Consider the following 72,089-nt stretch of genomic DNA (forward strand, 5'->3'; position numbering starts at 1 on the left):
TGGGACATGTGGATAGTGTGTGAATAATGACCCTTTGGGATGACTGATTGGTTCAGTTCACTGTTTGTTTACCATTTTAAGCAGTCAGGGATCCGGCCTGGCAGCCCCTCTTTCTCTTGCTGTCAAGGCCCTTAGAGCCTCACTGGGACAAGATACATCACATACTTATATACCAAGAGAATTGCGAAAGGCTATGAAATGTTTCCAGCATACCCGACTTTCATAGAACACTTGATATATTAGGCATAATAAATATTGCATAACCTTCAGGACGTTGGCAGTGGAAGTTGAAGCTGAGAACTTTCACTTTTTTCATTATTAAATGACTTTATTTTTCTTTTTTTTTTTTTGCCCTGGAATCTCCAAATTCATTTACCTTTATGATATATTTAAACAATGAGAATGAAGAGGGAGGGTTTTGCAAATTTTGTAGGAACACATACGAAGTCTCTACTATATAGCACTCATATAAAAAAATAAGAAAATATTTTGTTTACGAATGATAAGCATCGCAGGCTTTCACATTTCTTCCCAGTGCTCAAAGCTATTTTTTCTCTAGCACAAGTTTCTGCTGCAGTAACTCCCTCTAGCAGTTCCATGAACTGAGGAAAGAGAGAGAAAGGCACACCAAATACATCCTTTCCAGTAAAAAAATGGCAGGGAGAAAGAGGAAAGTTTGGCCAGGAAGAGCAAATGGATCGGGGATTTTTTTTTCTCCTTGTTTTGAAGTTGTTGAGTTGATTAATTCTATTCGCCTGTCCCTTCTCCACCCGCCTCCCCAGCCTCTCTGTGCTCCACTGCCCCCTCCCCCGTCCATCATCCCTCTGCCGGAGCTGTGCCAGCAGTGATCTTTAGCTTGCACAGAAACGGCAGTCCCAGTGAAGGCAGAGGCTCAGGCGACGCGGAAAGCATTTAGTTTCTTCAGGACTGGTGGCGGATGGATCGTGAAGTCCAATGATGCTCATGTTGATCATAAGCCTGGATTTCTCCGCCTTGATTGTCTCAGCTGACCCTAGCAGAAGCTCAGTCTAGGGGGCGGTCATCTCTCAGGGACTTGATATGCAAAATAGTTATGTCAGCTGTGGGGGGGTGGGGCACGCCCGGTTGAGTGGCAGCAGCTCTTGCTTCGGGAGGCGGCGCGAGAATCAGCCTGGTTCAGTGACTGAGAAACTGGAGGTGAGAGGCGCTGGTGCTGTCCCTGGGCTGTCGGTGCTGAACCTGGGAAGCCAGCGGACTGGTTGCTCCAGCGCCTCCAGGCAACGCCCTCTTGCACCCTCTGCGCCCCGCCGGACCGCTTCACCAGCAGTACTGTATCAACTTGACAAAGGAGTGTGGTATCAGACGGACGTGGGGGAGAGTTCTCTGTTTGCCACCTGGGCGCCCATTCAGTCCTGACTTTCGAGATTTCTATAGTTTTAGACCAAACTATTTTCAACTTTTTCCAGCTGAGAGGATCTTTTCATTTTTTAAAAATTATTGTTATTGTTGTCATATATATATCCACACCGTTTAGGAATCTTTCTAGGAGACTTTTTGACTGTTAAAATAAGGTAAGAAAAATAATATTGTTATAAATATTACAAACGGGAGAGAAATGCAGACTGCCATACAAAAAGCAAGTTATTATTTTTATAATTTTAAGTGGGACTTTTGGCAATGATTGCAATAATTATTTCAATAATCACTATTGTATTATTACAAGAGCATCTGTTGGTGATTATGCACTGATTTCTAGAGGGGAAGTTGAGGGCTTTGTTTTCTTGTGAAGTTAATGTCATCATGTTACATCTTGCTTTATAAATATAAGTATTTGTAGAGCAATACCTCCAGCATGGCTCAAGGAACAGGAATCATTCAATGTAAGCCCCCAAACATTTTAATGAATTACATTAAATAAATCAACCAACAAGTTGTTTAAAACAAATGTAATCTTAAAATAGTATTTGAGTGGGCTAATCTCTGATTAGTTAATATTACCTCTGGTATTTAAAGCATAGACTGCAAAGTGCAGAGCTCTCTTAACCTTTTTTGGAGGGGAGGTGGTAGGGAGAAGAGCATTTATACCATGCTGTGTTCATTTATATGTGTTATTATGCAGTAGATCCCAATAAAACTTGTGAAACGCAGTCTCTGAGAATTCTACACCCCAAGGTCATGTGTATTTCCAAGTTGGGGGCTATTTGTTCTGCTGTTGACTAGTAAATGTCATCCCCTCCCACCCTTTTAGGTTACAGGTGGATGTAAATGGGAAGCTCTGATTTAATAATACAGTTTTAGCTTGTGTTATAGTCGATACTGCTGTTGGTAATTGAATGGAACTGGGAAGCGTGGGCTGAGAAAATGTCTCGCTATTTCAGCAATGTTTAACAGCTTGCATGCTTAACAGAGAGCTTTTCTTGTTTAGCAGATTTTCTTTTGACGCTATATTCCTTTTGTCAATTGGCAGTGTGTTTTGAGTGTGTATGGAGAAAGAATTCAGTGCAAAAAACCACCAAACAGTACTTCTCATAGTGAACAATTATTAAATCATAGAAGTTAGCTGGTGCTGTGTATTTCTTATTACTGTTCAGACTATTTGACAGACACGATGGTTTGTCTGATAAATAGAATTATGATCTTTCATTTATGTCATTTAGTGACCTTAAAGTAAATATAAATGATGGCTGGAAAATATTGAGGTGGAGGTTCCTTTACATTCCAAGGAGAGTGTTTAGGTTGTAACTAGATGTCCTATATTAATAGGAATGGGTAAAATATAAGCTGTTGCAGAATTAATAAGTATTACTCAACTACTAGGATTATGTTTTTCAGCAATTAAAGACTACACTAAGTTTAAATGTGTTTTTTTAAAATATTTTTAATTATCATAAAATTTTTGACTCTAGTTGTATTGCACTTACATGGATGAACTAAAATAATTCCTCTGGGTAGAGATTTTGTATTTTATTTACAGCAGAATCCTACATGAGAGTGGTTGTTGCAAGAAATGGATATTGTTGCAAACACTAGAGGTCAAATGTAAATCCCTTTAAGTTTCCATGTTTTACTCTAAGCAGATGTTCTTTGTAGGATTTGTCCATCGTGTGATCTTACATTAAATATTGATACACATTTTTAAAGACTAGTCAGGTAGAGGAGCCAAATAGGATATGTGAAGCACCAGACTATGAATCTTATACCAAATAGCCTCTTTTAAATGTATATAGAATCATTCTTTTCTTCTACACATTTTGAAATTTTGTCTTTAAAACTAATTATATTAGTATAAATACTCAGAATGTGGGATTTCAAACAAAATATGGCTTTCTTAAAATTTTAGTTTTATTTTCTTTATTGTATTGAAATGTCAATCTATATTTTAATTTTGTAACTTACTTGAAAGCAGTAACATATATGAACACTGTGTTCATCCAAATGTATTGGTATCTCAGTGACTTCTTTTTGCACAAAGTTTTCCAAGATGTCTTTGTTCAAGTATAACCAGTTAGCTTGAACTACCAATATCGGGGATTCTCTCAAATGAAACTTAACATTGTCACAATGAGATGGTTAAATGCTAAAGTCAAAATAAGCTACTGGTAATAATGAAATCAGTAAAAGGTAGAGTCCATGAGGTGGTAAATTTAGAATATTAGAAGTATTTTCCTCTTATATTTTTAACATATTTAGCATTTATATCTTATTTCTGAAGAGGTAAAATTAGGTGACCATAATTTGCCCAGACTTAGCATGTAAGGAATACTATTTGGTTACAGAATATGATTCATACTGTAAACAAATAAAATAGCCAACTTTGAAGATACCTATGAAAGATATTCAAATGTGGCGGTCCTTCATTAATTCTTTGTACCACAAAGAAATGACCATGTTTTGGAGTCAGAATTTGTGAAATGCAAAGGAATATTCAGTACCACAACAATGGATAGCCTGCTAACGTTATCATACACAGATACTACAAGTATGTACAGCACTTCTTTTCCTTCAAGATAATGAACTTTTACAAAAAAGTGCATAGAAAAGTTACTGAAATAATTTACTCATATCACATGACATGCTAAAGTTGTTTTCTTTCTTAATTGTTTCTCAGTTTCTTAAGGCACATGGATATAGACCAAAAATGAAATTAAAAATGTTGTGGGATAGATGTCTTTTATTTCCTTACACATAAGATCAATAACTATGTGTTTGGTGGGATTTAAGATAAAGGTGAAGTAATTTGGGTTTTATGGTATCAAGGCTACATATTGCTTTCTTTTTTATTTTTTCTTCTATTTGCTATATGTACAATAGAGAAATACAGAAGGCAATAATAAGCCTGAAATATGTTAAAAAGTTTGAGTGAATTGGCTTTTTAAAAGTAACTTTTAAAATCACATTTAAGAAATTATGCGAATAATAGTTTATTGAGACTTTCTTTTGAATAATATCCGATTTTCAAGTTTAATGCTTATTTTATCAATGGTGCCAAAAGACCCTGGATAATATGTTTCTACTAGCCCTTCATATTTGCCCCAACTCACCATACTTTTATTAATGAGTATACTAAAAATTCCAAAAACCCTGGTAAACTAATAGACTAGAAGAAAGTACTTCCTTTTATTAACATCATTTTAACATCCGTGTGACCTGTTATCCTTTACCAAATGGCCTAATCACGTTCTGCTTCAGCACCTCCAGTGTCCTTTGGGCATAGTCTACTTAAGGTCTTCTGTGGAATATCCTAATTTTCCCATGAAATGGGTCACCACACAACAAAACAATTGGTCCCTTTGTGCTATAATCACCTTGGTATTGAGGAAGTTAATATTATTATAATGGAGGAGATAATGATGTTTTTTGTAAGTTCAGGATTCAAGAATTCCAATATTCCAATGAATATTCCGGTATGTTTTCTGAAAGAGGAAGAATTATACAATAGTATAAGTGTTTGATATAATGAGAGAGAGAGAGAGAGAGAGAGAGAGAGAGAGAGAGAGAGAGAGAGACAGAGAGAGAGACAGAGAGAGAGACAGAGAGAGAGAGAGAGAGAGAGAGAGAGAGAGAGAGATTTTTGATAGATTCTGCTCAACCACAACCATGCAATGGGAATCTAGAACATTCAGGCTCAACAAATGCTACTTCATAGAAAATAATTTACATAATAAGCTATAATATAGTACATAATTTTAGTGGAAAATGAGACTTCCAAGTATTTATTTTTCTTATTTAGGCTAGTATGCTTGGGCACACACCAGTTTTTTAGCATGCAAATACTACTTAGGAGCTCTCATGTTGATTGGCAAAGTAAGGGACAATTGGAAATGAAAATTTGCCAGAAATAAGAAACAAAACAGAAGTGTGCAAAAACAAATGAAGAGTTTACAGTAGTGCATTGATTCTGAGAAAATCTGAGTTCTGATAAAGGATTTCAAAATGACTCTCTCTAAGAGACACTTCAGGTGTACTTCCTACACATCATTGGGTAATAAGCCGTGTATTATACTTCCAAGGAATAAAGCCTGTATATTCCTACACCTGAAAGATTTTTATTTCTTGTGCATCAATGTTTTCATGCATAGATGTGATGAAATATGGGAAGAAGAGCACCTTAATTCTGAACTTTCTTGCTTTACAATCAAGTAATTAGTATTAATTTAATGTGGCTTTTGGTATCAAATTATGTAAATCTTTAAAGCAAAGTGGTTGCTTAGTGAGTTTATTTGCATGTCAATACAGAGAATATTTTTCCAAATCATAATTGGTTCATAGCACGGCCAGTAATTCTCAAGTAAAATGGAAAACATTTGAAAATACTTTTTTCATTGAGATTTATTTAAATGTATTCATTGCAATTGACAGTTAAGAGAAAATTGCTTTAGTGATATATGATTTCTGTGTGCATATCACCACCAAGGTAGCAATTAATACATACATACAATAGCAATTAAAACATACAAACCTGAATTACGTTCCCCAAAGATGATGATGAAATGGAAATAATTTACCTTTCATGGCTGGACTACTTCCACCAAACACATTAGATGGTGTTTTAATGACCACTAGGGACTTATTTTTTCTAATTCTAAAACCCTAAAAGTAAAGGTTCTTACTCTCATGAAGAGACAAATGCCCCATGCACTGTATGATTATGTGCTCCTTTTTCTCAAAGCCACAGTAATTGCTGTGACCTTGGCATCAACTAAACTCCCAACTGCCTCATTTAGGATTAAAAAGGTGTTCCCATTCATCTTTCTAAAGGAAGAGAGCCAGTGAGTTGCTACTGGTGAACAAACGCATTTACTGTCTCATGCTAGATTACCTATTGATATTTGAACATAAGGTCTTTGAGCCTTGATTTGCTTATATATCTGGGAAGAGGAAGAAGACAGAAAAAAATACCATTCAAAATATGAACACACACACACACACATACATACATACGTACATACATACATACATAGGGTATTTCACCCATATTAAGTCTTTTAACATTTACATGTCTATGTAGAGTTCATATTATCTTCATTTCAGACATAAGAAAGCAGAAACTCAGATCAAAACTCTCCACCTCTCAAGCCCATGGTCATGAGATTAATCAATTACAACAAATTCATCCCTTTTTTCACCTACACTGAACTTCCTAGCACCTCTGTTGTGGTAAAATATTCAAGTGAATGTGTCTTATTTAAAACTTTTTCCTATAATATTTTCTTTACTAAATATGAATACCTCTTATTATGTTCCCAAATCTTCTCCTTAATTATTGTTTCCTTGAAATCATTTTATAACATATTATCTTTAGTGTACATACTTTAGAACGCACAATACCAAAGTCTTAAGGAGTTTTTCCCTCTGTATTTAATGCTGAGAAGTGCTGCATAATTTGATCTCATAGACTATTCAAAATATTAGCATCAGACAATATTTCCCTTTGTAGCTCCAATAGAATAAGAAAAATATGATAGAGTGGTTAAGTCTTCCTAAGAGTTGAAGGTTATTTTTTTCCCTTAAAATGACCTACTGTACACCAAGTTCAAATACAAATGCATGTTGAACTTCAGCCACTCCAATTAATCAGCATCTGTGTTATCAACAGCTACTCACTTTTAAACCTTCAGACTAGTTAGCTGCTAATATTTCAAATAGTCTATGGGGTCAAATTAAGAAATCAAAATAAAATTAGTAGTTTTGAAACACAGTACAAAAATCGGTAGTCTAACGTGAGCCCTTGAACACTTAGGAAACATTACTTTATTGTTTCTTATTCTACATGAGATACAAAGGGAAATGCTGACCACTGGTTGCTACTTGTTTTCATACAGCATTTAGGCTGACTGGGTAGGAGAATTGAGCCCAAGTGCAGTAATTACAACACAGCTCCCAAGAGTGCCCTAGATTTGCGTCCGATTCCCTTGTGAATCCTCATTACCCAAGTTTTGGGTTGTCCTTATTAAATGGATCCCAAAGGAGATAGAAAAGTTTGATTTGTGGAAGATGTTTAACTTTAAAGTGGAAAGATGTATAGCGCTTTCATGAACTATTTTACCTACTGGTTAGCAATACCCAGTGTTTTCCTTTTGAAATGAAGCCTGGTATAGACACTTCTAATCTCAGCATTTCTGTACCACTTTGTGTACAATTCATTTAACTCACTGTTTCTCATCCTCTGTGGAGCCCTGCAGGAAATCTGTTCAATCCAATAGCTACAGTCATTCTCTCTTCACAGATATTTTCCAAGTCTATAGCTCTGGCTCAGATGTGAACTCCATTAATGTATTTACGAAGGTCTGCTAGACATCTTAACTCTGATTTCGTGGTGACAGCACAAACTCTGTGAACTCATCATCTCATCCCTAACATGGTCCCTAGGGCCCCCCATTCTAGTTTTTCTGCCTGTCAGTTAATGATACGCTCTTTCCCCATTCATCCAGGTCTGGAAATTCACAGGCATTTTAAACTTACTTCATTCTTACTATACTATGTGGAATGAGTCCCCAAGTTTTGACGTGACTCACTTTGTAATGCAGCTTTATCTCATTTTCTATTTTTTATTCTCTCCTCTTATCAAGTTTACTTTAACCCAGACTGTCCCATTTCCACCAGAATTATTTTGACATTGTCTACATTGGTCTCCCTAGTCCTTGCTTCTTCTGCTGTGATAATAATTAATGACAATAACAACCGAATTTGTGATGATTCATAATATGCCATGCAAGGTGTTAAGTATTTATGAACATTGTTTTGTTTTATATGCACAGGTGCCTTATGAGGTAGATATTGAGAGCCCAAAGCTTAAAGAGCTAAGGTGCCCACAGAGCTGGGACTCAGACCAAGCTGTCTGAAACCAGCTACATCATCATAATCTTTATGCTCTGCTGATACAGACTTCAAACGTCTTCTAAATCCCTCTTGATTAAAAGCTTTCAGTTGTCACTGTGGTCAGGAATCATCAGTGAATCTCTAAGTTTTGTTATACTACATTAAGTTGAAATTCTGTTTGTTTTTAAGATCATTCTAATTGGTTCTATACCCTGCAAGTAATCAATCTGATTTTCAATTTTCTCATATGTACAGTACACATCAGTAAAACAGAGATGGGTCAAAATACAAAGCATGATTCCTTCTCTCTATATAACCATAATGCCTACCTGGACTGTTGTATTTTCAAGAATTCCAACCTATACCCCACTCCTTTCTTTCCAACCAAGTTTTCTCACAGTATAAAATCATACTGTGCTCATATGTGCTTTTCACAGTCCGTAGTTATTTGTTGCAACAAGTGACCTGTCAGTGTCACTGTGGATATTGCTAAGATGTCCATTTTTTGTGTTTATTTTCTACTGTTGCATAAAAATCACCATAACTTTAGTGGCTTAAACTTTTATTATCTCATAGTTTCCATGAATCACAAGTGTGGGTGCAGACTCACTACGTCCTCTGCCCAGGATCTCGCATCTAGGTTTCAGCCAGGGCTGAGCTCTTATCTGAGGCTTGATTTTTAAAAACATGGTTTATATCAGTGGATTCATTATGGCTGCCTCAACTAAAGCAATTTTAAAGATGTTCAAGTACTTGTGTATGACAAGTACAGCTCTGACTGTATGTGTTCCCGATCAAGTCATAATCTGCAAAATGTTTTGCAGCAGGAGATTTAATTTTGTGTATAAGTTGACATGCCTCCCTTCAGGTATTTTTTGTGTTGAGTGTCTGCCAGATTGTAAGCCATGCCTAATAATTCATTTTCTTTCCCCAGAGTTTCTTAATAGCATGTCATTTGATACATTGAGTTCAGCATTTCTGTTGCATAGACGAGAAAACTTAGGTACATGATTGGAAGATAGTTTAGATAATGTACAAAGAAAAATAACGTTAAATATTCTTTTCTGAATTCCTAGCAGAACTTCTCAGATTCACCAAAGTTCTCTGATTAAATAATCTTCAGGGACATATTTTAAAAAAACAGGCATCTGTGCCTATAGCAACTTTCTAAACTTGTAAAGAACTACTTTGGTTTTTACTTTATGAAGAAATCTTGACTCTATTTCAAATTTCCAGAGGTTTCATAATTTGCAAAGTTTCTGCAATTCTAATTCCATGTTCTTTTCATATCACTTGATAAGGTTTCAAGTGATAAAAACAAGAGATAAAAGCACTATTTTAAAAAAGTTTGATTTTTTAGTTAAATCTTACCTAACCATGTAAAAAGCTATTATATTTAATTGATCATTTTAAAATTTGATACTGATAAAAATTCTCCACTAAAATGTATAGATGCTTGGACAGCTTAGAATACAGCTAGCTAACATGCCATAAAAGCACCACTTTCCTTTCTGGAGAAAACAATTTATTTGGTAATTATAAAGTTGTCGTTAATGGCTAGGCCTTTGGAACCAGTAAGGACTGCATCTGTTGGGCTCTGCCACTTACTCTATGATCTCAGGTACGTTATTGGATGACTAAGCCTCAATTTCCCCATCAATGCATTCGGTCATAATTGTACCTCCCAGGGTTACTGTGATCATCAAACGAGATAATATGTATAAAGTTTTTGACATTCTGCTCAGCACATAGTATGGGCTCAGTAAATCGAGCTATTAATGTAATATGCAAAAATTTCAGTACTACCAAAACTCTCCAAACCTTGTGAATTCTCGTTGTGTAAATTTGTTTTAGCATTTTATATGTTTAACACTTCTTTGACCAAAGACATACTAAAAGTGTGTTATTTTCTTGGTAGCATGCCAAATTTGACTTACGAATCAATGCTGAAATCATCATAACTGAGGTAAATTGCCATTGCCCATTGCCAGGAGAATTGTTCTTATTATAATATATGACGTTAACATGGCATAATTCAAAGGTAATACTACGGGTGTTGATCATTATCATCTCTTTATGAGGTAACATCTGGAAAAATCAGTGTGCTTGCACTAGGAACAAAGGCATGTATGCATATAACCATTAAAAAATAATTCTTTGATTTGGTTTGTGGCAGCTGGTGCAATTTGCAAAGCAAGTTTATATTTCTGAATCAACTTTTTAAAATTGTGACATATTGGTAACATATTGAAAAATATGCAAGATAATATGACACACATCCCTAGATGCACCAACTAATAATATTAACATATTGCAGTGTTTGATTTAACTGATTTGTTTTAAAGAAATAAGATATTACAGTTTTGTTGACGCTCCTTTTCCATGTCTCTTCATCCTGACCTTCCCATTTAGAGGTAATTACCTTCCCTAACTTGGTGAATTCCTGTTTACATTTTTATATTTTTACTACATTATATACATCCATAAATATAGTGTGTCTTAATGATTTGCAGATGCCATGTCTTACTTAACAAAACCTGATCCTACACAATGATATACATTCATATATTAGCCTACATTCATCAGTTTTTTACATTTCATTTTTTGATTTCTATCTTTATCTGAAATCTATTTTGTAAATCTTATGAGGTAGCATCCGTAGTTTACTTTTTTCTGTATTAAGCTTATTGTCCCAACACATTTATAAATAGACCGTTGTTTCACCACTGGTTTATAATGTCCACACTGCCATATGCTAAGTTCCTATATATGCTTGGATCTGTTTCTCGTCTTTCTCTTCTTTTCTTTTTATCCCTATAATAAATTCAAAGATATCAATCACCAAAACTTTATAATAAGTCTTGAAATTAAGTAGAGACAAACCCACACTACTTTTCTTAATCCTCTTCAAAATTTTCTTGGCTATTACTGGCTGTTTACCTCCATAAGAATTTTAGGATGTGCATACACTCAAAAAACCCTTTAGAATTTTGACTGAACTTCTATCAGATTGATAGTTAAGTTAGGGAAAACTGAAATCTTTATGATATTGGGTCTTTTTATTCAGGAACGCGATATTTTCCATTCAGAATAATCTATAAAAAAATTCATACTACTAGATAACATCGATTTGGGGAGAGTATTTTAAAATTTTTATTATATTTTCTAATTAGTTGTCATTCTTTTTATTTATTTATTTATTTATTTATTTAATTAAATTTATTGGGGTGACAATTGTTAGCAAAATTACATAGATTTCAGGTGTACAATTCTGTATTACATTATCTATAAATCCCATTGTGTGTTCATCACCCAGAGTCAGTTCTCCTTCCATCACCATATATTCGATCCCCCTTACCCTCATCTCCCACCCCCCACCCCCCACCCCCCTTACCCTCTGGCAACCACTAAACTATTGTCTGTGTCTATGAGTTTCTGTTTCTCATTTGTTTGTCTTGTTCTTTTGTTGTTTTTGGTTTATACACCACATATCAGTGAAATCACATGGTTCTCTGCTTTTTCTGTCTGACTTATTTCGCTCAGCATTACTCTCTCAAGATCCATCCATGTTGTCACAAATGTTCCTATATCATCTTTTCTTACCGCCGAATAGTATTCCATTGTGTATATATACCACAACTTCTTTATCCATTCATCTATCGAAGGACATTTTGGTTGTTTCCATGTCTTGGCCACTGTAAACAAAGCTGCAATGAACATTGGAGCACACGTGTCTTTATGTATAAATGTTTTCAGATTTTTTGGGTAGATACCCAGGAGAGGGATTGCTGGGTCATATGGCAATTCTATTCGTAATTTTTTGAGGAACCTCCACACTGCCTTCCATAACGGCTGCACCAGTCTGCATTCCCACCAACAGTGTATGAGGGTTCCTTTTTCTCCACAGCCTCTCCAACATTTGTTACTATTTGTCTTGTTGATGATAGCCATTCTGACTGGGGTGAGGTGATATCTCATTGTGGTTTTGATTTGCATTTCTCTGATGATTAGTGATGTTGAGCATATTTTCATATGTCTATTTGCCATTTGTATGTCCTCTTTGGAGAAATGTCTCTTCAAGTCCTCTGCCCATTTTTCAATTGGGTTGTTTGTTTTTATGTTGTTGAGTTGCATTAGTTCCTTGTATATTCTGGATACTAGCCCCTTATTGGAGGCACTGTTGGCAAAAATCTTCTCCCATTCAGTTGGTGGCCTCTTTATTTTGTCAATGGTTTCTTTTGCTGTGCAGAAGCTTTTAAGTTTCATGTAGTCCCATTCGTTTGTTTTAGCTTTTACTTCCATTGCCTTTGGAGTCAAGTTCATAAAATGCTCTTTGAACCCAAGGTCCGTAAGTTTAGTACCTATGTTTTCTTCTATGCAATTTATTGTGTCAGGTCTTTTGCTTAAGTCTTTGATCCATTTTGAATTAATTTTGGTACATGGTGACAGATAGCAGTCCAGTTTCATTCTTTTGCACGTGGCTATCCAATTCTCCCAGCACCATTTATTGAAGAGGCTGTCTTTGCTCCATTGTATGTTTTTAGCTTCTTTGTCAAAAATGATCTGTCCATATTTATGTGGTTTTATTTCTGGGTTCTCAATTCTATTCCATTGGTCTATGTGTCTGTTTTTCTGCCAATACCATGCTGTTTTGATTATTGTAGCCCTGTAGTACAAGCCAAGGTCAGGAAGTGTGATACCTCCATTATTGTTCTTTTTTCTTAAGATTGCTTTGGCTATTCGGGGTCTTTTGTGGTTCCAAACAGATCTGATGATTTTTTGTTCTATTTCTTTAAAATATGCCATTGGGATTTTGATGGGGATTGCATTGAATCTGTATATTGCTTTGGGTAATATGGCCATTATAACTATGTTGATTCTTCCAATCCATGAGCACGGAATGTCTTTCCATTTCTTTGTGTCTTCTTCAATTTCTTTCAAAAATGTCTTATAGTTTTCAGCATATAGGTCTTTCACATCCTTGGTTAAGTTTATTCCTAGGTATTTTATTCTTTTTGCTGCAATTGCAAAAGGAATTGTTTTTTGTATTTCTTTTTCTGAGATTTCATTGTTAGTATATAGGAAGGCAATGGACTTTTGTGTATTGATTTTGTAGCCAGCAACTTTACTGTATTCGTTGATTGTTTCTAATAGCTTTTTGGTGGAGTCTTTAGGGTTTTCTATATATAGCATCATGTCATCTGTAAAGAGTGATAATTTAACTTCTTCATTCCCAATTTGGATGCCTTTTATTTCTTTCTCTTGCCTGATTGCTCTGGCAAGGACTTCCAACACTATGTTGAAAAGCAGAGGTGATAGGGGACATCCCTGTCATGTTCCTGAACGTAGAGCAAAGGGCTTCAGTTTTTCTCCATTAATTATGAGATTAGCAGAGGGCTTGTCATATATGGCCTTTATTATGTTAAGGTATTTTCCTTCTATACCCATTTTATTAAGTGTTTTAATCATAAATGGATGTTGTATCTTGTCAAATGCTTTTTCTGCATCAATTGATATAATCATATGATTTTTGTCCTTTATTTTGTTTATGTGATGTATCACATTGATGGATTTGCGTATGTTGAACCATCCTTTTGCCCCTGGGATGAACCCCACTTGGTCGTGATGAATAATCTTTTTAATGCATTGTTGTATTCGATTTGCTAGAATTTTATTTAGGATTTTTGCATCGGTATTCATCAGAGATATTGGTCTGTAGTTTTCTTTTTTTGTGCTGTCCTTACCAGGTTTTGGTATCAGGGTAATGTTGGCCTCATAAAATGAGTTAGGGAGTACTGTCTCTTCTTCAGTTTTTTTGGAAGAGTTTGTGTAGGATTGGTATTAGATCCTCTTTGAAGGTTTGGTAGAATTCACTAGTGAAGCCATCTGGTCCTGGACTTTTGCTTTTGGGAAGGTTTTGGATGACTGATTCAATTTCGTTACTGGTGATAGGTCTGTCTAGATTTTCCAATTCTTCATGGTTCAGCCTTGGAAGGCTATATGTTTCTAAGAACTTGTCCATTTCTTCTAGGTTGTTGAATTTGGTGGCATATAGTCCTTCATAGTATTCTTGGATGATCCTTTGTATTTCTGTGGTGTCCGTGATAACTTCCCCTTTTACGTTTCTGATTTTGTTAATTAGTGTCTTCTCTCTTTTTATCTTAGTAAGTCTAGCCAAGGGTTTGTCAATTTTGTTAATCTTTTCAAAGAACCAGCTCTTTGTCACATTAATTTTTTCTATTGTCTTTTTGTTCTCTATTTCATTTAGTTCTGCTCTAATTTTTGTTATTTCCTTTCTTCTGCTGACCTTGGTTTTACTTGTTCTTCTTTTTCTAGTTCTTTAAGGTGTAACATGAGATTATTTATTTGGGAGTTTTCTTGTTTTTTGAGATAGGCCTGTAATGAGATAAATTTCCCTCTTAAAACTGCTTTCGCTGCATCCCAAAAATTTTGGTAGGATGTATTTTCATTGTCATTTGTTTCTATGTATCTTTTGATCTCTCCTCTAATTTCTTCTTTGACCCAGTCCTTCTTTAAAAGTATGTTGTTTAGTCTCCATGTATTTGTGTTTTTTCCCCGCTTTCTTTTTACAGTTGATATCCAATTTCAAAGCCTTGTGATCAGAGAATATGCATGGTATGATTTCAATCTTCTTAAATTTGTTGAGACTGATTTTATGTGCCAATATATGGTCTATCCTTGAGAATGTTCCATGTACACTAGAAAAGAATGTATAGTCTGATGTTTTAGGATGAAGTGCTCTATAAATGTCAATTATGTCCATTTCATCTAATGTGTCATTTAGGGCTACTATTTCGTTATTTATTTTCTGTTTGGATGATCTATCCATAGCTGTCAATGATGTATTTAAGTCCCCTAGTATAATTGTGTTTTGGTCAATTTCTCCCTTTAGTTCTGTTAGTAGTTGCTTGGTGTATTTCGGTGCTCCCTGATTGGGGGCATAAATATTGATGACTGTTATGTCTTCTTGTTGTACAGTCCCCTTCACCATTATGAAATGTCCATCTTTGTCTCTTGTGATCTTTTTCACCTTGAAGTCTGTTTCATCTGATATCATTATGGCTACACCTGATTTTCTCTGGGTACCATTTGCTTGGAGTGTCAATTTCCACCCTTTCACTTTGAGTCTATGCTTGTCCTTGTAGCTGAGATGTGTCTCTTGGAGACAGCATATGGTTGGGTTTAGTTTTTTGATCCAATCTGCTACTCTGTGCCTTTTTATTGGTGAGTTCAGTCCATTTACATTTAGGGTGATTATTGATAATGTGAGGATTTCCTGTCATTCTATCTTTAGTTTTCTGGTAAGGCTGTGTCTCCATTGTTTCTTTGCCTTTTTGTTGTTGTCTATTATTTCTGTGTGGTGGTATTCTATGATGTTTCCCTCTGTTTCTTCTTTTATTTCAGTATATATTTCAGTTCTGGATTTATTTTGAGTGGTTACCCTTAAGTTTATGTAAAAGAAAGTTTGATATTTAGAGTATTCCATTTTCTTCAGCATGCTTACCTTCTCCATTCCCATATTCCGGTTCAGGCCTTTACTCTCCCCCTTTTTGAGTTTTGGTTGCCACAAATTGTCCCTGTTGATGGTGGTCGAATAGCCACCTTTAGTATTTCTTGTAGTGCAGGTCGTGTATTAGAAAATTCCCTCAGCTTCTGTATGTCTGGAAAGGTCTTTATTCCTCCTTCATATCTAAAGGATATCTTTGCTGGATATATTATTCTTGGCTCATGATTTCTCTCTTTCAATAGTTTGAATATTTGGTTCCACTCCCTCCTGGCTTGTAGAGTTTCTGCTGAAAAATCTGATGATAATCTAATGGGCTTTCCTTTGTAAGTTACCGTCTTCTTTTCCCTGGCTGCCTTGAGATTTCTTTCTTTGTCGTTGATTTTAGACAGCTTCAATACAATGTGCCTTGGAGAAGGCCTATTGGGATTGAGGTAACTAGGTGTTCTATTTGCTTCTTGGATTCGAGGGTCCAGTTCTGTCCACAAATTTGGGAAGTTCTCATCGACAATTTGTTTGAATATATTCTCTGTTCCCTTCTCTCTTTCTTCTCCTTCTGGTATGCCCATTATTCTTATATTGCTCTTTCTGATGGAGTCAGAAAGTTCTTATAGAGTTCTCTCATTTCTTTTAAGTCTCAAGTCTCTTCTTCTATCTGTGTCATTTCCAGGTTTCTATCTTCGATGTCACTGATTCTTTCCTCCATCTGGTCAACTCTACTACCTAAGCTGGTTATTTCATTCTTAATTTCTTCTATTGAGTTCTTAATCTCCAGAAATTCTATTTGGTTCTGTTTTAAAATTTCAATCTCTTTCGTAAAATGCTCATGCTGTTCTTTGATTGAGTTTCTGAGTTCATTTAACTGCCTATCTGTGTTTTCTTGTATCTCGTTGAGTTTTTTCAGAACTGCAATCTTGAATTCTCTGTCATTTAAGTCACATATTTCTGTATCTTTAAGTGCCTTCTCTGGAGATTTTTCACTTTCTTTCTGAGCTATCTTGTTGCCTTGGTTATTCATGGCGATTATTGGTTTACTATTTCTCTTCCTAGACATCTACAGGAGTGACTTCTGCAACAGGTTGATAGGAAGAGGTCTTTATTTTGTTTTCCAGTACTTGTTGGTAGAATGTTTTATTATTTCTCCAACTGCAGCTTATTTTTCTTCTCCCACATGGTAGTGCTATGTTTTCTCTGTCCATTTTTCAATTGGATTGTTTGTTTTTTTGTTGTTGAGTTGTATGAGTTCCTTGCATATTTTGGATATTAGCCCCTTATCAGAGGCACTGTTTGCAAAAATCTTCTCCCATTCAATTGGTAGACTCTTTATTTTGTCGATGGTTTCATTTGCCGTGCAGAAGCTTTTAAGTTTCATATAGTCCCATTCATTTATTTTAGCTTTTACTTCCCTTGCTTTTGGAGTCAAATTCATAAAATGCTCTTTGAACCCCAGGTCCATAAGTTTAGTACCTATGTTTTCTTCTATGCAGTTTATTGTTTCAGGTCTTACGTTTAAGTCTTTGATCCATTTTGAATTAATTTTGGTACATGGTGAAAGACAGGAGTCCAGTTTCATTCTTTTGCATGTGGCTATCCAATTCTCCCAGCACCATTTATTGAAGAGGCTGTCTTTTCTCCATTGTATGTTTTTTGCTTCTTTGTCAAAAATAGTCCATATTTATGTGGTTTTATTTCTGGGTTCTCAACTCTATGCCATTGGTCTACATGTCTGTTTTTCTGCCAGTACCATGCTGTTTTGATTATTGTTGCCTTGTAGTAAAATCTAAAGTCAAGGAGTGTGTTACCTCCAGAACTGTTCTTTTTTCTTAGGATTGCTTGGCTTTTCAGGGTCTTTTGTGGTTCAGTACAAATCTGACAATATTTTGTTCTAATTCTTTTAAAAATGCCATTGGGATTTTGATGGGGATTGCATTAAATCTGTATATTGCTTTGGGTAATATGGCCATTTTAACTATGTTGATTCTTCCAATCCATGAGCACGGAATGTCTTTCCATTTCTTTGTGTCTTCTTCAACTTAAAAATGTCTTATAGTTTTCACCATATAGGTCTTTCACATCCTTGGTTATGTTTATGCATAGGTATTTTATTCTTTTTGTTGCAATTGCAAAAGGAATTTCTTTTTGGAATTTTCTTTTCTGAGATTTCATTGTTAGTATATAGGAATGCAGTGGACTTTACTACATCGATTCTGTAGCCAGCAACTTTACTGTATTTGTTTATTGTTTTTAATAGCTTTTTGGTGGAGTCTTTAGGGTTTTCTATATATAGCATCATGTCATCTGCAAAGAGTGATAGTTTAACTTCTTCATTACCAATTTGGATGCCTTTTATTTCTTCATCTTGCTTGATTCCTGTAGCGAGGGCTTCCAAAACTATGTTGAAAAGCAGAGGTGATAGGGGATAGTCCTGTCATGTTCTTGTCATTTCTGGTAAGACTGTGTCTCCATTGTTTCTTTGCCTACTTATTGTTGTCTATTATTTCTGTGTGGTGGTAGTCTATGATTTTTCCCTCTGTTTCTTTTATTATATTATTTCAGTTCTGGATTTTTTTTGAGTGGTTACCATTAAGTTTCTGTAAAAGAAATTTTAATATTTAGAGTATTCCATTTTCTTCAGCACGCTTACTTTCTCCATTTCCATATTCCGGTTCAGGCCTTTACTCTCCCCCTTTTTATGTTTTGGTTGCCACAAATTGTCCTTGTTGATGGTGGTCGAATAGCCTCCTTCAGTATTTCTTGTAGTGCAGGTCTTGTGTTAGAAAATTCCCTCAGCTTCTGTATGTCTGAAAAGGACTTTATTCTTTCTCATATCTAAAGGACATCTTTGCTGGATATATTATTCTTGGCTTATATTTCTCTCTTTCAATGGTTTGAATATTTGGGTCCTCTCTCTCCTGGCTTGTAGAGTTTCTGCTGTAAAATCTGATGATGTTCTAATGGGCTTTCCTTTGTAGGTTACCATCTTCTTTTTCCTGGTTGCCTTGAGGATTCTTTAGTTGTAATTGATTATTGACAGCTTCAATACAATGTACCTTGGAGAAGACCTGTTGGGGTTGAAGTAATTAAGTGTTCTATTTGCTTTTTGGATTCGAGGATCCAGATCTTTACGCAAGTTTGGGAAGTTCTCATTGACTGTTTGAATATACTCTCTGTTCCCTTCTTTCTTTCTTCTCCTTCTGGTATGCCCATTATTTTTGTGTTGTTCTTTCTGGTCGAGTCAGAACGTTCTTGTGGAGTTCTTACATTTCTTTTAAGTCTCAAGTCTCTTTCTTCTTCCATCTGTGTCATTTCCAGATTACTGTCTTCGATGTCACTGATTCTTTCCTTCAGCTGGTCAATTCTACTACCTAAGCTGGATATTTCATTTTTAATTTCTTCTATTGAGTTCTTAATCTCCAGAAATTCTATTTGGTTCTTTTTTAAAATTTTAATCTCTTTGGTAAAATGTTCATTTTGTTATTTGACTGTGTTGCTGAGTTCATTAACTACCTATCTGTGTTTTCTTGCATCTTGTTGAGTTTTGTAAGAACTGCAATGTTGAATTCTCTGTCATTTAAGTCACGTATTTCCATATATTTAAGTTCCTTTTTGTGGAGACTTTTCAATTTCTTTCTGAGTTGTCTTGTTGCCTTGCTTATTTATGGCAATTAACGATTTATTATTTTTCTTCCTAGACACCTACAGGAGTGGGTTCTGCAACAGGTTAATAGAAAGAAGTCTTTCTTTTGTTTTCCATTAGGTGTTGGTAAAATGTTTTATTTTCTCGAAGACTGCAGCCTTTTATTCTTTCTCAAACTGTAGTGTTATGTTTTCTCTGCACTATTCCAGCTTCTCACACAACCAGGGGATTCCCTGGAAGGCGGGCTTCTCCTCTGTGAACAGTTCGCCTGGGTCATACGGCGCCGCCTCCATGGGGGGAATGTGGAGAGCTTCTGAAGTTACAAAGCTCTTCCTGCACCAGATTCAGAGCCTGTGTGTTTCAGCAGTTCTGTTTACTCCTGCAGGGATCCGTCCAGATAGGTGGGGACAGGGGCGGGCTGAGTTGTGAGAGGTGGGCCAGAGCAATGGCGGCGACCACCACCACAGCCGGTCCTGTTTCCACAGCTCCCTCCCCTTGGCCAGAGCTAGTTGGGCTGCAAATCTGTGTCTGGGGTCTACAGTTTTCAGAACAGCAAATATTCTGTTGTTTTGATCTGACACTGCTACTGTTCTGCTTCTAGCACCGGGCAGGTAGGGGGCGGGTGAGCTCTGGGAGGGTAGGGAGGGGGTGGCTAATCTCAATGTCTAAGGCTTCCATTCTCTGCTCGGCATTGAGGGCTTAAACCATAGTTTTCAGCCTTCTTCCCTCAGTCTTTTCTCTGAGGTCTTTGCAGTGAGTGTTGGGTTCAGCTGTGTTATATGCTGCCCCCTCAGCCCTGTGGGCCATAAATGGAACCCTAGCAGTCCGAATTCTTCACTCTCCCACAGCTGCGGTAGTTCTGGGGTGCGGCGAGCTCCGAGCACTGAGCTAGGTCTGCGTCCTCTGCCCATGTGTCTCTGTCTCCGCACTTCTCCCTTCCCTCCTCCCCCGCTCGCACGATTCGCCCACCTTTAGGTGAATTCAGTAGTGGGCCTCTTCGTCTTTCCTGTCTGCTGTGCAGGAGTCCTTTGTGGAGTTATAGTTGTTCGATTAGTTGTAAATTCCAGGGGAGATTTACAGAGGCTCACCTTATGCTGCCATTTTAATGACGTTTCTCCTCAAAAACTATTTAGTAGAAAACACATTATCACATACTACAAACATAACTAGATTGGAGCAAAATAATTTCTTGATGTAGCTTGGTAGAGGTACATTTAGCTTGTAGAGATTTGGGAATAATTTTTTGAAAAGGAGGAACTTTCTTCATCTTTCTTCTGGTTAAATTTAAATGGATTTAACTGACACTAAGAAACAAGGAAAGATAAAAAATTGAGAATTAGGAAAATTTATCCTTGAAGATTCTAAAAGTGAATATTAGAATAATTGACCATAATTATGCATAAAAAATAATGGCACTATAGAATCGTTTTGGGGAAAAAATTATTTTATTTTAATGAAATGTGATTTGTATGTAAAAGGACATTTTCTATGTGCTTCTGCCACCTTCTCTTTTCCTTTACTATCCATTCAATTTTCTCTGGCTAAATGCTTACCATCCTTCTAGGTCTAGCTCAAAAGTTAACTCTTCCAAAAAGCCTTTCCTTAATTTATTTGGGAATATCCTATTTCTACTCTGATTTCCAATAGCACCATATCATTATTTCTCTATCTTACACTGGGATCATTTGTGTACTATCCCTTATCACCTTTACTACTTGCCCAGAGTCCTTGTCTGGTTCACCCTCACATCGTTCACATTCTCTAGCATTGAGTCTTTCATAGGGTATGCGCTGGTTAGATTGTTGAATACATGAGTCAGGCCTAATGTATACCTGCACTGTGAGGATACAAAATAACAGCCTGCTCCCACAAGGAAAATACAATATTCAGAATTACATGTATCATATTTACTGACAAACTATATTTTTCTCTTTCTGAGATATCTTAGTGCTAAACCAAAAAAGATAAAGAAAGCAGGTCATGAAATTAGTTGTAATGATACTAGTATTCTGTATTATAATAATTATAAAATAATATTCTTTATTACAATAATTATAAAAATACCTGTTTTGGCCAAAACATATCCTCAATACTAGTATACTATGTGGCATGCTAGAGGTTCTTAGTACAGATTTGTGTCCCTCTCCCCTAAACTACTGCCCCCTTACATTGTACATATCTATTGCAATTCCATTGACTCTATTCCCTATGCTGAACTCCATATTCCGTGACCATATATCTATATCTATATCTATATCTATATCTATATCTATATCTATATCTATATCTATATCTATATCTATATCTATATAATTATGGTTGACATACAAAACTATCCAGCTTCAGTTAAATCCCTACTTGTAGATTATTTCTATTGATCAAACTATGCCAGCAGAAGGTAAGATTAATAGTTAAGTAAGCACTTGTTAAATAATTATGTATGTCAGAAGGTATACTCACCATACAGTGACAATACTTATTTTTAAATTTTTGAATATATTTTAATATTTGCTCCTAATAATTTGTTTGAGGAGCAGTCACTTACAAGCTGTGTATCTATTTAAATAAATATATTATAAGCGAAATGACTACTATGAAATAATCAAGTATTAGGAATTAGAAATGAGAGACAATTCATTTCCCATTAGAATCAGTCTAGAATTGTTTCTTTTTCAAATGGTGGCTCTTTAATTGGGCTTTGAAAAGTATGATTTGGATTTATGAAGGGAAATGGAGAAAGTTTCTAAAGAAGTAGAATAAAGATAACTATATGAGCATAAAACTTCTCCATCATTTACAAACAATATAAATATTATTTCACCATTGTCGTGGTCAAAATCAGAAGAAATGCTGATTTAGGATCTTGAAGGTAAAACAGTCGATTATGCCTGTGGCTTCGCAGAACTGAGAGAAAAAATAAGTCTTTAGAGAAAATTGTCTTTAATTGAGTACTTAGTCAGCACAGGTGAATAAAAAGTATTTAGAAATTATACAGTAGAATCTGGCAGGTGCTTAAATGGAATAATTACGTCATCTTCAATTGAGAGTCTAAGGGAAGTTCACGAGGTAACAACCCTAATAAAAGGTTCACCTGAAGTTCAGAAGCTGTAATAATTTTAATTAATCCCTACTTGTCTTGTAATGTGTCTTTAGTTCTTGAAATTTTCAAATGGAACAGTAAAGGAACTTTACTAAAAAGACCTTAAGAGGCAGCTCAACTAAGTGACATATTAAGAACTGGTCTCCACCATCATTTTCTCTTGCTTTATGTATATGAGGAGAAAAAGTAAAGAAATAGATTGGCAAATTTATTATGCAAGCTTGAAATGGCAGGACTAGTATTGCAGTTTCCAAGGGAATTCAATTACTTGAAGTCTTTGACTGAAGACAAGCTACATCCTGTGATTAACACCTTTAATTGCACCAAATATTAAACTCTGTTCATGTTCTGATACCCCGTTTATAATGTAGTTTTCAAAGTCATTAACATTTTCAGAAATCAATCTTCTGACATTATGTAAATTCACAAAATTTTACCAACCATTTAGTTTTTCTCAGTGTCCAAATTTTAAGCAAGAATTTATACTGAACCAAATCATAGATGTAGAAAAAAGTGATTTTCATGAACAGTACTTAGAAACATAGTAATATTGTAAAGGAAAATCAAAAGACCAATTCTGATCTTTAATTCTAACAGTAATCTAATTTGGATGCAAAATGTTAAGAATTTATAATTTTCCAGTGTAAATTTTTTTAACTGCAGGTTGGTGCAATAAGCAAAATGAAAAAAAAAAAGTTGCCTTTACTCTCCTTGAAGCATGAATCAGGTGAGAAACTCATACAACCTAAGAAGAGAAACCTCTTTTCTGTAGATTAATGACGGAATATGCTAAAAGTGCAAAGATACATCTCCTGCTGATAGTTCCCAAAATTTGCAAGGATGAAGACCCTTTTTGAATATCTGTCTACACAGTAGAAGGAAAAAATGAGACTCTTAATTTTAGCATAATTTGAGGAAAGTTTAATAGGGGAACTATTTTCTATGGCAGAGTATAGTGAAATCACAAGGAACAATGCTGTCCCCTGGGGCTAGTTTCCCTGGGACAAGGTGTTTGCCACCAAAACTCTGAAGGAAAGGGAGGCAGAGGAAGCTGTCAGAGAGGCCTCCTGTCAGGAGCTGATACAGAATGGCAGCCATGGCCAACCTACAAGGAGGAAGCTCCAGGGAGTTAATACCCCGACCTCACTTACCTCTCCTTCCAGTCTCCTGCCATTGCTTCCACTGGCTGAACCTATTAGGCGGCAGAGGACAAGAGACCCAGTAGATGGAGTTGACATTCATCATACCCGGGGTTTCAAGCAGATTGGAGAGAAGAGTAGAAGGGGGGAGGCAAATAGAAAAGATCCAGCACAACATCCAAAATTTTTATCACACACCCAACAACTAGTAATTATACATATTAGTTTCAGTTACTTGAAGATGTACTGACATGAAATTGCTATGAAAACAGTAATGCTTTTAAATCAATTTGTGTTTTATTAATGAGAAAATATCTATACACTGAAAAAAGGAAAGGCAGAATATGCAGTGAACAAATGGGTTCTTGACCCCCTTGCACAACTTCTTAGCTCCTCAGGCATCAGAGCCCACATGACAGGAACTGCTGCTCTGTTGTTCAGAGGCCAGCTGGAACTAATGCTTCATAATAACTAACATTAGTTTTGTGCTTAGCTGCTGATTATTTAGGCCACTTTCTCTCATTTAATCCTTGCAACAACACTAGAGTCAGAGAAAATTTGAAGCTTAAAAATATTAAGTAACTTTCCCAAGTTCATTCAAGTAGTATAGGTTGGATTCAAAATCACATCTGCTGACTCCAGAGGCCTTAGACATAAAGACTGATAAATGCTATCTAAAATCTAAATAGATTCATTAATTCAAAAGGTTTCTGTTATATACCCAAACATTCCAGAGAGAATATACACTTAATATAATGAGAATGTAGTGAGTTATCTGTATGTTTTTCAAAAGGCTCTAACCAACGTATATTTCTAAGCAAGAAAAAACACACTAAATCATTGTGCATTAACTGTTGTTTTTGGGCTGTAAGTTTAATGTGATACTAAGAGTGTACAGAAAGAAACCGTTCTCATGAAAACTTAAGTGTAAGACACTGCAGTTACCCAGTAATTTAATAAAAGTTATAACATTAAGTATATAATAGCTTGTCCTATTCAAGTGGCACTATTCGCTATAAAGTGACTTGCCATTATTGTATAATTCAATTCTCTTATGTCTCAAACTATAGTCAACAATGAGATTGAATTTACAGACGGTTATTGGATTTGAGATATTTCCCAGTTATTATACAAGTTAGCTGTATTTTAATGCCATCTACAGACCTTTGCATGCATAAACAGTGGATTTGGTATTGTTTAAAGTTATCTCAACAGAGTGAGAATCCAGCTCTTGATACACACTATTTTTGTTGTTGTTCTCATCTGGCATATTTATTTTAGGCATGTAAGATAACTGCCGTTAGTTTTAGAAAAGAAACTATATGTTTTCTCAAATTATTCAATATGTATTCATTGTATTTGTTAATTATTTTTATTAATTTAAGGTTAATTTCAATGATAACTAAAGTACTTGCCTAAATAGTTAATTTTTATTTAAAAAATTAACATTACAATATTTTTTATAAGACACTAAGGAGAAGAGTTAGGAAAACCATTTCCCCTAGTCATTTGTATGAGGAGTCTCCCAAGAGAACGTAAGGAAGTGTCCCGGTTAGTAACTGAAACCTGCTTACCATTTATTAAGATCAGGTCATGTCAGCATGTCAGTTATTTCTCCTCAGCAGATTAGTTTAGAATTGGAGACACCCCTCAATGGGAAACAGAAAGGTATTGGGCAAAATGTGGATGAGATGTTTTATATTCAGAATTACTTTTATTTTTGAAAGATAATACAATACATATTCTATATGTTGCATATCATCTTCAGTGTCATCTGGACCAAAAATATGTATTAATGTTATTACATTGAAATATATGAATAACTACACTCAACAGGATATACATAGCTATAAATAGCTTCTTATCATTTGAGATCAGAGTTTTGTTGCCTAATGATTTCAGACACTGAATTAAAGGAAACAATTTTGGTTTCAGATCTTTTGGACTTGGTATCCAAGTATAAGTAATAGGCTTGTATTATATAATATTCAATAAGATTGAGTTATAGAAGATGTGTGAAAGAAGCAAGAGAGGTGTTTGAAGGGCTATGCAAGGAACACCTGACCAGTACTAAAGGTAATCTGTTTCTAATAATAATAGCCACCATACAGAGAAGTTGCTCTATGTCGGTGTCTATATTAGGTACTTTGTAAACATTATCAAATGAGGTGGATAGTTTTATCCTCATGTGACAAAGAAACTAGGACTCATAAAGTTTACCTTGCCCAGGACTTTCTATTATAACTCACTAGGTCAAAGGTCCAAGCTTTGAACTGACTCCTGTCAAATTCCCAAAACTGGGCTCTTTGTACTAATATCATATTGTGTCCCAAATACTTCATTTTATAACACTGCAGCTTATTAGGAAACTTTTAAAGTGAAGTAACTTCTCCTTCCCTGTAGTCTCCATTTACATACATTGATCACTACGTAATAGGCTTTGTGAAGCCACATATAATACATCCAGCTTTCTTCCACATATTGTTGTGGAAAATGGCGGGGATCGAGAAACTCAAGTGGCACACAGCGATCAGGGAGAACACAGCTTTATTTTGCCGGCAGGTTCAGCGGGATCGTTCCCAAAAAGACTGAGCACTTACTGGGATCAGGCGCTTTGTTTTATAGGGTTAGGCTTCCAGGAGAATTCGCGCCATTGCTATTGCGGCGCTAAGGGATTGGTTAAAGCTGGCCAGGGTGCCGGGGGGGGGGGGGGTCCGCCCCTAACAGCTGTGATCGCTCGAAAACTGCTCTGACAGGAAAGCCTCTAACAGCTGGGCTCACAGGAAAACTGCTCCAATAAGATATCGGAGGAGAGAGGGGGACGGGAAAGCCTCTAACGGCTGAGCTCGCAGGGAAAAACTGTTCCAACAATATCAGCCTTTCTTTATGAAGATAATGTCCCTGCGTCAATATCCATCCCGAGTGTGGTAGAGTGCATTCTTGGCTATAATCCTTCACCTCCCTGTGTTCACACTGTGTGATGTTTTAGTCCGTCTCAAAAAAGCAGCAGAATCTGTTTTCCTGATTCCTCGCCATCACCTACTTATCTTGCTCTAGCTAACAGAATAACACCACTTCTAAGCCTACACACGACAGAGGACTATGTGTTTCCCAGTTGCTCTCTTGCCATTGCCATGAGAATAGCCTCCCTGGTAGCTGCTGTGCCCTCAGCCTGAGTTCCAGAATGAACACATGGGGAGCCCCAACCTCATGGGGTCCAAGCCCAGCTCCATCTATAGCATAGAACAGAAACCCCACTAAGCCCAGCCTAGACCAGCAAACCTCCAGCCAAACCACAACACATGACCTAAATGATTACTTATTGTTGTATGATGCAAGTATTTTGTGGTTGTTGAGAAACATTATCGTACCAGTAACAAGCCAGCATCCAGGGTGAATGCCCACACAGACATGGTTTTCCTCAATTGTTCTTGGTAAATTGTGATTCCCATTTTACCAAATACTGTAGCTGCTGTCTTCCAAAACCATCCCAGTTATCCAGGCATCCATCTTAAGTTATGGCACAGTGAACTTGCGGTGCATTATATCAGATGAGAAATGACCGGTGCAAAGAAATGGCATTCTTACATTCTGTGCTTAAAGCCCTTCAACATCATATAACTGGGTGGTTTTCCGAAGTGGCTATGTCATATTATTGGGTTTTATCGAATTTGTTTTCAACGGAAAACCTAGGTTCTTTCTAAATGAACTGCTGGCAAGCCAGTTCTAACACCATCCTACATCTTCGCAATTTATTTGTTTTTTTTAACCTAAAAACAGAAATGTGTATTTAGTTTAGACCTTCTCTTGTTGATTTGGAGCTACTTTTTTGGAATACTAATTCTTAAAACCAGTATACTAATTATATTTCCTAGCATATCTTATATTTCTTTACCAAGTACCCTTTCTACCTTTTTTTTTAAACAGAGAGTACCAAGGGCAAAGTTATATTATAAAGTTCATTATAGCATTGTCCTACTCTCACAGTGGGCAAATCTGATTCCTAACAAAGGTCTGACTCTATCACAACATATGCCAGAAGATGATATACTATCTTCTGATTTGCTGGTCAGTATGCTTTAACTTAGTCTTACTTAATGCATGCAAAGATTATCAACAGTAATGTGTTATTCTTCCTAGCTGTTATTAACTATATTTTTATAAGGACTGTGCATTTTAAGAGGCAGGAAAGGAGCACTGAACTGAATTCAAAGTCAGCTGACTTTTTTACTACTACTTTAATGATAATAGCAATGGTTTATTAAGTGACTAGTATGTGAGTAACTGTCCTTGGGGTTCCCCTGGGTTCTCTTGCTGAACCTTAAAACCGCTGTGTAAGGCAGTACAATTGAACCCCACAAAAGTGTACAAATTGCTTTAGCTACAAACCCTAAATTGGTTCAGAGGTTAAAAATGAAGACTGTGGAATTAAATTGTTTCAGCGGGTCTTTCCAACTCTGACTATTTATGACTAGATTCGATGTCTCTGGGAATAACTGATTATCAGGATATAAGGCATAGACTCTGGATGTTGAGGAAAAGTCCCAGGGGCAAAGAGACTTCCCAACACCTTTTTTTAATCTCTGATTATAATAATAATAATAATAATAATAATTATTATTATTATTTATTAGTTTCAGGTGTACAAAGCAACATACTAGTTAGACATTTACAGCCCTCACAAAGCGATGACCCTCCTCCCCCAAGCTACTACCTCGTATTTATTTATATTAGCTATCATGCATTGAGTGCTTACTAAGGGCATGTGCTTCACAAACATTTTTCTTTTGCTTTTCTCCTTACCATAGGCCAAATAAGAAGAGAATTTGTATTGGAACCAATGGAAGTTGAACTGCACTATGCCAGTGATAGCATACTTCTCTGAAACTCTCTGGGGATTGCCCTGATTGGGGGAATATAAGGGTGAAATTCAGGGAATCGATAATGCAGTTAGACGTAGCTAGCTTGCAGTTTGATCCACCCTGATATTCAGCTGTTTTCTGTTTCTCTCCTCACTGATTAACTTAAGGACTGTGTTTTGTTCCCTTTCTCAAGCTACCCACACTTCACTAATCCATTTAATTAACAGAATCCTAACCTGAAAAGAACAATTTCCTACTCCTCAGGCACCTGGACACCTGATTTCCTTGCAGTTTTTACCCATAAAGCCCCAGGCCGCGATGGCCAAATCTGAGTCCGGAGAAAACATTACCTTAAAACAGACCAGACCCCAGGGAGTGATGTCAGCCCTTGGACCTGCCTCACCGAGTCCCCCTTTCCTTTGTTCTTCTTGTGTACCCATAAAACCTTCTGACCGATCTAGGAACGGAGAGATGGCCTTTGGACAGGAGTCTGCCATTCTCCCAGATGCTGGCATTCTGAATAAACATGCTTTTCTTTCCACCATATCTCTCGATTTTCAACTTTTTCAAGTGGCATGCAGCCAGACCCTTAGCAGGGAACCATCTGAATAACAATCACTGGATTAAAATATATATGGAACGCATTAATGTTAATTATGCAGATTAAAAAAGAGGAGGTTAATTTACACTGGGAATGAAAAAGATGGCTTCATAGAAGAGATTTGAATGAAACATCAGACATGGACAGAAGGTAGGTGAAACAGAACTTTTCTTTTTCTTTTCCTTTTTCAGCTCAAAATTAAATCTTGCCCTAGAAGTTGTTTTTTCTGTGTTTCAGATTCCTAATCAGATTGGTATGGAATAGATAATAAAACTTATAACAATACCTGGAAATGTTCGATTACCTTCTATTATATCTATGATATGGCTACATGCCACTCTTATTTAAAGCCTTGCTTGAAGGATTTCATATTATTATAGATTAACATTAATACCTGAAATAAAGAAATTTAATCACAATTAGTAAACTGTGATTAGTAAATTAAGACTGCAAACTGCCAAAGGGCAGGATCTGTATTTTATTCAAATTTGGATTCTCAGATTTTTAGCATAGGGATTGGTATCTAATATATATATATTCTTTTTGTTGAATCTGATACATTTGGGTTTATTTGGTTTATTCATTCCACCTGTTTGTGGAGCAAATTTCAATGGTCTCTGTTTGAAAGATAAAAGTATTTTTACCTGTGAAGGTTTGGGTTTGTTTGTTTCTTGACCCAGGACCAATGATCTGGCAAGACTTTCAACATCATTCATTTATAAGAATAAGGTTTGAGGCCTTTTCCTTTCCTACAAAAATACTGAAGGGAAAAGAAAATAAAAAAGTGGAAAAGGCAAAGGAGTTGCAAAGGAAGTTCTCTCTCCATCCAGGTTTATTTATGTCCAGAACAGCTAGCAAATCCCTCTTCTCAGACCAGTCTCTTCAGAGAGAAGAGCACACAGGCACCAAACCAGTGGATGGGAAGAAAAAGCCTTCACAAGCTTTCCCAGTCTCTATCTGTTGACCTGCCTTTTTGTAGAATGGGGTTGTTATCGTTTTTGTTTGGGTGATTAATAGAGATTTTTAAAGGCATGACTGTCAAAAAGATCCCTAAAAATCTTTGTCTTACTGGATTACCTCTCCCCAGCAACAATCAAGCCAAGCTTTAACAATTTTTTTTTAATGTAGAAAAAGTGTTCGGAGATATTCATATTTCCCCAGTGGAATTTTATATTACCTATGGAAACAAACAGTTTTGGGGTTGTGGGGAGCGGGGGGAAGGATAATAAGAAGAAAAAGAATATAGTGAGCTAATGACAGAAAGCTTTGATTTTATTATTCATGTACGTGTTTTGCAGAAGAAAAGGAAAAGCAGTGTGGGGACAGAGCCAGGGTTGCAGTTTCCAGGCTCTTGGCCTCACGTGGAAAGGTGCTGGCTCAGGTAGTAAATGGCCATCAACTGTGATTGGATGGCCATCAGCTGTGGCTAGTTGGCCGTCAGCTGTAACCAGTGAGCCATTGGCCACTAATATAACTGCCATGGCTATGCTAGCAGAAAATGGGGGCTAGGAAGAAGATGGTGACTGAGGAGTATGGATTGCAGATTGCAGAGAGGCAGATTACAGCTAGCAAATGGGGAGTCAGTTGGTTGGCAGAAAAGCAGAGAGCAGGTCGCACGTCGTGTGAATCCAGCCTCCAGTGAGACTATAGTGGTATGACTCCCCTATCTATGGCTCTGTGGGTGTTCCTTTTTGGCCTCACCGTGTCCTATATTCTTATGTGCGGAGCGGGACCAGAGACCCCGCAGGCCACCCTGCATGACACATGGTGCAGCGAGCAGGGTCTCCTGTGTGACACCCCACATGACAAGCAGAATGCATCGTAATAGTGTGTACCTGTGCACATGTACTTGTAAAATGTTTTTAGTGGTGAGGCAGCTTTGATAATCAAGACAGTCACTTACGTTGGTAGTAGAGAAGGGACAGGTAGGACCCAGAAGAGGGAGCTTGGACAGAAGCAAACAGTACAGAAGGCCTGTGAGCTCGGCCTCGGTTCCACTCCGGGGAAGTGCTGCTTGTCTTTCCCCTTTGTTTCTGGTTCAGTTGACAGGGATCCGCTAAGGGGGTGGCCATTCCAAATGGCCACTCCTCCCTAAATGCCTAATGAATGAACTCTGGAGGTGACAATATTCTGTAAGAGACACAGGAAATTCTGATTTGGATCAAAACCCAAAACTCCCAAGTTGCTAAGTAGCATCTTAGTAACTATTGACTGCAAAATAGCCTAAGGAACTATGGTTTTGAAAATGGCTGGTATCTGACTCACCGCATTTATCTATTGGCTATCATGAGTGGTTGCACTTTTTCAGCCTCCCCTCTCTCCTCTCCAGCTGCTGTGTGATTACCTCATTCCAGACAAGCCTGATTATCATCAGTGAAACACATCCCCCAAATAAATATGACTACATTATTCTTAATATGCAGTGATTGAACATGAACATATCTAAAACAGTTTTAATTCACACTGAGTTTTATAAAACAGCTGAAAATAAAATGACTTCATGTTTTAACACTATCTCAAGAGTGGATCATTACCTCCATGGCGTACATGTCACCTTGAGCACAACAGCAGTTTTCACCAGCCAGCGGTGTGCTGGAGCCACAGGCTCATGAGATCTGAATATGCTCATCTCTTCTCAACTAGGCGTTCGGTGAATTCACTTTGGTAGCTTGCAGTGGACGCTGGTGGGGTTGTTTATACCACAGAAATTGACCAAGGCTATATCTTAGTCTGTTTAAGCTGTTAAAGCAAGATACCAGGGTGGGTCCCGGCTTATAAACAACAGAAATTTAGTTCTCACAGTTCTGGAGGCTGGAAGTCTGAGATCAGGTTGCCAGTATGGTCAAAGATACCTCCTTCTATGCTCGAATGGTGGACGTGGCTCAGGAGCCCCGTGGGATCTTTTATAAAAACTAATCACATTCAAGAGGGCACCACTGTGGGGACAGAGCCCCAGAGGGTGGTTTACAGGTTCTCGGCCTCACGTGGAAAGGTGCTGGCTTGGGTAGTGGATGGCCGTGGGCTGTGGCTGATTGGCCGTCGGCTGTGGCCGGTTCGCCAATTGGCTGCTGGTATAACTGCTGCGGCTACGGAGGAGAGCCGAGGAAAGCCGAGGAGAGCCGAGGACTGCCGAGGAGAGTGGAAGAGAGTAGAGGAACAGAGTCGAGGAGAGTGGAGGAGAGTCGGTCGGTCGGTTGGTGGAAAGGCGGATGGCAGGTCGCGCGTCCGGTGGGCCCAGCCTCCAGTGAGACCATAGTGGTATGACTCCCCTACCTATGGCTCTGTGGGTGTTCCTTTTTGGCCTCACCATATCCTGCATTCTTGTGTGGGAAGCGGGAGCAGAGACCCCGCAGGCCGCCCTGCCTGAAAAATGGTGCAGCGAGCAGGGTCTCCCGCACGACAACCACCTTCAAGGCCTAATCACCCCCAGCTGCTAACCCATCACGCCGGGCATTAGGATTCCAATATGTGAAGTTGGGGTGAAACCAATAATCAGGGCTTTTTTTTTTTTCTTTTGCAGGGAGCCAGTGAGCCGGTTTCCCAGCACACCGAGTTACATGTGCATTATAGGAGGAGATCCCGTGTCTCTGTGATTATGTCTCTGGGACTAAGATTGTTGCCTTCTGGGTAAATATCTAAAGAAGACACTGCCTAAGAGAGACTGTATTTTGTTACCGCTAAGCTCATATCTTTCATTAGTTGTGAGTTAACCTCCCTGTGCCTTAGTCTCCCTGTCGTGCGGGGTGTCATGCGGGGTGTCATGCGGGGTGTCATGCGGGGCCTCAGCTCCCGCTCCCCGCACAAGAACGCAGGACATGGTGAGGCCAAAACGGAACACCCACAGAGCCATAGATAGGGGAGTCATACCACTATATTCTTGCTGGCGGCTGGGTTGGAGACACAGGAAGCAGGAGCCACACGATCTGCAACCTGCCTTCCACTTCTCTGCCAACCAACCTCACTTGCTAACTGCAATCTGCCTCTCTGCAACCTGCACTTGCTAGCTCAGCCACCATTTGCTGCTAGCGTAGCCATGGCAGTTATATTAGTGGCCAATGGCTCACTGGTTACAGCTGACGGCCAACTAGCCACAGCTGATGGCCATCCAATCACAGTTGAAGGCCACTTACTACCCGAGCCAGCACCTTTCCACGTGAGGCCGAGAGCCTGAAAACTGCAACCCTGGCTCTGTCCCCACACTCCCTATCCTCAAAATGAGAACATAATAATACCTACTTCATAGCATTGTTCTGACGATTAAATGAGTTCATATGTGTGATACACTTTTTAAATGCCTGGCACGGAGAAGTTGCTCAATAAGTATTTTCTATCAACAGGAGATGAGACTAGATGGTTTTTCAGTCTTCTAAAAGACGGCCTAATTTCAGTTTGTTTTCCTTGTTGAACTTTTATATTGTTCAGAAGCCAATCCCCAACTTCCACAGGTTCTGTGAAGAATGGTTAAATGAAAGCACAGCACATCACTTTGAAGTGCATAAAGTACTATGTAAATGAAAGATGGAATAATTATGTTAAAGTCATCATCTTGAATTTTGTTTATACTACATCTTTGAAATGAGGATCAGATTTTTCTCTAGGCAGTTACTGCTCCTACAGAAACAAACACAGATGGTGCACAAACCTCCTACTGAATAGTTTTAGGCAATGGTGTATATCAAAATACCGCAGGTCACTAAATGTACAAAGATTCAAAACAAACCCCACATCTCAGTGTCAGGGCAGCATGATAATTTAGGCAAATAAGCCTTTGCTTGACAATTGAAGGATTTTCTGATTCCTAGAAAGCACAACAGAAAATCTTACATGTTGCCTACATTTTACAAAATAGGATGTTAAAATGTAATTCATTTTAGAGGAAAAAAAATCAGTTTGTCTTCTGATGAGTGTTTCTAGCCAAACTAAAACTAATTTGGGGGCTGTGCATGCAGACGTTCCCATTTTAGAATGACCTGGCCAATCAAAGCAGACAAAGAGGGGAAACAAGTTTTAAAGATATTTTTCTTACACTCAAACCTTCCAAGAACCCAGTCTTTAAAGTTCAGGGTTCCTGTTGTTCAGCAGGGTAGACCTGTGAATTCTGTACCTTAATTCTTCCAGTTAGGTCTTGGGTTAGTTTGCTCTTGGATCCATTCCTTGTGCTTCCTCCGGCTCCATGGCAGGGAGGGAGAGCTGACCCTGAGGCTTCCTTTCCCTGAGCACTTGAAGCTGACTTCTGCCAGTGGGAGCTTGGAGGTGGGGCAATGGCAGAAGACTTGAGGTTGGGGAGAAGGGAGGGGCCGGGGCACCTCTCCTGACACTCAGTTTGTCTCCTGCACCTTCTCAAGCAGCAGCTTTGTCTCTTCCATGCTCCACCTCCCACCACGGAAGCCGACCACAGCTCCAATTCTCACCAAAGAACCCAAGGCTCCTGTGTTACACTAGCTCCTCCTGGTCCTTGCATCCTTCCAGCCTGGGGTTGGTTGTGACTTGCTTCTGTTGCTAAATCGGGCTGCCTCACTTTTCCCTAATTGGCTTCGTCTGTCTCTTTTTTTACCTGTTTTGTGCTTTAGTCAATCCCCTGTGTGAGAGTCCTCCATTTAAATATTCCAAGTGAATCCTGCTTTCCTTGATTGGACCCTGACTGTTCCAAGGTCTAACACAGGCTACTGAATTCTTAGGCAAGTAACACCTTTGGAAGTGCACTTTGTATTCAGCCCAAAGATCTCAGAGGACCTTATGGAGCGTGAACTGCTGCTACCGCTCTTTCCTTTGCAGTTAAATGAAAATTCTACCTTGAGCCTGCTCTGTGCCATGGTCCTAAGATGGAGGCAGAGAAAAGTTATTTTTCTTAGTTTCTGTTAACAGTAGGGTCACAAGACACTCAGCCATTACACTTGATTGTTAGCCTAGCTGTCCCCCTTCGTCAGGCCACACCCCTCAAATACACTGCAGGGAGCTGATTTACAACTGGTTGTTAGTAACTTTCCTAAAAAGTCACAAAGGATGATAGGGTCCCCAGATTATTTCCACATATATAACTGATAGGATTGGAATATGGATCTGTGAGCTGTTAACCACTCTAAAATGTCCTTCACTAGTAGTTGCATCCTCTTTCTGTGTCTGTCTTCCTAAATTTCAGCGTCCATGTAAATATATTTCCACTGTCTTCACCATCAGTTAAGTAAATGCCGTGTCTGTAATTCATTTCCCTTGAAAAGGATGAGCTCAACCGTGCTCTGTTTATCCCAGTTAGGACAGCTCCTTTTGCAAATATTGGTCCACTGCCTCTGGTGTCATTTCTCATGCTTCTGTTTATTCTACACAAATAGATTCAGAGCTTTGCAATCAGAGGTACTTTTTCTATCTCCTCACAGCATGTTCAAAGTGTAGGTTTGTGAACTAAATATCTTCTAGATTTCACCAATATCTGTGCTAGTATTTTTAGTTCCTTGTCAAATGAACACATTACTCTGCAGCTGGAATCCTGGGCATTTGGTTCCCCTGGGTGGTTCCTTTATTTCAGACTGGGGAGTCTGTGGGCTGGGCTGGGTAGCACAGGGACTTCAAGAGATACCTTTGGCACTTTTCTTTAGGGTCAAGAATATCCCTAAACTACCTCCCCTGAGGGACTCACTATGGCCCTTCTAGTAGTTTCCACCCTTGATAATTGGTTCTCTGTCACTGAACCTGTTCATTTCCTTCATAACACTTAGGATAATTTGTAACTACAAGGTCAGACAATTAAGTTTGCGAACTCATCCTAGAAAAAGTGCTACATACCTCATTGCTGAATATCACTATAGTCACCTTCGAAGTACTCCCCTTGGGAAGCTATTCACTGACTCCAGTGCCCAGTCCACCCTTCAAAGCAATTTTGGAACTCTTTCTGGAATGGCCATCAGAGCTGTTGTCGTATTACCCTTGATGTCCTGAATGTCATCCAAATATCTTCCTTTCAATATTTTCTTTATCTTCGGGGAAAGAAAGAAGTCATTGGGGCCAGATCAGGTGAGTAGGGAGGGTGTTCCAATGCAGTTATTTATTACTGGCTAAAAACTCCCTCACAGACACTGCTGTGTGAGCCGTGAATTATTGGAGAAAAGTTCAAGTTGTCTTAACTTTTTCACGCAGCCTTTTCAACACTTCCAAATAGTAAACTTGGTTAACTGTTTGTCCAGTTGGTACAAATTCCTAATGAATAATCCCTCTGATATCAAAAAAGGTTAGCAACATCATTGCAACAAGTTCATAAACTTAATTGTCAGACCTCGTATATACATACATATAAAATATATGTAGACTAAGCACATGAATAAAGAAGTTAAATGTATACAAATATGTAATATATATAGTAGATATAAAGTATATGTATGTATATGTATAAGCAATATATGCAAAAAACACTCACATGTATGAGTGTACATATGTGCGTGTTTTATGTTTTCATTTTCTCTTTCCATCCACAGATTTTCTTTACCACAACTTGCTTTACCACTTAACACCCAAGCGTAATAGAGAGCCTGGCACATCGTAGGTACTCAGAAATATTTGTTGAATAAATAATATGTGAATGCATGAAGCTGTAAAACAAAGAATTCTTTCCAACCTTAGTCACATCCTCCTAAATATTACAGTGAAAAAGTGAAAGGCGGAGAGAAGTAGAAGCATGGAAAAAGAAAGGAGTCAATGTTCTCTCTAATCCAAAATTTCACAGATTTATGGTCTGGCTCCTCTCAGAAAGCGGCTCAAGGACTTCTCTGTTTTCACCTGGAGAGGAGAAAGAGGAACACAAGGAAGTCTCTGCTGTCCACTGTTGGTGCTACCCACTAATAAAATCTACAGATCTGTTAGCAAAAAGTTAATGATTTCCAAAAAGCAAATTGGACATCCCTACATTTGCTGTTCTAACCTTCTGTTTCCTCTCTATGAGCACAATCCTGCTCTCTTTAGACGATATCCATAGCATGTGCACTCCTTTAGCTTACGTAAAAACTCTGATCACTAAAAAGAAAGAGTGGGACATAATTAGGAGTAAGCAGTAGAGTGCAGTGGTCGGCAAATGACTGTGAGCTGGACTGCCTGGTTTTATCTCCCGGCTCCATCGCTTTCTAACTGTGAGATTGTAGGCAATGTTGGTAAAGTGGAGACAATACAAGTACCTGACTCGTAGGGCTGGTTATGGGATGAAGTAAGTTAGAACATATAAAGCCCTTAGAGTCAAGCCTAGCACAGAGTAAACCCTCAGTAAATGTTCTACAATCATATTCTTATTCTTTGCATTACCATTTTTGCGGCTATCACCAAATTAAGGCAGGCTTATTTGTAATACAGAATGATTAAATCCCCATTCTATAGAGAGAGAATGCACACATAAGTAACAGTAAGTATGAAAAAGGAAATATATTTGTAGATGCATTATAAACATAAAAATACATGGTAGAAGATCAGAATTCTAAGATTTTATGTCCTGTTGATAAAGTGTTTTTCTTTAATCCTTACTCCTGATACAAAATGTTATTTCATACACCTGTTAAATAATGATGATTACTCTTATTTCATCTCCCATGGTCTAAAAGATTTAGAGAACAATTGAATCAATCTACTTTTTAATAACCCCAGCCTTATTAAGGAATCATAAGAAATTTAATTCAATAACTGTCAAACCTGTTCATTCAAAAGCTATTCATATTCCCCAGAGCTGCTTGAATTCCTTTACTTCATCAAGAAAGGCATTACATTTTCCATTTATAACACAATAGCACCTTTAGCCCTTAAAAAAAGAAAAAAAACACACAAAAAACCAAGAAACAAAATCAACCTTCACACCTAACTGCACCCCTCCCTGCTTATTTGTTCTATATGAACATATTTATGTATTTCATTTGACAAATATTTATTTAGTTTCTATCATGTGCCAGGCATTACATTAGGCACTAGGTTAACAACAAAAAGCAATAAAACAAAAAAAGGCAGTGAATAAGACAAAGTGTCTGTTTTCATAAAACCTAGAGTCCAGAGAGGGTTTGCAGCAATAAACAAAAACATAGTGTGTCCATTATGAGTTGAGATCATCATTATGCCAGCAATAAATGTAGCTCTTGAGGCAGAATAAGAAGAATGGATGGCAGGGAGGGTGAGGGCTGTGTTAGGCCAATTACAGAAGACCTCTCTGAAGAAGAGACATTTAAGCAACACCTAAAGGAAGGAAGGAAGTGGACTTTCAGATTGTTGAGAGAGGCGCACGTTTGGACAGAACAGACAAGAAGTCGAGGTTGTGGTGTGGCAGAGAACATACCCCCCCCCCCCCCCCCCACACACACACATGGCACTGGGTCTGTGACTGGTCACTGGTAAGTAATGGGGGATGGCATGAGAAGAACGTGGAGGGCAGGGACAGGTCAAATCACGCAGGGTTTTCTGATTTGGGGATTCTCAATGTGGAGCCGGACACTGTTAAAAGGTAAACAAGGGCGTAGCATGAGATTGATGTATAATATGTTTCAAAAGATAACTTTGGTTGCTGTATGAGGAATTTAGAGAAAGAGGATATGAGTAAAATAAGACAACCTAGCAGACTATTAAAGGAATCCAGATGAGAGAGATTTGTGGCTTAGATTTAAGTGTTGGCGATGGGGGTGTGGAAAACTAGATACCAGAGGTGCTTAGGAGGTAGAAATGACACAATGTGATGATGGATTAGATTGGAAAGGGAGGAACCATGTGTGACTCTTTTAAGTTTCTGCCTCAAATACTAGATGATAGTTCGTTTACCATGAAGGAAAAACTGGAGAAGCACCAGGAGTTCTGTCTCGATTGGGTTAATTGCATGATACCTATGTGACACCCCAATGGAGATGTTAAATAAGCATTTGGTTATACTGATGTGAAGCTGTCATACAAGTGAGCCAAAGATGGTATCTGTGTATTGGCCCCTAGGTCTTTTATTTCTTCACTGCAGGCCCATTAGCTCAAAAGCCGGCCAAAAACAAAATCAAATTTTTACACATCCATTTATTTTTAAAATAGGCCAAACAAGCAGAGTTTTTTTTTTTTTAGCCGTTTAGAGCCTGCCTGTTTTGTATACCTCCACGAAATCTCACCCACATCTGCTAGCAATAGATAAACCCCGGGCCATGAAGACCCCTAGCCGCTGCTGCCCTTCTGCGCTCTCTGACCCAGAGGCTGCCTGCCACGCATGTGCTCAACATTGCCTATACACAGAAGCCCCCTTTCCAATTCCCCTCTCTCCTAGAAATTCCCGCGCCCTCCTCGGCTTCTGAGTAGCAGCCATGAGCCTTTGTCTCTAAACAGACTCCAGTGAGGGACTTCCCCAATCTGTCTCAGCTACTCCCAATAAAGTCTGTGTACGCTACTGCCACCTTGTGGTCAAATCTTTTTCCTTGCTCAGCCACAAAATCCCTTGAACCCTTTGCAGAAGCTCAAAGGAAAACTCTGCCCTCAGATGTCTGAATGGAAATAATTAGCATAGAGATGGCATTAAGGCCATGAAAATGAATGATAACATTCCAGGAGGAGTGTATAAAAATCAGGCAAGAGGGCCCAAGACTAAATCTGAAGTTTCAAAATGTGAGCTCTAGAGAAGAGGAAAAACATGCATGTGTAACAACAACTTTGTTCATTTCTACTCATATTCTATGACTCGGGCCATACACTGGCTCCTTTAGGACAAAATCCTGTCTCCCCCAGACTAAGCCAAGCTGTGTCCTAATGACCACCCTTTTTTCTGCTCCTGGGCATTTCTGTATTACTGCTCTACCACACATTTCTGGAAGTATCTGGTTGTTAATTGTCTGCCTCCACATGAGTCTGTCTTTGAAGCTAGAACATGTATTCATCTCTAAATTTCAGAGCTCCACCACAGCACCTGACATAGGGTGCTAAATGAAGATTTTCTGAGTGAGTGACTGAACAAATGATGGATTATGCAATCTACTATATTAGAATGGGTATAGAAAAGTGTAGTGCTGATAATGCGGTTTCAAATGGCTGGGGAATATGAGGACATCTTTTGCTTTCCTGATGATGGTATTACTATCCAGTCCTCTTTCTCAGTCTGAAGTTAGATTCTACTCTCACCCTGAACAGAGACTATGGGACATCGGGCTCACATATTGTACCGTAGGAACCATATGTAGAGATAATGGAATAATGTGAAAATATTTCAAGTAATTAGAAAGGCAGCTAGTTCATGATGGCATAATACTGAGGGCCATTTTAAAGTACATCTTTTAATATTATACTAATTTGGTTTTGCTTTCTTTCAAGAAGTTTAAAATAAAGAAAAAATGGCATTTAGGTCAAGCTGTATATAAGATCCGAATCTGAGTCACCTCTGAGGCAATTCTCTACTCTTAATTAGAACCCCTTTTGTGATTTCAGTGCTGTTATCTTTTGAGTGTATTTAAAGGAGCAAGGCTGGTCCAAGAACGGCATGAATGTGTTAGAGCATCACTTGCATATATTTTTTTAATAAGATACATATTCATCTTTCACAATTTGGCCTTTGAAAACAAAAACTAATATTAGAGAAGTCTATGACCTCTACATCAGAGCATTTAATGACTAAGGTAGAATAATCATTCGTAAATACTTCATAGCAAAAAAAATAAATGGACTGCATTAAAGATCATGGAGGCTAATATTGTAATATAAATTTATATCCACAAAAAGTTTCTGACATGTGGTGGTACAATATCTTCTACTTCCTTAACTATGAAACAAAATTCGTTGTAAGACATAATTAATGAAAGCTTTACAGTATAAAAGATAGTCAGCAAGTTTTTGGATATTATGAGAAGTACCCTGATTTCAAGATTTAAAAGTGTAATAAGTGTCTTACAATTGACTTTTTAAATAACTTGTGTGTCACACCTAATAACTGAACTGAATTAATTTCTATGGCTGGGAGGAATGGTTAATGAATGTTTTAGAATTCTGTATTTATGTTATGTAATTATCTATGATTATATATAACTATAGATAATAGCATATTAACTTACATAAACATTATGTTTTACTGACCTATCAAAAGCTGTGAAAATACTGAGTGAGGAGGTCCCTCCTTTGAGATATAAACAAGTAAAATATAGGCCTAAGTATAAAAATCCCACACACCAATTTATTATTGTTGCTCTCAGTAAACATATTTCCATACTAATTTACCATTTACAGAATGCTTTCACAGTCATTTCTCAGTGATCCTATTTTATCATTAGATTCACAACAGTAAAGGATATAAAGACAACAGAGGTTGCACATTTAAATATGCACCCTATGTACTAATTTTCTACTTGTTCTATCATGATAAAAGTTTTAAAAAAAGTGCACAAGCATCTGGGCCGGCCGGTGGCTCAGGTGGTTGGAGCTCCATGCTCCTAATGCCGAGGTTGCTGGTTCAGTTCCTTTCTCATTTGCACCACTTATTATTGTTGCTCTCAGTAAATATATTTCCATACTAATTTACCATTTACAGAATGCTTTCACAGTCATTTCTCAGTGATCCTATTTTATCATTAGATTTATAATAGTAGAGGATGTAAAGCCAATACACACGCTATATACTCATTTACTACTTGTTCTTTCCTGATAAAAGTTAAAAAAAAAAGGGCCCAAATAGCCAGGCTGGCCGGTGGCTCAGGTGGTTGGAGCTCTAGTCTCCCAATGCCTAGGTTGCAGGTTCGATTCCTGTTTGCACCAATTTATTATTGTTGCTCTCAGTAAATATACTTCCATACTAATTTACCATTTACAGAATGCTTTCACAATCATTTCTCAGTGATCCTATTTTATCATTAGATTCATAACAGTAGAGAGTATAAAGCCAATATGCACCCTATGTACTCATTTTCTACTTGTTCTTTTGTGATAAAAGTTAAAAAAAAAAGGGCCCAAGTATCCAGGCTGGCTGGTGGCTCAAGTGGTTGGAGCTCCGTGCTCCTACTGCCGAGGTTGCTGGTTCGATTCCCACAGGGCCAGTGAGCTGTGCGAGCTGCCGCGGGGTGCTGTGTGCTACCGTGTGCTGCCACGAGTGGCCCAGCAGCCAGTGTGTGTCGCTGCGTAATGCAGCTGAGCGGCTGCTGTGTGCTACCGTGTGCTAGCCACGAGTGGCCGGCAACCCGTGTGGCCGCAGCCATCATTGTGCTACTGTGTGTTGCTGCGGGCTGCCGTGTGCTGCCCTGAGTGGCCGGCAGCCAGCGCGGCCGGCAGCCACCTTGTGCTGTGTGCTGGGCGGCTGCTGCGCTACCCTGGGTTGCCCACTGGGCAGCAGCACTGTGGGCAGCCTGCGAGAGAACGGCTGACTGGGCTCATAATGGGCGAGGGAGCTTGTCCTACAACACAACTAGACTGAAACAACGGCTTGAACTGAACTGGAGGGAGGCAGGAATAAGGGGGAAAATGACGAGAACTTTTGGAATTGGCTTTAAAGAATTACTTTCGTATTTTTGGGTGCAAGTATCGAAATTGAGAAAAGTATCGAAATTGAGAAATGACGTCTATGAGACTTAGTTTCTGAGAACAATTACAAAGGATTAGAACATGATGATGGCATTGTTTAAATAGGGACATATACTTTGGGGAAGTAAATGCAAATACAACTTGTTGTCAAGCCGGCAGCCAGCTCAGCCTCAGCGGGGGACTCATAATACCAGCATGGGCCAAGACTGAGAAACAACGGCTTGGGCTGGAGGGGAGGCAGAAGATAAGGAAAAAAAGAGTCCAAGAAATTAATGACTTCTGGAAGTTGCCAACTCAGGAACATTTTCTTTTATTTATTTTTTTCTTTTCAATTTTTAATTTTATTTTTTTGCTAAGGCACGTGATGTATAGAAATACTGAGGTACAAAATGCAAATTTCTGCATAAGAGTTTTAAAACGATCATTTTGGAAAATGAAGGTGAACATCATCTTCCAGAATATTCAGCTTTTAGCTTGTTTTTTCTTTTGGACCAGTTCAACCAGCAACTTGTATCTAGCGATACAGTCTTCCTTACTCTTGGACGGGACACATTTGGCTATTTTGTCCTAGCGGTCAGAGGATCCTTTTGGGTATTGCTGTAACGCTAATTCCAGAAATGCCATTTGAACATGGCAGTGAACTTTGAAATGTTATATTTACATTTATTTAAGTTCTGAAGAATGATTTAGGCAAATAAAGTCTGTTTTAGGGATTCCGTTAAGGATATAATTGGGCAGAAACTGGAGAGTATGTTTATGAGAGATGCATTTCCCAGCATGGGATGAGACAGGAAAAACAAGTGAAGTAAATGTGCTTCTATGTTTTTGTTTCAATTCTTTTCTCATAACAGAGTTGACACTTATATGATAGAGCTGATTGGCAGATGTGCCCAGATTCTCTGGGACACTATGAAGTGGAAAAATTGATTTTGCAGAGCTGGGAAATCTAAAGCAATTCTCCAACGACATAGAAACTAGGAATCCAAGAGTTTACGAAGAAAAGCATTCAATTTAAAGTCCAGGCCTGACACAGAAAAGTGTTCACTATTTGTCTGCTGAATGAAGATCTCTATAACTAATGTTTATCCACATTAAGGTTCTCACCATACAAGCAGACTTTTGAAAGTCTCCCCATCTCTCTCATGCCTTTTTTGATCTAAGTTTATACTCACGATCCATTTGCATCATGAAATATTAGGACAGGACATAATTTCATGTAACTCTAATACTAGAACCTCTGAAAACCCCATCTAGAGAATTATATGTATATTTAGTAAATTTACTCTTGTTCATTTGCTCTGAAAAGATTCACTAGCCCTTTGAACATTAAAACCTCTCATGTACAGATTATATGGTATTAAAAGTAGGGAGAAGAGGAAGCAACTGCTAAAGAGAAAGTCCCAGTGAGTCATCACTTTCCTTTCTTTCATCCCCACACTTTCTTCCATTCTTGCCCAAGTCACCTCTGACTTAGATCTAAGAAAGGGGCATTTTCTGAAATCACAAAGACCTTCTATCCTTTGTTTGCCAACAGGCTAGTATATTTATTTTAGAAATTCTTAAACTTACATTTTTGAGATTATGACATTCCAAATTTAAATTTTTGGTAGACACCCTGCCCCCCCCCCAAAAAAAAAATGTGTCCTTTGAAAAATATAGATGCAGTGAAGTAAAAAGAGGTTAACTAAATAAGAATAAATGAAAATCTAGGGACATTGGTAGGAAACGTGATCTTAGCACAAGCGTTTTAATTTTGTTAAATAAGCAAACTAGTTGCATAAGCAGGGAATTAAATATTGGTGGAAATTCAAGACAGGGTTTTTTGTTCCTAGCAGTTAGATATAAAATAGATAATAACCGGAAGAAACATGAATCAGTGACACAAGAGGCTGCTGCAGTAATCCAGACATTGTTCATTTATCAAAAGCAGTTTATAAGTATCCTCAGTATTAATGGCACTTTATTAGAGACAAATTGATGCTTACTTGAACTAGGGCAGTGACTAGACATGGAAATGGTCCTATTGAATATTAATAAAATGATTCAACCGACTCAGTGCCCATTTCTTCTTGAGACCTTTATTCCTACATTTGCTAGACTTTACGTATTTGAAACAAATCCACAGTTTCGGGATGCTGGCCTAAAATAAATTGCATTAAGAATCACGGGGAGAATTTTGCTAATAGTTGCCGATCAACTGCCCATCAGTCTGTACTGAGATGACATAGTCTTCTGAGTTAAACAGCTCCTGGTTGTAAAGATGAGGGGGAGAAAAGATGGTGGGGAACAGTGCAGCTTCCTCCAGGTTTTATCAAAGGCTCTATTTCCGTCAGTCACCAGAGAATTGAAATCCATCCCAGTCCTGCAAAAATGCTTTTAGTGAGTTGTGAGGTCTGTTCATTAAAAGAAATGAATGAACCAAATAGTCACGATTATTGATCATTTCTGTCCTTATGGTTGTAGACCAGAAGTGGTTTTCAAGGGTACCAAAAGCTATCTTCAATTTTTTTTTTCTTAATTTGATCTGTAGCATTGTGGACACAACTCATTCTAGCTACATCTGATCTGTTCCATCAGGTCCTTTGGAATCATTGTTAATGAATAAAGGAACATATTTGAAAGTCTTTTTAATCCCTCTATATACTATAAAATTTATATCTAACTAAATAAAAGACAAGACACCTAGACTGTTAGAAAACTAAATTTTAGTCCCATTTCTGACTTTGGCTTAAAGCATGGATCTAAAAAATCTAAAAGATCCAAGAAATCTAAAAATGTGGCTGAGAAGTGAAATCTCTCACACATTCTCCTTCTACCTTATTCACATAATATTCACCACTTGGAATTTTTAAAGTAATATTAATTACAATCACTTGCTTTTTGGTATTTTATAAAACTTGAAGTGATGTAAATGAGTTTTCTCTTCGGTAACTTCTTTTGGAAGGATAAGATATTTAAACATAATCAGTGATCAAATCGGCAATTTTAAATACTTGGTTAATATAAAAACATCTCAATCTATACAGTAACATATACTCTTTTTGTAAAGAATTGCCCATATGCTCTGGTTTTCTCCCCCCTCATTTTTTCACATTCGGCAAGTATTTGTTGATCCATCTTATGTGTTAAGTGCAGTACCAGGGACTGGGCACGTGGGGGTGTATAGGACAGCCCCCCATTCTCAAGGAGTTGACAGTTTAGTAGAGGAGACAATCATAAACTGAGACACGCAGAAAATGTAAAAAGTACGACCACAGAGATGAGCACTTAGGAGAATATATAAGTCAGGGTAAGGGTTTGTATTGTAATGTTTATTCTTTTTCCAGCATATTTAAAATCCTGACAAAAATCTCAGAAGTTTCCTATGAAAAACGGCAACGTGAACATGGGATTTATAAACTCCTCAGTGTCTTCAGTCTCTAAAAGGCTTGAAAGGATCTACTAGTTTCCTTTATGTAAATTCATCAAATATTTTACACATTTTGACATTCCTATGAAATCTTTTAAAGCCCACCACATTTTATTTTGGGAGTATCATTCTGAGTCAAAATTACTCTATTTGCCCCCCCCCACCCCCCATTTCTCTCCCAATTTTTCCCTAACTAGGTCTAGATAGATCTAGATGCATTTCTTTTCTTTGGCTTGTAAATATGATTTATCTGCTTTTAGAAGAAAAAAGTGAAACACTAAAAAACCTGTGGTGCATTTTCTGCTTCAGTAAATGGGTCACACTTTGTCAAATACTAAATATATTAAGCTTTTGTGAAGTTCTGTTTTTCTCAAATACTGGGTTGCCGCATTGGATATCAAAGGGTAATTCATTTTGTTCTAAGTAAGCTTTTACTCAGTCCTTTTCTTAATGTCAAATCATGAATACTTCAAAAAAGATAAATCAGATAAATTAGAATGTTTAAAGGAAAAGAATATTGTTTTTGACTTACATTTGGGCAACTGCACACTGCCTGTCATATTTGGAGACGATTACTGCATACTGAGATCCAAAAAATATCTGATTTATTAATTTTCTTGTGGCAGTGATGAATTTGAGGTGATCAATCCCTGAGAAAAATGGCCCTGTCAAAAAGTAGCTTCTACCAACAGGAAGATCAAAAGTTGCCATCCTCATGGGGACTGAACCTAGAGCACACGCACCAACAACTATAATTACATAGAAACAAAGGTATGAATTACGTATAATCAAGAATATGCCATTCACAATGTTTTTTTAACTGTTTTTAAATTGATATGAACATTTCCTTTTTGACTCTAAATTACTTTTCAGAATTGTTTATTGCTATAACCTTATTTGTTAGGATGAAGTCATGTCATTCCATTAAAATTCTCAAGTAAAACGATAAAATAGGACATGTACACATTCAAATTCAAGAAGTTTTTTTGTTCTAATAAAGCACCTAGCACAATGTCTGGAATAGTGTAAGCGCTCATTAAATATTTTCTTCCTCCTTTTCTCCATTCTATTTATCATGATAAATAATTTAAGTGGGGCTTAATTCTCATGCTAAGACTAACCCAAATGCCACATAAAAAAATCTTTTCCATTTGAATTTTTTAAGTTATTTTATAATATAGTTTGTTGTTGTTTTTTTAAATAGTTTAAGATTCACAAGAAGTTGCAAGAATACTACAGAGTTCCCATATACCTGATAATAATATCTTATATTACCAAATACATGATCAAAACCAGGTAATGATGTTGGTATAATGCTACTAACTAGTAATAAAGTTAAGAAATTATTAAAAAAAAAAAAATCTTTTCCAAAAATCATTTGGTATTAAAATAATATTTATCCATTGCTAGGTATAGTAAAATTTATTTTAATTCACGTATTTCTATTGGCCATACTCACATTATTTGGCCAATCTTTTCACAAGCATAGGCATTCCTGTTTTCTTTTAGAACGTTTCGTAATGCTAAAAAACCACCGCAGCTCTGTTAAAGGAATAAATGGGCACGCAAATGGACACTAATACCTTCATCTTGGAACCAACTTTTACCTTCTTCTCTGTTTACATCTATTTTCATTTCTCTTTCAAATCCTGTGTTTACATCTCATAAGAGTTTCATAGTCTTTGAACCAGTAATCAGTTGAGTGCCCTTGTGCCCTGGTTGATTGATTTATGGCTTTCTTCTCTCCTCTGTTTTCAATCAAATGACTATTCCTGACAGAAAAAAAAAGAAAAAGAATAAACATTTGAGACAAACTCAGATCCTGACTCACATTCTGACAATTTGTGTTTTCCCTATAACCACCATCCTAGATTGAGGTCTCTATGACCTCACACTTAAGTTGTTGACAACACATATTATTAGCTTACCTCCCTGCCTCCAATCTCTTTTCACCTGATTGCCCTACTGACAGAAAGCCTTAGAAGCATTTCTGCCATATTGTTGCTTCCAGCTTAAAATCTTAGAGGATCTCTCATTTCTATCAAATCAAAATTCCCCAGTCAAGGCCCAAAACGAACTCATCTTTGATAGCACTGATATATTACTTGTCACAACTCAACAGACAGCCCTCCCTGTACACAGTCACAAGCACATGTATTTGATATTTAAACTTGTCTCAGCCACTACTTTTTTGAAAATATTTTCTGACCCTTCCCCCTTGTCCCTGATGTCAGTTAGGTATGCCTCCCTTCCCAGAGTACCTCCAGCAAATAAGATTTCCATCAGAGAGTGGAACATACTGTATTGCCATTTTTTGCTTATTTGTCTGTATTCCTCCATTAGGATGTAAGATTCTTGTGGGCAGAAACACGTCCTACTTATCTTCATAGCTCTATCTAGTACCTACCAAAGCACTGGCATGTAGGAAATGCTCAAAAATGATTGTTGAATAAACAATATTTCCTGAATTAGGTATTGTGTTTGTGATGCCAAAAAACTTACTGATGTGTCTCTTCTCGGTAAAATGCTGCCTTTCTCTTGCTTTATCTTTTTTCTACCTCCTAGACTTGGACCAAATTTAACTTCTTTGGACATAGTCAGATAGTCATCAAAGAAAGGGAGAAATGTGACTTGGGGCTTCCAACATGAAACTTAAAATAATTTGTTTCTAGCAATGCTGCTTCTCACTAAGGAGCTTAAAAAGCCACAGAATCGAGAGACAAATAGGCAGTGTATGCAGAATCGTGAAATTCTAACATACAGCTTTGGCACTCAGTTCAGCCCCTGGAAACATTCACCAAACTCCAAGACATTATTTGGGGCAGTTTACGTCCTCCATGCCTAGAGCCCAGCTCTTGGTGATATGATCAGATCTATTCCCTGTTGACCTCTTTTGCCACTGTCTCCTGGCCACTCTCTTCTCTGGCCCAATGTCTGAGGACTCCTAAGACAGGAGACCTAATACATTATTACCTATTCTAACATTTCCTCATTTCAAGCACAATTTCAGAATTTTACTCTGCTCTGTAAGCATATACCACATTGTTGCCATAACACAACCTTTTATTGCATGTGAGAAATTTCCCAAGAAGCCTTTCTCAACCCTGTACCTCTGGTTTGGTTTCAGGTACTTTCCTCCAAAGATAATCCTGTTCACCATGGAAGACATCGGGACTTCCAGTACTTGGAGCTGGGGTCCTTCACCAGAAAGCAGCCATCCATCTGTGTTTTTGCTCTTTCGTTCCTGAAATCAATTCAGGTCCAAGTATGAGCTTCAGTAACCAGACCTTGTCATACATCTGTAAAATTGGGAAATAAAGAAGTGTTTAAAATATGTATATGTTCACATTTCTTTCTACGAGTCTGATTTCTTGCGGCTCAATATAATGCTTAACAAGTAACTGAAGAAGCAGAAATAAGACAGTAAAAATAACAGAAATTTTCAGTCACCATCTCATTTTATAGAGCATTATATCAGTATATAGTTTTGCTATCACTTTGAGTTGATAGGAGCTAGTTTTAAAATTCCTTATTGAGTGTTTTTAAATGTGGATTGACCCACAAACCTGTAAATGGTTGCAAGTACTATTGGAGAGAAACCATTAACTCAGGTGTAGGGATATGGAACCACTACAAGATTAGATTTGACAAAGCAAAATCTGTAAAAATGTATTTCCATTGACAGAAAGTAAAAATAATGTGGACTCTTACAAGGAAATTTGAAATTTATTAGATAAGACTTACCAGAGAGAGAAGTAAGTTTTCACTATTCCCTTTATCTTTATTTTCAAACACATTCATCTTTAGTCACAGATTAGATGTGTTGGACTTTAAAATTCAGCTATTTAGCATTCTACTGTTATTGTTGATCACACAGTTTGAGAACATACACACCTCTTTAAAACAAATGTTCACTTAACACCCCAGAACCCATTTGCCCAAAAGGCTTAGTAAATGCCTGGAAGATACATTCAGGATTTGACTTTTTTTTTTTCAAGGTTGTGTTTTCTCACAGAAAGGCCATTTCTCCCTAAGGCATATTTCTATTAAATGAATGCTGAATTGTGTAGCCTTCTTGATTACTGAGACTGGATTCTTGTTTTCCTTCCCTTTGCCACAAAATAAGAAACTTAAAGAATGCCAATATTTAGTCTTCGATTATATGAGGGCATGCGGGTAGTGGGAGAACATAGGCCAACTTGAGGACTGCAAAGCTGACGATGAATGCTGGGCTGCTTAAATAGTGTTTGAGGCATGGTGTCGTCCGTGTTTGGAAAACAGTGAGGGCTCCTGTATTATGCGTATAAGTGCAAGCAGGCTAGTAAGAACAATATCACCTCTAAGATTTCAATGACATTAAATTTTGGGGTTGATTAGAACAGCTTCAGAATTAGTTATTTTCCCCATCTCCATTATTTTTACAGATCCGAATTGACTGCTTATGCTGATTGATAGAATAAAAGAAAATCTATATAAAAATTGAAAAGTTTATGTACTTTTTACATGTTAGTCCTTAAGCTCACACAGAAAAAATTATATTGCATTTGCCTCTTAAATCACCATGGCACAGCTTTCAAAAGAACCTGGAAAAAAATAAAATACAATAAGTACATTTTTTAGGTGGTCTACTAGACTAAGATCCAAATGAGAACTGCACACAATACATAAAACACGCATACATTATGTGCTAGGAGAATTCAGAAGTAAGAGAAATCCCTGAGGAATGGAGGAATCCAAGAAGGCTGACTGAGGTGGAGCTTAGACAAGCAGAGAGGGAAACGGAGCATTTCAGGCAGGCAGTTTGTTCAATGGAATGGAGATGAACCCATATTGTTTGGGAGCAAAGTAATAAGTAATTAGATTGCAACAAAGGATTCATTTATGGAAGTAAGAGAAGATAGAGTTGAAGAGATGTGTAGGGACCAACTTGTGGGATCCTAAAGCGTTTGGACAGCAGAAAGACATTCAACAAATAAATGAGTGCCTGCTATTTGAGAAGTATTGCAGTGGATGCTAAACAGACATCTCTGAAAAAGATGTTTGAGCTAGAGGGGAGGGTAGAGGAGAGAAATTTGAACAATATGGACTAGATTACAATAAGGATAGACCAGTTTAACTTGTATTGAACTGAAGGAGATGCGTGTGAGAACTGTTACGGAGGAAAAAGACATTGGATTGAATGGCTGATAGTGTGGGAAGAGAAATAGAAAGTTCAGCAAATTAGTTGGTTGGCTATTAGAGAGGATTATGCTTTGCTTTAGGGTTTAAAGAATGGGCAATGCAGTTCTGATGCTAACAACCAAAGTTAGGTCAAGTGTGACCTAAGTTAGGTCAAAGTTAGGTTAAGGGTCAAGACCCCCTCAACACTGCCCTCACTTCAGACTCCAGCCACAGTCTCTAGGGTTCCCAGACCACCCACACTTGGAACCAACTGGCTACAAATTTGGGGGTTCCCTCAGATTTTATAATTCACCAGAATGACTCACAGAATTCAGGAAAGTGCTCAAGTTTTATTATAAAGGATAAAAATCAGAACCAGCCAAATGAAGAGACATATAAGGGAAAATCTGGAAACTTCCCAAACTTGAAGCTACTGTGTCCTCAAGGAGAATCACCCTCTCAGTGTATATTACCAGCCAGAAAGCTGAACTAAGCATCATAGTGCAGAATTTTTATTGGAGTTTCATTATAGAGGCATGATTGATTCAATCATTGGCTATGAAATTGAACTCAATTGCCAGCTCCTTCCCCCCACCCAAAGGTCATGCTGATATCACAGAACTCAAAGCCCCAAACCTCTAATCACATAATTGGTCTCTCTGACACGGCCAGTCCCCATCTTGACTCCTCTTGTTATTAAAAACGATCTAGAGGCACTCCATAAGTCATCTCATTAGTATGCATTTAAGTGCTGCCCAAGAAGCCCACCATAAATTACAAAGACACTCCTACCACCTGGGAAATCCAAGGATGTGGAGGATCCCTGCCAAAGCAGAGACAAAGGCCATCCAAATTCTTTGTTATACAACAGAATGAATTTAAAGTAACTCTAGGCTCTCTCAGGTGGAATCTCCAGCAGACAACTGAAATTCCAAAACAAGCTGGAGAGAGAAAAGAGGACTAGAGATATGACTTGGGTCAGAAAATGAAAGGTCACACAGTATATATAGATCATTGTTCATAGCTACTCAGCAAGAGCTACAACTGGGTGCCAACTGCTTGACAAGAGGATACACATGGGAAAGCAACCCAAAAGCATACAGCGTACTTTTCTAAACAAATCAATGCTTAACCTGATATTAACATTAGCTTGAATAGAAACAATTCCTTTTTCATTTTTCTTAATCAGATGTCTAAAATGTAGCTTTTCCAAGCATATTAAAAAAATCCCTAAAGAAAATGTGATAAAAATATGTAAATCCAAAATTGACAAAGCAGGGATTTAAATATTTTATTCTTGTTAGACAAATGCAAAAGTGATGAGGTCAGCATTATTAATGCTCTCTTTATTTGGAAAGTCCTACAGCGGGTTATTAGGAGTAATGGTAGATGGTAACCCACCACTCTTTTTCTACATCCTGGGTCTTGGGCCCATACACTCTTCCTATTCAGACCTATGACTTGGTGTGCGCAGTATGTCCTGAAGTATGGTAAACCATCTTTGCACAGTATTGCCATCAAGCTAGCACTCCGTTAGAAGGTTATTCCAGCGTTCTGCGACACCAGCTGCCTCTGCATGGTGTAGTATGTGATTCAGTCAATGCATCCTGTGGCCATTGGTCCGTTCCTGTAGTGAATTTGTTGTGAAGTGGATTCCCTATTGGATGACGTTATGAGGGATTCAACATCTATGATAGAGCTTTCAGTAAGCCTCCACATAGTGTTGTTGACTAAAGCTCGTGGGAAGGTAAATCAGAACAATAAGTGTACTCATACTCACGACAGGTATCTAGCCCTGTGAGGATGAACTCCTTGCCCTTTTAATGGAGCAACCCCAGTGTAAATGGAATTGTTAACAAGTGTTCAATTGGTATTTGTTGCTGGAAGGTTGAACCTTCATAGTAGCTGGATCAGCTTTGGTAAGTGGGAATCCATGCTGTAGGGCCAATGTATAGCTTCTATGCCACTATGACTACTGGGTTCATAAGCCCATTTTGCCAGTTCTGACAAAGGCTGGCTAAAATCACTAGCCAAATATTTTGTCTACTTAGTTATTCAGTACCTCTGCAGTAGTAGATGATTTCTCGTTGACATTGACTTATAATACAAAAATCTTCAAACTCTGTGTCCTCTCCTATAAGTCTTTCCACATACTTCTACTCCAGAACACCTTGTCCTCCCTACTCTAATCCTTTCTTTTCCAGTCCTAAACCATCGGCCTCTGCCCAAGAATTTGCATGCATTTTCACCTCAGGCCACTCTTCCTTCCCCACAAAGTAGATAACCATGTGCATTGCTTGCAGCTTCAACCATTGGGAAGGATTTCTCTCTCCACTGAATTTCGAAGCCACTTCTGAATGTTACAACAATGCAGCCAATATCCATTTTCAGCTTACATCCATGTATCAAATTGACCTACCCATAATCCAAACTGAGGCTTTTTTCTTCCTTCAGCTGGCCATATCAAACCCCTCCTCCATCAAACCATATGTGCAAACTGAGGGAGGGCCACTGGTGCGACTGTGGTGGGTGACAAGGTGGTTTGGGCTATCTGCTTATGTGTCACACTCATTCTCTCTGGTCCTGCTCAGGCTCATCCAGGATGCACTATTTCCATCTTATGATGAAAAGCTGATGAGCCTGTTCAACTTTGACTTGGCAGGTCCAACAGAGCCCAATTTATAATAGATAGTTCTGAATGCATGGTCATTTGTTACCCCGCGGGCAGGGGTTCCGCTCTGTCTGTACCAGAACTCAGTAATACAGCAGGAGTGATTTCTCAGAACGCATATACTCCTCTGCTGCAGATGGTGAAATGCCTTGCTCCAGAACCCCAGGGACCTATGTTGTAATTTTCCCCACTAGGTCTTATAAACTCCACACTGCTTCATTACCTGCCACTGACGTCTCCTACACCATAAGATCTGCCACAAAGACTGGAGGAATCTTTACAGTCTGTACTTGCAGTGTGGTTGGAGTACTGTTACTGTTAGAACTCCCATCTTTTTAGGCAATGGATTTCATATCAGAAAATTTGTTCAGGTACAGGAACTGAGCAAGGAATCATGCCTTTTATAGAGGTGACTTTTTTCAGACTCATGGTTTCTCATTTTTACCTTCTTCTGTGTGTGCATGTTAAGCAGCTCCCTTGTTGACCACATATCAGTTTTGACCTTAGAGATGCCTCTAAACACCCTCATAACTCCCTGCAAGTCCCCATGGCTGCCCGCCATCATTACCCTTGTTATAATGTTAAATCCTATGTCCCTAGAAAACACACACAATATAATGAATTCTTGCATATTCTGACTTATATTCTGGCCTACTTGATCAAGCAACCTCAAAATGCAATCTTAAGGGCATTCCTTTGGATCCAGGTGGTACGTGCTAAGTAATTCTTGCAATCCTTTTGGATGTATTCTCTTTCCTCCATTATTAGGCTCAGCTTGTCTCCAGTCAGGTTATACTGAGATTTAAGCCTGGTCATTAGCCTGGCAGCCAGGAGAGGAGGTAGAGCAACTCCTGAATGGGCATCTGTCGCCTTGCAGGAGACCTTTACAGTGTCTTTACTGATGAGGAACATGCTATCCCTTAATAAAGGGGCAGTTTCTCTTGAAGGGAGATCTAAGCATCACGACTCCGAAACTACCACATTTAATTTAATCTTTAAGAGGTAAGTGCTATTGTTTCCACTTTGCAATGGTGAAGTTTAGCTCAGAGACACTAACTAACTTCACAGAACCACACATCTTGTAAATAGCAGATCCAGAATGTTAATTCAAGTCAGTCTGGCTCCAGAGACCATGTTGCCTCTTCACTAACAAACTATAATTACTAACTATGTGCCTTCTGGTTCAGCACAGGAACTTTGTTAAGAATAAATACTGCCTTAAATGTATAAGATATAAATATGAAAAAAATCTCAATTAAAAGCCATGAAATATTACTAATGAAATCGGCCCTTTGAGTCTATTTGTATAGTCACTAGTAGAATAAATGAAAAAAAAATTTTTTAAATTACCAAAGTAGGTGAGAAAGAATGAGTGAAAGAGATGAGAATAGAAACAAACTTCTCAAGGTATAAATTTGCATACATTTTTGACTTTTGAATCATATTGTGTATTTTTTAAATATGTTTTTAAATTTGAAAACAAATCAGGTAAATAAAAAAACTACACATGATGTTTGGGGGACAAATAGCTAACAACAATAGAATGATTGTGGCAAGAATTTTTCTAAGTGACTCACAATTATTATTTTTTTGATCCTTAAAACAAACCTTACAAAAGTAATCTCATATTACAGAGACTCGAGGTTTTAATGATTTAAAGAGACAGAGTGATCTTAAAAAACAGGCATGGGAAGGATGTTGGAATTATCACACCAGAAATTTAAACAACTATGTTCAATATGCTAAGGGCTCTAATCAATAAAGTAGGTGGCATGCAAGAACAAAAGTAGTCAATATAAGCAATGAGATGGCAATACTAAGAAAAAACTAAACTAAACCACTGGAGATCAGAATCACTGCTACAGAGGTGAGAATGCCTTTGATGCGATTAAGAGTGACTGAGCACAGCTCAGGTAAGAATCTCTGAGCTTACGAATATATCACAATAGAAACCTCCAACACTGAAAATCAAAGAGAACAAAGACTGAAAAAAAAAGAAAACCGACTTTATTTTTTCAAAGCAGTCTTATGTTCACATCAACGTTGGGGGGAAGGTACAGAGATGTCCCATGCACTGCCTGCCCCCCACACACATAAACTATGTCCTCATTATCACTATTCTATTGACAGTGGTGCATTGTTGTAGGGTGTGAACCTACATCGTCAGCATAATCACTCAGAGAACATAGTTTACATAAGGGTTCACTCTTGGAGCTGTACATTCGATTCATTTGGAAAAATGTCTAATGACATGAATCCACCATTATAATATCATACAGAATATTTTCATTGCCTTACAATCCTTTGTGCTTAAATTAAAAAAAAAAGCCTAATAATTGTTCTAACCACTTCTAGATAGGGTATAGAGTTTTCTATAGACATAATTTATTGACAATTAGCCAGCTCTCTTGTGAGAGAGAAGGTGAATATATTGCCAAAGAAAAATAAATGTGGGCTTCGATAAGTGGAGACTTTACTTTAAAAGAGTATTACAATACAGAGGAGGCTCTGAGCTGAGTAATTTGCAAGTATCTCAAAATGAAACAAACAGACAAAACAAACAAACAAAAAAGCAACGAGCAGGGACTTTGTGAGGCAAGAGAGCAACGGTATGAGTGTGCAGGTGGCAATCAGGATGCATCAAGAAACGTTTCTCTGTGTCGTGGGCTGATTCTCAGAAAGAGCTGCTGAGGAGGGAGAATATGCACCTAGGGCTTTAGTGCTGGCTCAGATTTAGAGGCGAGGCAATGTTTAGAGAGGACTGTGGAGAGGAGAGAAGCTGGATTGACGCTCAGTGGGTAAATTTAGGGCAGTGTGAGCAAACGGTCAGCAAGTGATAGAGAAAGGTAACACATACTTGCATTTAGAGAAAATATGTGCTCAGTTTGAGATACTTCTTTTTTTTTTTCAACTACAGTTGATATTCACAACATAGTGGTTAGACATTTATATAATTTACGAACTGTTTTCCCAATTAGTTTAGCATCCACCAGGCACTAGACATAGTTAGTACAATATTATTAACTATATTCTCTATGCTGTACTTACGTTCCCTTGACTATTTTGTAACTACCAATATATATACTTTTTAATCCCTTCACCTTTTTCACCCACCCCTCAATCCCCTCCCATCAGGCAACTATCAGGTTGTTCTCTGTATCTATGAGTCTGTTTCGGTTTTGTTTGTTTATTTATTTTGTTCATTAGATTCCACATATGAGGTCATATGATATTTGTCTTTCTCTCTCTGACTTACTTCACTTAGCATAGTACCTCCCACGTCCATCCATGTTGTTGCAAATGGTAAGACTTCATTCTGTTTTATGGCCAAGTAATATTCCATTGCATATATTTAACACATCTTCTTTACCTAATCGACTATTGATGGGTGCTTAGGTTGCTTCCGTATCTTGACTGTTGTAACAGCACTGCAGTTGAACATAGGAGTGCATATATTATTGTCTTGGATTTCTTCAGATAAATACCCAAAAGTGGAATTGCTGGGGCACAAAGTCATTCTGTTTAGTTTTTTTGAGGAACTTCCAGACTCTTTTCCATAGTAGCTACACGAATTTGCAATGCCACCAAGAGTACAGGTGGGTTCCCTTTTCGCCACAACCTCACTAACTGGTGTTTGTTGATTTATGGATGATGGCCATTCTGACAGGTGTGAGGTATATCTCATTGTGGTTTTTATTTGCATTTCTCTGATGATTAGTGATGTTGAGCATCTTTTCACATGTCTATTGGCGATCTGTATGTCCTCTTTGAAGAAATGTCAATTTAGGTCCTCTGTCCATTTTTTAATTGTGTTGTTTGTTTGTTTGTGTTGAGTTGTATGAGTTCTTTATAAATTATGGATATTAATCCCTTATTGGATGTATCATTGGCAAGTATATTCTGCATTCAGTAGGTTGTCTTTTCATTTTTTTTAATGGTTTTCTTTGCTGTGCAAAAATTTTTAGTTTGATATAGTCCTATTTGTTTATTTTTTCTTTTGTTTCCCTTGCTCCAGGGAAACAAAACAAAAAACAAAATATTACTAAGATCAATATCAGAGAGCTTACTATCTATATTCTTTTTTAGGAGTTTTATGATTTCGGGTTTTACGTTTAAGTCTTTAATCCATTTTGAGTTTATTCTTGTATATGGTGTAAGAAGGTGGTCTAGTTTCATCTTTTTTCACATATCTATCTGTCCAGTTTTCCTAATACCATGTATTGACTAGACTGTCTTTACCCCATTGTATATTTTTGCCTCCTTTGTCATAGATTAATTGACCATATAGTCATGGTTTATTTCTGGGCTCTCTATTCTGTTCCTTTCATCTATGTGTGTATGTTTATGCCAGTACCATGCTATTTTGATCCCTATGGCCTTTTAGTATAGTTTGATATCAGGTATTGTGATACCTTTAACTTTGTTGTTTCTCAAGGTTGCTGTGGCTATTCGGGGTCTTTTGTGGCTCCATATAAATTTTAGGATTATTTGTTTTAGTTCTGTGAAAGATGCCATTGGTATTTTGATAGGGATTGCACTGAATTTATAGATCACTTTGGGAAGTCTGGACCTTTTAACAATGTCAGTTCTTATCCATGAGCGTACTCTATGCTTCCATTTATTTGTATATTCTTCAATTTCTTTCATCAATGTGTTATAATTTTCTGAGTACAGGTCTTTTACCTCCTTGGTTAAATTTATTCCTAGGTATTTTATTTTTTTATTTTATGCAGTTGTAAATGGGATCATTTTCTTAATTTGTCTTTCTGATAATTTGTTATTCATACATAAAAATGCAACCAATTTCTGAACATTAATTTTGTATCCTGCTACTTTACTGAATTCATTTATCAGTTCTAATAGTTTTTTGGTGGACTTTTTCAGGTTCTCTACAATTAGAGATCTTCAGTATGGAATAAATTGATAAGGTCCTTGAAATGAGGGACCTAAAAGCTTTCGTTTCCTAGTACAAGTTTCTAGAATATAAGATTCCTATTCATAAAATTTTTGACAGTATCTGCTTACACATTTTATTTACTCGCTTACTATTTGATTCTTTAGGTTTCAGTTATACTGATTTGATCTGAGAAAGTTTCATGGATACAGAGATCTTTCGGCCAAAACTTAAATAATATAAAATAATTATAATAAGAGATATTGCAGAGACACATACATATATATTTATAGTATATATTATATATTGGTAGAGTTGAGATAGAGATTAACTGAAGGAAATGCAAAGTATGACATTTCTATAGACCTTAGAAACAATATGATTTATAAACATAAAGAGATCATCTCTTACTTTTTCAAGAATCATTTTTCAAATAGCTTTTGATTTTTCAGTTAAAGTGTGTTATGTCAAACTTTGAATTAAAAGCTTCCACAAAAACCTGAATGGCATGCATTTTTTATAGTACTAGGATCTAGCTTTGATAGTCATTTGAACTCACTTTGAATGGAGATGTTCATATCTCTCTGTGGATATTGACATAAATATTTTATCTTTTCAAATTGTGAAAATGTGACACCAAAAACATTATAGTGTACACACTGAACTAAAATGCAGTATACTACTACACTGGTATCTGCACTTCAAATGTCCTTCTCTGTTAATCCCCTTCAACTTCATTAATATTCAAAATGTAGTGAAGATGCACGTTATATTGTAATGAACTTCAATTCAGTCAAAACTCAATTCAAACTGGAACATCAGTGTTTGTTCTATGAATGTGCACTGATCTTATCTCCGTGTTAATGTGCTATTTTAATATCATCAATGTCCTGTAATGCATAATTTGTGATTTACACATCTGTGAGAGCTGCACACAGTCATATATTTAGTTGACCCAAGAAATCTCAGTTCATATGAATACAGACAGTCAAACCATGTAAAGAAATAAGCAATAAAGGGTCAAATTTTCTCAAATAAAAAAATCAAAGATGATTTAACTGGCAGAAAGAAAATGGTCATGTTTATTTCAAGAGAAATTATCATTCTAATGGGAATACCTTATCTAAAAAGTGTGGAATAGAATTTGGCAGAGTGTCGTTTTCACTTATGGTTTAATGAAAAAGAATTACAATGCACAATTCTAAACTAATAAACCTTCTGAAATGAGAGAAATGGTTAGGTTGCAATAGAAAGAGTATTTCAGTTAGAGTAAACCAGCATCTAAGAAGAAATTCAACTAATATAATACAAGACCATTCTGGACATTCTTTTTAAATTTGGGCCTATGGTATAAGTTGTAAAACAAGGAGAATTTGGAAAGGGGCTATATTGTGAAACGCCATGATCATTTTATTCTCAACTGCAGGTATTAGTGTTTTTGTTGGGGGTGGGTAGATACTTACTATTTCTTTTTAATAGGACAGGTATGTAAATGGCGTTAGATGTTTGTGATGATTTATCTCATCAAAAGGTATAGATGTGGTTATACAGGCCTGAAGATCAGTCTAGACACATAGTAAAGAACTGACCTGGGCAAAATTTATTTGACATGTAAATGAGGGAATCATTAGAGTGACAGAGTAGAGAAAAATACAAACAGATAGGAAAGAGGGTAAGTGATATTTATTGAGCAGCTATTATATGCTTATTGTTTTGCTATACCTTATCATATCTAATTTTTATAACAATTCATCTTGGAAGGTATTATTATGCCCATTTGAAAGATTAGGAAGTTGAGGTCCATAGAAATTAAATAGTTAGCTAGAAAGTGCTAACACAGACATTCATAGCTGGGTCTGGTTCCTAAGTTCAGATACTTTCTACTTCCTAAAACGGTATAATTATAGGATGAAGGTAAACAAGGCTTTTCCAATCATCAAGACTAAGGATTCTAGAAGTGGTGCATTTTCAAATAAATACAGGGTTAAGAATAGCTATTTATTTACTTAATCAGCAATTTGAATATACATGGATAGTAGTTTCAGAATAGTTAAACTGTACCCCTGGAGGAACCAACGTTAGCAACTAGAATACAGCGCTTACATGCAGATTTCTCACTGTTGAACCATGAATTTACAGATAAGTAATCAGGGAGTCTGCAAAAATCCATTCGGATTATAGAATAGAGTTGGAGATAGTATGAACTCATGTTTATCTTAATATAGGTACAGTAGTTACATATATTTTTATAGATATATTTATATACACAGGTTAGTATACACACATGTATTTCTTCTCCTGTTTAGCTGAGGGCTTAGAAGAAATAGCACCCTAATAGCAAGAGCACAATTGGTGCCCAGATCCTGGTTTCTAACACCATTTTTCCATAAAAGGACAAGTGATCCTTATAGAAATGCTGATTCTAGAACAGGGGCAGGGAACATTACATGATGAATCAGGAGCATGTTGTACTGACAGGAAATGAGAAAGTGCTCAAGAAAACGAAAGCCCATATTGAGGGGAGTATGTTAAAGGGACACGGGAGCCAATTGAAAGAGCTCCCAATGGCCAAAGCTGGACCAATTTGAGCAACAAAATAAATAACTTAGTATTGGATTGTATCAAGTGTAATAAGCATCCATGAATCCATACTAATATAAATAAATGACTGAAAAAATACATAAATGGAGGAAAGAAACAAATCTTCCTTACAGAAGAATTCCAAGTAAATTATGTTGATACAACGCCCTCAGTGAGGTGAAGCATAAACCCCTACTCCCTAAGTGTGGTTTGTGCAGTGACAGCCTTCCATAGAGCACAGCATAAAAATGGGGGCGGGGGGGGGGAGGAAATAGTAACTTACAATAGAAAACCTCGAAGAACATTACCCCAGTCAGGTGATCAAGGTCAATATCAACAGTGATAAATAATGTTGATAGGATGTACCACGTATGCTATAATAAGAATACCCCCTTACCTACGTGTCTTCCTCTCAGAAATCACAACCACAGACTGAACATGAGAAAACATCAGACAAATTCCAACAGAGGTAAGTTATACTTTTAAATGCTAATATTTTAGAAAAAATAATGATCTCAAATCAATAACTTAACCTGGTACCTTAAGACACTGGAAAATAAACTGAACCTCAAGGAAGCTAAAAGAAGACAATAATAAAGATCAGAGCAAATATTAATGAAACACATAGTCTCGTCTCTCTTTGGAGAGAAAAAATATTAATGAAACAAAATAGAAAAACTGTAGAGAGAATGAATGAAATTAAAGGTTTGTTCTTTGAAAATATCAACATAATTAACACACATTTAGCCAGATTGACAAAGAAAAAGAGGAGACACAGAATTACTAGAATCATGGAAAAACGAAGGGATAATACTACTTACCTAATAGAAAGAAAAATAATTATTCAAAAATCATTTTGAGGCCAGTATCACCCTGATACTAAACCAGGAAAAGACAGTACAAGAAAAGCACAGACTAACATTTCTTATTAATATGGATACAAATATCCTCAAAACATACCAGCAAACAAAATCAAGCAAAATATAAAATGGATTATACACCAAATGGGATTTATCTCAGTAATGAAAGATTGTAATTTATCCTGCTTCCAAAATGTAATATATTAATGTAATTAATGTATTACATTAATTTATAAATCAATTAACATAACACATCATCATAAATTTTTAAAAATCATATGATTATCTCCATAGTCGCAAAGGGAAAAAAATTACAAAATCCAAATCCTTTCATGAGAAAATACTCAACAAACTAGTAATAGAATGGAAATTCCTCAAGTTGATAAATGGCATCTAGGAAAACCCACAGCTACCATCAAATTAATGGTGAAAAACTGGATGATTTCCTCCCAAGGTCAGAAATAAGGAGTATATCAGCTCTTTCATCAAATGTCATAATTTACTCCACAGAGACCTTACTCACTTTTCCCTTCCACAAGATATCACATCGGTCCATTACACTGAGGACATTACGCTGACTGGACCCAGTGACTGAGAAGTCGCCACCAGTCTAGACTTATTGGTAATACATTTGCATGTTAGAGGTTGGGAAATAAATCTGACGAAAATTCTGGGCCTTATACCTCAGTGTAATTTCTAGGGCTCCAGTGGTGTGGAAATGTTGAGATATTCCTTCTGAAATGAAGGCTAAACTATTGCATCTGGCCTCTCCTACAACCCAAAAAGAGGCACAACACCCGGGGGTCTCTCTGGATTTTGGAGGCAACACATCCCTCTTTTAGAGGCGCTACTCTGGCCCACTGCTAAGTGACTTAAAAAGCTGCTAAGTCTAAGTGGATCCAGGACAAGGATCCATAACAGATCCAGGCGGCTCTGCAAGCTGCTGTTCTACTCAGTCCACGGGATCCAGCAGATCCAGTGGCAGGTGGCCTTCTAACATGCAGCTGCAGTCCCAGCTAGGTGGCAGGGTTCCCCAGAGGGCTAAGCATGCTTTGAATCAGTGTCCAACATACGGTGCCGTTTCTCCCATAGCCAGGATTCACGAGTCCAGGTTCAAGTGGTAGAAATGAGTGGGGCACCACTCACTATTACCCCCAGAGGTCCACTAACAAAGTATTTGCTTCCTGTCATTGTGATCTTAGGCTTTGCTGGTCTAGAGATATTAGTTCCAAAGGGAAGACTGCTGCCACCAGGTGACACAATAATGCTTTGTTTTAACTGGCAGTTAAGATTGTCACCAAACCCCTTTGGGCTCCTCATGTTCCTGCATGAACAGGCAGAAAAGGGAGTTACTGAACTGCCCAGGGTAATTGATTCCAATTACCAAGGGGAAACTGAACTGCTACTAGATAGTGGAAGTAAGGAAGAGGAGGTCTGGAACACAGGAGATCGCTCAGGGTGCTCTTAGTACTGCCGATGGAGAGTTACACCAACTCAATTCAGACAGAATTACTAATGGCCCAGACACTGCAGGAGTGATGTGGGTCTCCCCACCAGGTAAAGATTCACAACTAGCTGAAGTGCTTGCTGAGAGAAAAGGGAATATAGAACGGGTAGTGGGAAAAGGTAGTCAGAAACCCTATCTATGACCACATGAGCAATTGCATGAACGAGGACTACAAATATTATGAGTATTTCTCCTGTATTTTGTTATGATTGTTTGTGTGTGTATCTGATATACATTAGATTTGTTTCCTTTCCTCTTTTACCCTTTTATTACATAACATACGATGTATTAATAATAGTAACATGTCAATTTAAAAATTTTTAATTTATTCTATTTTTTATATTAGTTTCAGGTGTACAAAACAACATAATGATTAGACATTTATACCCCTCAAAGTGATAACCCCCCTCCAAGTCTACTACCCCTCTGACATCGTATATAGCTGTTAAAATACCATGACGGGATGTGAAGTACAGCATAGGGAATATAGTCAATTATAGTTGATAGTCAACATTATTCTATTTCAGCTTCAGGCGTACAGCACAGTGGTCACTACACAATCTATGAAGTGATCAATAAGCTCAGTATTCACCTGGCACCCTACATAATCTGTACAACATTATTGATTATATTCCCCATACTGTATATCACATCCCCATGACTATTTTGTGACTACCAATTTGTACTTTCTAATCCCTTCACCTTCTCCCTATACCCCTAACCCCCTTCCCATCTAGCAACCATCAGTTTCTTCTTTGTATCTTGGTGTCTATTTGTTTTGTTTGCTCATTTTTTTTTCTTGAGATTCCACACGTAAGTGAGATCATATGGTATTTGTCTTTCTCAGTCTGACTTATTTCACTGAGCATAATATTTTCTAGGTCCATCAATATTGTTGCAAATAGTAAGATTTCACTCTTTTTTATGGCAGAGTAATTCTCCATTGTATAAATGTGCCACAATTTATCCAATTGTGTATTGATAACATCTCAATGTTTAAGTTACAGAATATCGAAAAGAGGGAATATCACACAAGGACTTTGCATTCTCTTCTGGGGAAATAAAGGGTTAATGTATTTTTGGTTGTATGCAGGGTAATTGCATCATGTTAGGTGGATATGTGATTTTGCTATTGTCATTACTTGGAGATTAATCATGGTTTAAGGAGTTGTGTATGTCAAGGTGACAAGGAATGGAACATGATAATTATTTTAATGTGCCAACTTGGCTAGGCCATAGTAACCAGTTATTTGATCAAACACTAATTTATGCTTTTACTGTACAAGCATTTGGTAGATGTGGTTAGTCCATAATCAGCAGACTTTCAGTACAGAGGTTACTCTCTGTAATGTGCATGGACTTCATCCAATCAGTTGAAAGGGCTTAAGAGCAAAACTGGGGATTCCTCAAGAAAGAAGAAATTCTGCCTCAAGATGATATCAGCTCCTACTTGAGAGTTTCCAGCTTGCTGACCTGCCATACAGACTTCAAACTTTCCAGCCTCCATAATCACATAAGCCAATTCCTTGAAATAATCTCTCTCTCTCTCTCTCTCCACACACACACACACACACACACACACACACACACACACACAAATTTTGTTTTTCCACTGGTTCCTTGCCTCTGGATAAACAGATAACCCTAACTGACTGATAGAGTTTCTAGCAAGGGAATTAGGCAGGAAAACGAAATAAAAGGCATCCACATTTGAAAAACAGATAATACTATATTTGCAGATAACATAATCCTATACATATGTAGAAAATTCTAAGGAATTCACTTAAACACACACACATACACATTAGAATTAAGAAACAAATTCAGCAAGATTGGAGAAAATATTATCAATATACAGAAATCAATGGTATATTTATACACTTGGGATTACCATTCCAAAAAGAAAATTAAGACAACATTTCTCCTTATAATAGCAGCAAAAAGATTAAACTACACAGGGATAAATTCAACAAAAAAGTGCAAAACTTATTCTATGCAAACAAAAAAAAAAACAATGTTGAAAGAAATTAAAGATTTTCAAAATAAACAGAACGTTATTCTATATCATGGATTAGAAGACTCAGGATTGTTAAGAAAGCAATACTTCTAAATTAATCTATAGATTTAATATAATCTTTAACCAATTCTCAGCTGACTTCTTTGTCTCTGCACTATCGCATCACATTTTTATATATCTAAATCTGTTTTAAAAAACAAAGTCTATTTTATTTTTAATGAGGCTAATAGAATTGAACATTACACATGTGGCTCACAGTGAATTTATATTGGACCCTGCTGACCCAGAGACGTATAGAGTAGGATGGGAAACCTAGGCATTTGTGGACTTCAGCATAGGATGTGAATTTGACAGCTTTGTGGTTTCAGATTATTCCAGTGTATGAGTGATTGTCTATACTGAAAGTGACTGATTAACAAAAAAGAATGTGGGGCAGGGGAGGTTTTTTCCTTCCATTCCCTAAGTCTCACAAAGGCAGAAACCAAACCAAACCAAACTAAACCAAAACACCACGGCTGATTATAATGAATTCTAAAACATGCAAGGGTCCACAGTTTGTGGAGTTTACTTCAGGAAATTTAATCTGAATACTTCATAGAGTAGTATCTTCTTCAATAACAAGTTATAATATCTTGTACAATAATCAATTCCCCCCCAATATTAGACTTACTAGATGTCAGAATGCTATTTATTTTAGAACCCATTCTGGTTCCTTTCACAGACAGGAAATCTGTTGCGGTCAGAAATATTGAGGATCATAATTTAGAATTTTTTTTTTCTGTCAGTAAATTATTAATCAGTCATGACTTGCTAACTGCAGGAATATGACAGATGTATTTTCTCTGTCATAGATTTTTGGTTTATCTTCTAAACTACTTTGAGTAATTTGTCATCTATAGTATCTCCCCTTTAAAGCACTTAATTTCCTTATATTTGTGGTCCAAGTGCTTTAGAGGCCAAAATAGTAATCATAATACTTTTATTATGTGTATATTTTATTCCTCCATTACACAAATATTCAGTGTGTGAAAATTTATGGTGTTTGGTAAATGATTTATCTGGTTAATTCTGACAACGGATGACACTTGTTAATGCTGATTGTGTGGCCCTTGAGATCTCAAACACATTTCTTCTGATTACTAAAGAAGCTTGCTCCATCTCTCTTCTATACTCTTACCATTTCCATCTCTACTTATTCTTTTTAGAAACATTTTTAATTGCCATCCATATTATTGAAAACTTCCCTTTGATGTATAGCTATATTGACAAAGTATCATATCTCTTGCCTTATTTTCTCAGCCTAGCTTCCTTAAATATTAAATTAAATTTGACTCTGAGGACATCTAAAAAACAATAAAGTTTACCTAGTACAAATAATTTTAAACAATTGTTTGCTCTTATCAGTACATCTGACATGGGCCTAAGTTTCACACATACATAACAATTATTTTCTCTACATGTCTACCTCAGGCACTTTGAATACTGCATACACCGTTCAGCCAGTTAGAAAATAGGAATTAAAAAAAAATGGTCACCTTGTTCCACTTTCAGTGTTGCCTCATTAATAAATGCATCTAAATAAGAAACTAGAGTAAGTCCTCACTTAATGTCATTTATAGGTTCTGCAACTTTAAGCAAAACAATGTATAATGAAACCAACTTTATCATAGGCTAATTGATATAGACAAGAGTTAACTTTCTACAGCATCTCATTAACTTTACAATGAAATTAAATTGAACTGAAATGACGTTATTTGAGGAACTGCTGTATATAGTGTTTATTTTTATGATATATTTTTGAAAAGGGGGTGTATTGTGAAAATGGAAGAGTTACATAAGACCAACAGGTCCTTTGGAGTAATCAAGAAATTTAGCACTGTGCTACATTTTCAACCATGTGTACTACCATTTATCCCCATTGGAAAGTTACATCATACTCTCACAATACTACAACAGCAATAATTATCAGAAGAGAGAAGCAGAAGACTTGCAATGTGTCATATACACTCACCAGATAGGTGAAGAGGGGTACGCGTAGTCTGAAAAAAAACACAAAAACAAAAACAAAGCAAACAAAAAATACAGGTGTCATGCAGGGTCTCTGGTCCCTCTCCCCGCACCAGAACACAGGATAGGGTGAGGCCAAAAAGGAGCACCAACAGCGCCATGGATGGGGGGTTCATACCACTATATTCTCTCAATGAGGGTTGGAGACACAGGAAGCAGGCTCCACACCATGTCCAATCCGCCATCTGCTTCTCTGCCAACAAACCAACCCCTTGCGTAGCCACGGCAGTTTTATCAGTGGCTAATGGCTACCTGGTAACAGCTGATGGCCAACTAGTCACAGCTGATGGCCATTTACTATCTGAGCCAGCACCTTTCCACATGAGGTCAAGAGCAGGAAACTACTCTCTGTAACTCTGTCCCCAGAGCCGGTTATTATGGGATGCACCTAAATAGAAAGTGAGTGTGTTGAGGATCACTTTTCAGGGTTGAGCACAAGAACTTTCATGCGTGTATTTTGCCCAGGTGACTTAAGGGATGTCTTTCCTGTGTGTCAGAACAAATGGATATTATGTAGGATGCTGCCTGGGAAGCAGTCCTGTGCTCTCCTCAGTGCAAAGCTGTACTTACGCAGCAAATATATTTATAAGCTTAAAAAAGTAAATAACAGGCAGAGACAACTAATAGACCAGGACACTTAGGTATCAACTGTGAAGATCGGGGGACATCTTCAGGTACAATGAACATGTAAGTTTGCATTTATTTATCTTACATGCCTCCTCTCCTCCAGAATTACCCTGGCATATCCCTCTTCCTCAAAATGTACTGTTTCGAAGTCTTTCTAGCATCTGTGTATTGATAGAGTATAAAAACCAGGGCAGCTAATATTTGCTGAGTGCTTATTATGCTCCGGGCACTGTGCTGCCACTTATCTCACATACATCATCTTGGCATCTAGATCACATCTCACAGATGGAGAGAATACAGAATTTCATCATGAGATCACATGCCCTGAGTTTTGGTTTAGAAAGCAATGCCAACGCATGGGTAAGACTTAGACTCATAGAAATACAGGGTTTTAGAGAAGAAAGGGGCTATGTAGGTTTTTCAGTCTATTTCACCCATATTATAGAAGACGTGAAGCCAGCCTTCTTAAAAGACTAATTGAGTTCATTCGAACAATGAGGGATGTTACCAAAACCCAGTTGTTGGCTGTTTATTCCAAGTTGCATATACCCTAACCACACCTGGACCCTCTTCAGCTAAAACAATTAAAAAATTTTCTATTGTATGTTATTGTCTGCATTTTTATAAAACTTTTTATTACATTGCACTTGATGTATTGTATCCTAAACAAATGCTTATAGTAAGGTGTGCAAACAGTACAGCCTCCTGCTCTTACAATAGTCTCCCTTATTCACGGAGGATACTTACGAGGACTCCCTGTGGATGCCTGAAACGGCGGATAGTACTGAACCTTCTATAGACTATGTTTTTCCTACACATACACACTTCTAACCAAATTTAATGTATAAATTAGGCACAGGAAGAGATTAATAATAATGTAATAAAGTAATTATAACTATATACGTAATAAGATTTACATAAATGTGGTTTCTCTCTTTCTCTCAGGTAGTTTTTACACTTTTTAGTCCAAACCTATTCTGAATCTGTACCCATCCCTTACTTGCAATAAATGGTTTGGTGTCACTTGTTTCAGGAGATCCCTTGCTTCCTGGCACAACATGTTGCCATCAATTGGAACACATTTTCTATTCATGTCTTGCACTCAAAAATTAACGTTTTGATTTGTTTCCTTTTCCCCATCTTAACTGAGTATTTACTTACATTGTGGCCATAACTTACGCAGTTTGAGGTGCAACAGCAAAACCAGACTTTTTTTCTTGTTCACAATTTCATGAAAATTCTTTCTTATGACAGATCTTAGGAACCTCAAATACTTTTTCTTCTGTACATCATCCCTTTGACATATCCAAATTGCTAGTATCACCACTCTTGTGCTGTAGAGCCGTTATTAAGTAAAATACGGGTTACCTGAACAGAAGCTACATGACCAGGACAGTCACTCTAATAACCCAGACGGCTGCTAAGAAGCAGGGCAGGTACACAGCGCACAGACACTGGACAAAGGGATGATTCACATCCCAGGCCGAACTGAGCCAGATGGCGTGAGATTTCATCCCACTACTCAGATGGCACACAATTTAAAACTTATGAATTGTTTATTTCTGGTATTTTCCATTTAACATTTTCAGACTATAGTTGATTGTGGGTAACCAGAAACTTGGTAACTAAAACCACAGGTAAGGTGGTGGGGGAGTGCAAACATATTGCTTATTTTTTTTTCATTTTGGTATAATTGACATAACATTATATAAGTTCCAGGTGTATAATGTAATGAATCAAAATTTGTATATATTGCAAAACAATCACCAATATAAATCCAGCAAACATCTGTTACCACACATAGTTACAAAATATTTTTCTTATTATGAGAATTCTCAAGATCCATTTTCCAAGCTACTTTCAAATATGCAATTCAATATTATTAATTATAATCACCATACTATATTACACCTCCATGACTCATTCATTTAGTAACTGCCAATGTGTGCCTTTTGACCACCTTCACCCATTTTGCCCTCCAACCTTCACCTCAGGCAACCCCCATCTGTTTATTTTCTATATTCATGAACTTGGTTTTGTTTTTTTCTTTGTTCTTTTAGATTTCACATGTAAGATCATACAATATTTGTCTTTCTCTGTCTGAATTATTTCATGTAGCATAAGGCCCTCAAGTTCCACCTATGTTGTCACAGATGGCAAGTTTTTTTTTCTTTTTTATGGCTAAATAATATTCCATTGTGAAAATATATGTATCTCACATTTTCTTCATCCATTCATTCTAAGATGGACAATTAAGTTGTTTCCATATATTGACTATTGTAAATAATGCTGCAATGACCATGGCGGTGCATATATCTTTTTGAATTACTGCTTTTGTTTTCTTTAGATAAATACACAGAAGTGTATTATTGGAATACGTGATAATTCTTTTTAATTTTTTGAGGACTCTTCATACTGTTTTCCATAGTGGTTGCATAAATTTACATTCCCACCAACAGTATACAAGGGTTCTTTTTCTTTACATCCTCTCCAACACTTGCTATGTCTTGTCTTTTTGATAATCGACATTTTGACAGGTGTGAGGTGATATCTCATTGCAGCATTCATTTGCATGTCCCTGATGATTACTGATGTTGAGCATTTTTTCATATGCCTGCTGGTCATCTTTATGACTTATTTGGAAAAATGTCTATCCAGATCCATTTTTAATCAGATTTTTTATTGTTGTTATTGAACTCTATGAGTTACTTGTGTATTGATCCCTTATTGGCTATATGATTTGCAAATATCCTCTCTCATTCAGTAGGTTGACTTTTTACTTGGTTGATAGTTTCCTTTGCTGTGCAGATGCAGCCCTACCTGTTTGTTTTTGCTTTTGCTGCTTAAAACTTATTTTTAGATTGCTGTAGAATCCAAGCTACAGATAGTTATATTAACAATGAATTTTCTTATTTGACACTTAGATATGAACTAAAGAGGAATAAAATATCTGAGTGACCTAGTTATAATGGTAATAAATAATAGATTAAGGAATAAATATGGTTTATGTATTTTAACTTCAATTTTAAACTAAGTAGAATTCAGATGTAAACTTAAGATATTTAAGACTATCTAATTTTCATTCCACACCACACACTATAACGATCAATTACTTTTGGAAATTTTCCATTAAAAAATACATTTGAGGTGTCCTCAGCGTTTTGGAAGTATGTCAACTTTCAAACAATTTTACTTTCTTTAAAAATAATTATATGTTTTATTTGATTGAAAAAGTTATGAGCGTTTTATGTTATACTAATTTTTAAGAAAAAAAACTGTTTTAAAATGGAATGCAATTATGAGAGCAAGTTATCATTTTATAAGACACTATCTTTTGAGGCATATTTACTGATCTATATATAGATCTCATAGAACTATATAGAATTTCAGGACTCTATACAACCTTATACATTATTTCCCTAATTTATTGAAGTTTGACAAATATGAAAGGAAGACCAAGAAAAGAGAATTTAAACAGGATTATCTTTAAATTATACAAATATTTATTTGGTAATGGACATTCATATACAAAAAAAAGCAATGATTTATTATGTTTTTTTCTCTTAAATGTTTTCCTGTTTAAAATTTTTATTTATATTGATGCATCAACAAATTAATTCCTACTATGTAAAATACACCTTAAACACAAAAAAGTATTC

General features: G+C 37.1%; 1 long non-coding RNA gene across 1 annotated transcript; it reads left to right on the forward strand.

Moving 5' to 3' along the window:
* Window positions 1–901: 901 nt before the first annotated feature.
* LOC109439629 (uncharacterized) lies at window positions 902–49,381 on the forward strand. Its single transcript, XR_016018821.1, has 4 exons — window positions 902–1,550; window positions 32,683–32,789; window positions 46,674–46,818; window positions 49,175–49,381. It is a non-coding gene; the product is annotated as an uncharacterized LOC109439629 (long non-coding RNA).
* Window positions 49,382–72,089: the final 22,708 nt, after the last annotated feature.

The sequence above is a fragment of the Rhinolophus sinicus genome, chromosome 15 (assembly GCF_057876585.1).
Source record: "Rhinolophus sinicus isolate RSI-liver-muscle chromosome 15, RSI-T2T, whole genome shotgun sequence".
In the NCBI taxonomy this organism is placed as follows: domain Eukaryota; kingdom Metazoa; phylum Chordata; class Mammalia; order Chiroptera; family Rhinolophidae; genus Rhinolophus; species Rhinolophus sinicus.